This window comes from Azolla caroliniana, unplaced genomic scaffold (assembly GCF_043228905.1).
Source record: "Azolla caroliniana isolate FFs.n. ecotype wild unplaced genomic scaffold, voAzoCaro1.0.p SCAF_22, whole genome shotgun sequence".
Taxonomy (NCBI): domain Eukaryota; kingdom Viridiplantae; phylum Streptophyta; class Polypodiopsida; order Salviniales; family Salviniaceae; genus Azolla; species Azolla caroliniana.
Window position 1 is genome coordinate 5,278 of NW_028230457.1, and position 72,089 is coordinate 77,366.

Consider the following 72,089-nt stretch of genomic DNA (forward strand, 5'->3'; position numbering starts at 1 on the left):
AGTCAGAAACCGATCGCTAACCCAAGAGTAGGTACAAGGACTAGTCCACAAGAGACGCCATTGGCTCAAGGGCCGAAATCCGATTCGGCAACATGCCGACTCTAGCATTGTCGATCCGGCAATTAGCCGACCAACTTCTATATTTCTAATTGTAGTTTAAATTTACAATATAATTTAAGATTACGGGGGATATAACCCCATCTCATTGTAAATAATTAGAGTATTCCTTTTATTGCGGAGTTTTTTGGACAAAATGTCCTAGTCCGCCGAAGTTGTATTCCTAGTGTAAACACACTATCTCAATAAGGGAGACCCTAACCATAAAACTGTGCAAAGGAGTGCGTGAAAAGTAGTTCGTTGGGATTAGTAATACAATTGTTTTCTCTTAAGTTCTAACTATCTCTGCAGGTGTCTTCATCTTCATCTTCCTATGTAATCTCAATAATTGAACATCGCACAATATTCACATTCTCACTTGTCATCTTGTTTGCTTGATCCATATACAAGATCCTATTTGGTATTTTGCAAGCAACCCAGTTATCATCTCACACAGCTAACTAAGACACAACAGTGTCCAACAATGAGAAGATGATTTTCGACGATATCGTAGGAGGAGAACGTCAAGGCCTTATTTCTCCTCTTTCCGAGTTTCCAATGTTATTCATAAATGACTATTGACAAATAAGAGAAGTAGACGTCATCAAGCATCACATCAATTGATTAAACATCATGTCACCAAATCAATTTTTGGAAAATGAAAAGGTTGAAAATTATTAGGAAACATTAAGGAAAGCGAAAAAATTATCCAATAATAACACTTTGAGACTTTTCAAATTTCCATGGATGTTGTTATCGCTAATCGTTTGCAAAACAATTGTTGACTTTTCACAATAATTGAAGGGTCTAGTGGCACTATAAAGAGACAAAGGATCAAGTTGAGTAACAACATCAAGCATACCTATTTACAGAGCCTATATAGTATAAGTAGCATCCACAATATCAAATTATATTTTATCATGGACAAGAAGTTGCAAAGGTGCCTCCTTTTGTCTGTTTTTCTTCTTGTCACGACCATGGTCATTCATGGGCCGTCGACGACCTACGCTCAAGTCTTGAACGCCGACGTCTCCATCTGTCTAAATGTTCTTACTGACTTGTTAACTAACACCGTGTGCTCTATCCTACAAAGTACCATAACCCCAGCCTCTCCATGTTGTGTCTTGCTTGCAACAACTTCTGCATGTGCCACCGTTAACGGTACCCTTTCGCAATCTCTCCCACCCGCTTCTTTGACACCTGCTCAAATTCAAATCCTTGCCCAATGCGGTCTCTAATGGAAACCTTTACCACTTGCATACCGTACTCCAACCACTACAAAAATAAGAGCACATTTCCAACTCTATTGTTGATCATGTTCCATACCACAACATGTGATTCATAGTCATGTAACAATCACATACATAAATAAAGTGTTGTGTTTATTCATAAATAAAGATATGAATATCAATATAATAATTTTCTTTTACTCTCGCATGAATGCATAAAAAATATGGACTATAACTTATAAATTGTTGTGTAGTGTGTTATGAGCTTGATAGGGTCGCGATCATGTTTACTAAATACCATGTCATGTTTCGTGGTACTCCTGTTAAATGTAGATGAAACACTTGGTGAGAATTTATAGTTTTCGTCCTATTTTGTGCATAACATTCTGGTAGAGTCAATACATCGGCAGATGTAGACGACTTCAAATAGGATCTTCACATTCGTACATTTATTATCATATTTAAATAGGGGAAGCGGGCTTGATAAATTGTGATTTGATAGGAGATTTGTTTCTAGTGGATAGAGTTTGATTAACATACTTGGGTAAATCCTTGGATTTTTGGAACATTTATATTGGTAAATTACCTCCAGAAATGAGCTAGTTATCGTAGAGTGAGCTCTTGGAATGAGTACAACTAGCTTCGAAAGGCAAGTATAATTGAATATATCAAAGCGAAGGGTGATTGTTTCTTGTTTAGTGTGACATAATCTGTGTGAAATTTAGTGTGTTTGTAAAAATTATTGGTACCATGGGGAACTTAACGATTAGGCACTACACTTCTTCAAACTCTTGGGAACACTAATCTTTAAAGTCAACCTTGGAATTGGATAATGTGGATGTGGGGTATACTTAGTGGGAAGCGAGACCTTTACTTCGCATCGCTCGAAGATCTCTCCGGCTTCACTAACATTTAACTCTCCTCTATCCGTGATTCCCTCTTCCGTACAATGTCTACGACGACTTCTCATAGGAACTCGTACACTCCCATCATGGTATTGTTTCTACGAGCCCTTTCTTCTATATTGTTTGTACAGGTTTGACTAGGAGGCACGAAATATTTCATCAACACTGAATCTAACCTTGGCAATACAAATTGTCACTTTGTTGATAAGTTGTTATTCCTAACTAAAGCGTAGAGTTCCATAATCCTTGTGCACAATGAGCAAAGGAATAGAGTAAGGTGCACATGATGGGTCTTGTATCCCAATGTCGATATTCTCTTTTAATAACACTCTCAACTTTTGGATGTGGGATCGGCATAGGGAACAATTTGAAGCTCAATTGTTGACGCACTGCACTCTATTGCTTCACGTTGACAGTGTAGGAAGGTCACCTCGTTTACTGTCTACAGCTTGAAACAAGCATTGAGGATGTGGTATCAGAAGTTCGATTCCTACATGTATCTGACAACTTGGATTCAACCGGTACGATTCCGACCCGTGCATGTATATTCGACCATAGGAAGTCTGATGTACATGATGGTGGCCACTCGACCTGACCTTGCCTATGAGGTAGGAGCCACCAGCCGATACATGTGTAATCCCGAAAAAAGCACTCGGAAGTTGTACAACGTATATTCTGGTACCTACGCAGCAATGAGAATCTACAACTAACCTTAGGATCAAACTATCCGACCGAGGTCAAGGGCTTCACTGATTCTAATTATGTCGGCAACCCCTAGAATCGGAAATCGATATAAGGAATAGAGGCAGAGCGATTTCATGGAGGTCGAAGCGGCAAGAATGTATGACATCACTCTCCACAATAGAAGTCGAGTACATCGCCACGTCGAATGCAACAAAAGAAGCAATCTAGCTATAGTGACTATCACCCGATTTTTCGGCCAAGAACTAAATTGTCTATCCAGTGCTTACTCTGTATTGTGACTCACCACGTGCAATCCACCTGCTACGAATCTAGTATATCACGCGAGGATAAAACATATTGAGATGCGATGTCATCATATCTGCGAGCTCCTCACCGATAAAAAGCTCGAAGTCTGAAAAGTTGATACAAAGGTGAATATCACAGACAACTTGACGAAGCCACTCCTAGATCACCACTTCAGCACAATAAGAAGACAGATGGGACTATAGCAAGCTGAGGATCACAAACGAGCCAAATACAAGGAAGTAGTAGGAGAGTCAAAAATTGGAAGAGTTGTTTGAGTTCAAACGCCAAAGTCCGAACAACCAAAAAACCAAAAAGCTGAAAAGACCACGTAGTCTAAAAGAGTCAAAAGACTACAAGTCGATCGAAGGGCTGAAGTAGTCAGAAACCGATCGCTAACCCAAGAGTAGGTACAAGGACTAGTCCACAAGAGACGCCATTGGCTCAAGGGCCGAAATCCGATTCGGCAACATGCCGACTCTAGCATTGTCGATCCGGCAATTAGCCGACCAACTTCTATATTTCTAATTGTAGTTTAAATTTACAATATAATTTAAGATTACGGGGGATATAACCCCATCTCATTGTAAATAATTAGAGTATTCCTTTTATTGCGGAGTTTTTTGGACAAAATGTCCTAGTCCGCCGAAGTTGTATTCCTAGTGTAAACACACTATCTCAATAAGGGAGACCCTAACCATAAAACTGTGCAAAGGAGTGCGTGAAAAGTAGTTCGTTGGGATTAGTAATACAATTGTTTTCTCTTAAGTTCTAACTATCTCTGCAGGTGTCTTCATCTTCATCTTCCTATGTAATCTCAATAATTGAACATCGCACAATATTCACATTCTCACTTGTCATCTTGTTTGCTTGATCCATATACAAGATCCTATTTGGTATTTTGCAAGCAACCCAGTTATCATCTCACACAGCTAACTAAGACACAACAGTGTCCAACAATGAGAAGATGATTTTCGACGATATCGTAGGAGGAGAACGTCAAGGCCTTATTTCTCCTCTTTCCGAGTTTCCAATGTTATTCATAAATGACTATTGACAAATAAGAGAAGTAGACGTCATCAAGCATCACATCAATTGATTAAACATCATGTCACCAAATCAATTTTTGGAAAATGAAAAGGTTGAAAATTATTAGGAAACATTAAGGAAAGCGAAAAAATTATCCAATAATAACACTTTGAGACTTTTCAAATTTCCATGGATGTTGTTATCGCTAATCGTTTGCAAAACAATTGTTGACTTTTCACAATAATTGAAGGGTCTAGTGGCACTATAAAGAGACAAAGGATCAAGTTGAGTAACAACATCAAGCATACCTATTTACAGAGCCTATATAGTATAAGTAGCATCCACAATATCAAATTATATTTTATCATGGACAAGAAGTTGCAAAGGTGCCTCCTTTTGTCTGTTTTTCTTCTTGTCACGACCATGGTCATTCATGGGCCGTCGACGACCTACGCTCAAGTCTTGAACGCCGACGTCTCCATCTGTCTAAATGTTCTTACTGACTTGTTAACTAACACCGTGTGCTCTATCCTACAAAGTACCATAACCCCAGCCTCTCCATGTTGTGTCTTGCTTGCAACAACTTCTGCATGTGCCACCGTTAACGGTACCCTTTCGCAATCTCTCCCACCCGCTTCTTTGACACCTGCTCAAATTCAAATCCTTGCCCAATGCGGTCTCTAATGGAAACCTTTACCACTTGCATACCGTACTCCAACCACTACAAAAATAAGAGCACATTTCCAACTCTATTGTTGATCATGTTCCATACCACAACATGTGATTCATAGTCATGTAACAATCACATACATAAATAAAGTGTTGTGTTTATTCATAAATAAAGATATGAATATCAATATAATAATTTTCTTTTACTCTCGCATGAATGCATAAAAAATATGGACTATAACTTATAAATTGTTGTGTAGTGTGTTATGAGCTTGATAGGGTCGCGATCATGTTTACTAAATACCATGTCATGTTTCGTGGTACTCCTGTTAAATGTAGATGAAACACTTGGTGAGAATTTATAGTTTTCGTCCTATTTTGTGCATAACATTCTGGTAGAGTCAATACATCGGCAGATGTAGACGACTTCAAATAGGATCTTCACATTCGTACATTTATTATCATATTTAAATAGGGGAAGCGGGCTTGATAAATTGTGATTTGATAGGAGATTTGTTTCTAGTGGATAGAGTTTGATTAACATACTTGGGTAAATCCTTGGATTTTTGGAACATTTATATTGGTAAATTACCTCCAGAAATGAGCTAGTTATCGTAGAGTGAGCTCTTGGAATGAGTACAACTAGCTTCGAAAGGCAAGTATAATTGAATATATCAAAGCGAAGGGTGATTGTTTCTTGTTTAGTGTGACATAATCTGTGTGAAATTTAGTGTGTTTGTAAAAATTATTGGTACCATGGGGAACTTAACGATTAGGCACTACACTTCTTCAAACTCTTGGGAACACTAATCTTTAAAGTCAACCTTGGAATTGGATAATGTGGATGTGGGGTATACTTAGTGGGAAGCGAGACCTTTACTTCGCATCGCTCGAAGATCTCTCCGGCTTCACTAACATTTAACTCTCCTCTATCCGTGATTCCCTCTTCCGTACAATGTCTACGACGACTTCTCATAGGAACTCGTACACTCCCATCATGGTATTGTTTCTACGAGCCCTTTCTTCTATATTGTTTGTACAGGTTTGACTAGGAGGCACGAAATATTTCATCAACACTGAATCTAACCTTGGCAATACAAATTGTCACTTTGTTGATAAGTTGTTATTCCTAACTAAAGCGTAGAGTTCCATAATCCTTGTGCACAATGAGCAAAGGAATAGAGTAAGGTGCACATGATGGGTCTTGTATCCCAATGTCGATATTCTCTTTTAATAACACTCTCAACTTTTGGATGTGGGATCGGCATAGGGAACAATTTGAAGCTCAATTGTTGACGCACTGCACTCTATTGCTTCACGTTGACAGTGTAGGAAGGTCACCTCGTTTACTGTCTACAGCTTGAAACAAGCATTGAGGATGTGGTATCAGAAGTTCGATTCCTACATGTATCTGACAACTTGGATTCAACCGGTACGATTCCGACCCGTGCATGTATATTCGACCATAGGAAGTCTGATGTACATGATGGTGGCCACTCGACCTGACCTTGCCTATGAGGTAGGAGCCACCAGCCGATACATGTGTAATCCCGAAAAAAGCACTCGGAAGTTGTACAACGTATATTCTGGTACCTACGCAGCAATGAGAATCTACAACTAACCTTAGGATCAAACTATCCGACCGAGGTCAAGGGCTTCACTGATTCTAATTATGTCGGCAACCCCTAGAATCGGAAATCGATATAAGGAATAGAGGCAGAGCGATTTCATGGAGGTCGAAGCGGCAAGAATGTATGACATCACTCTCCACAATAGAAGTCGAGTACATCGCCACGTCGAATGCAACAAAAGAAGCAATCTAGCTATAGTGACTATCACCCGATTTTTCGGCCAAGAACTAAATTGTCTATCCAGTGCTTACTCTGTATTGTGACTCACCACGTGCAATCCACCTGCTACGAATCTAGTATATCACGCGAGGATAAAACATATTGAGATGCGATGTCATCATATCTGCGAGCTCCTCACCGATAAAAAGCTCGAAGTCTGAAAAGTTGATACAAAGGTGAATATCACAGACAACTTGACGAAGCCACTCCTAGATCACCACTTCAGCACAATAAGAAGACAGATGGGACTATAGCAAGCTGAGGATCACAAACGAGCCAAATACAAGGAAGTAGTAGGAGAGTCAAAAATTGGAAGAGTTGTTTGAGTTCAAACGCCAAAGTCCGAACAACCAAAAAACCAAAAAGCTGAAAAGACCACGTAGTCTAAAAGAGTCAAAAGACTACAAGTCGATCGAAGGGCTGAAGTAGTCAGAAACCGATCGCTAACCCAAGAGTAGGTACAAGGACTAGTCCACAAGAGACGCCATTGGCTCAAGGGCTCTAGCATTGTCGATCCGGCAATTAGCCGACCAACTTCTATATTTCTAATTGTAGTTTAAATTTACAATATAATTTAAGATTACGGGGGATATAACCCCATCTCATTGTAAATAATTAGAGTATTCCTTTTATTGCGGAGTTTTTTGGACAAAATGTCCTAGTCCGCCGAAGTTGTATTCCTAGTGTAAACACACTATCTCAATAAGGGAGACCCTAACCATAAAACTGTGCAAAGGAGTGCGTGAAAAGTAGTTCGTTGGGATTAGTAATACAATTGTTTTCTCTTAAGTTCTAACTATCTCTGCAGGTGTCTTCATCTTCATCTTCCTATGTAATCTCAATAATTGAACATCGCACAATATTCACATTCTCACTTGTCATCTTGTTTGCTTGATCCATATACAAGATCCTATTTGGTATTTTGCAAGCAACCCAGTTATCATCTCACACAGCTAACTAAGACACAACAGTGTCCAACAATGAGAAGATGATTTTCGACGATATCGTAGGAGGAGAACGTCAAGGCCTTATTTCTCCTCTTTCCGAGTTTCCAATGTTATTCATAAATGACTATTGACAAATAAGAGAAGTAGACGTCATCAAGCATCACATCAATTGATTAAACATCATGTCACCAAATCAATTTTTGGAAAATGAAAAGGTTGAAAATTATTAGGAAACATTAAGGAAAGCGAAAAAATTATCCAATAATAACACTTTGAGACTTTTCAAATTTCCATGGATGTTGTTATCGCTAATCGTTTGCAAAACAATTGTTGACTTTTCACAATAATTGAAGGGTCTAGTGGCACTATAAAGAGACAAAGGATCAAGTTGAGTAACAACATCAAGCATACCTATTTACAGAGCCTATATAGTATAAGTAGCATCCACAATATCAAATTATATTTTATCATGGACAAGAAGTTGCATTCTTGTCACGACCATGGTCATTCATGGGCCGTCGACGACCTACGCTCAAGTCTTGAACGCCGACGTCTCCATCTGTCTAAATGTTCTTACTGACTTGTTAACTAACACCGTATGCTCTATCCTACAAAGTACCATAACCCCAGCCTCTCCATGTTGTGTCTTGCTTGCAACAACTTCTGCATGTGCCACCGTTAACGGTACCCTTTCGCAATCTCTCCCACCCGCTTCTTTGACACCTGCTCAAATTCAAATCCTTGCCCAATGCGGTCTCTAATGGAAACCTTTACCACTTGCATACCGTACTCCAACCACTACAAAAATAAGAGCACATTTCCAACTCTATTGTTGATCATGTTCCATACCACAACATGTGATTCATAGTCATGTAACAATCACATACATAAATAAAGTGTTGTGTTTATTCATAAATAAAGATATGAATATCAATATAATAATTTTCTTTTACTCTCGCATGAATGCATAAAAAATATGGACTATAACTTATAAATTGTTGTGTAGTGTGTTATGAGCTTGATAGGGTCGCGATCATGTTTACTAAATACCATGTCATGTTTCGTGGTACTCCTGTTAAATGTAGATGAAACACTTGGTGAGAATTTATAGTTTTCGTCCTATTTTGTGCATAACATTCTGGTAGAGTCAATACATCGGCAGATGTAGACGACTTCAAATAGGATCTTCACATTCGTACATTTATTATCATATTTAAATAGGGGAAGCGGGCTTGATAAATTGTGATTTGATAGGAGATTTGTTTCTAGTGGATAGAGTTTGATTAACATACTTGGGTAAATCCTTGGATTTTTGGAACATTTATATTGGTAAATTACCTCCAGAAATGAGCTAGTTATCGTAGAGTGAGCTCTTGGAATGAGTACAACTAGCTTCGAAAGGCAAGTATAATTGAATATATCAAAGCGAAGGGTGATTGTTTCTTGTTTAGTGTGACATAATCTGTGTGAAATTTAGTGTGTTTGTAAAAATTATTGGTACCATGGGGAACTTAACGATTAGGCACTACACTTCTTCAAACTCTTGGGAACACTAATCTTTAAAGTCAACCTTGGAATTGGATAATGTGGATGTGGGGTATACTTAGTGGGAAGCGAGACCTTTACTTCGCATCGCTTGAAGATCTCTCCGGCTTCACTAACATTTAACTCTCCTCTATCCGTGATTCCCTCTTCCGTACAATGTCTACGACGACTTCTCATAGGAACTCGTACACTCCCATCATGGTATTGTTTCTACGAGCCCTTTCTTCTATATTGTTTGTACAGGTTTGACTAGGAGGCACGAAATATTTCATCAACACTGAATCTAACCTTGGCAATACAAATTGTCACTTTGTTGATAAGTTGTTATTCCTAACTAAAGCGTAGAGTTCCATAATCCTTGTGCACAATGAGCAAAGGAATAGAGTAAGGTGCACATGATGGGTCTTGTATCCCAATGTCGATATTCTCTTTTAATAACACTCTCAACTTTTGGATGTGGGATCGGCATAGGGAACAATTTGAAGCTCAATTGTTGACGCACTGCACTCTATTGCTTCACGTTGACAGTGTAGGAAGGTCACCTCGTTTACTGTCTACAGCTTGAAACAAGCATTGAGGATGTGGTATCAGAAGTTCGATTCCTACATGTATCTGACAACTTGGATTCAACCGGTACGATTCCGACCCGTGCATGTATATTCGACCATAGGAAGTCTGATGTACATGATGGTGGCCACTCGACCTGACCTTGCCTATGAGGTAGGAGCCACCAGCCGATACATGTGTAATCCCGAAAAAAGCACTCGGAAGTTGTACAACGTATATTCTGGTACCTACGCAGCAATGAGAATCTACAACTAACCTTAGGATCAAACTATCCGACCGAGGTCAAGGGCTTCACTGATTCTAATTATGTCGGCAACCCCTAGAATCGGAAATCGATATAAGGAATAGAGGCAGAGCGATTTCATGGAGGTCGAAGCGGCAAGAATGTATGACATCACTCTCCACAATAGAAGTCGAGTACATCGCCACGTCGAATGCAACAAAAGAAGCAATCTAGCTATAGTGACTATCACCCGATTTTTCGGCCAAGAACTAAATTGTCTATCCAGTGCTTACTCTGTATTGTGACTCACCACGTGCAATCCACCTGCTACGAATCTAGTATATCACGCGAGGATAAAACATATTGAGATGCGATGTCATCATATCTGCGAGCTCCTCACCGATAAAAAGCTCGAAGTCTGAAAAGTTGATACAAAGGTGAATATCACAGACAACTTGACGAAGCCACTCCTAGATCACCACTTCAGCACAATAAGAAGACAGATGGGACTATAGCAAGCTGAGGATCACAAACGAGCCAAATACAAGGAAGTAGTAGGAGAGTCAAAAATTGGAAGAGTTGTTTGAGTTCAAACGCCAAAGTCCGAACAACCAAAAAACCAAAAAGCTGAAAAGACCACGTAGTCTAAAAGAGTCAAAAGACTACAAGTCGATCGAAGGGCTGAAGTAGTCAGAAACCGATCGCTAACCCAAGAGTAGGTACAAGGACTAGTCCACAAGAGACGCCATTGGCTCAAGGGCCGAAATCCGATTCGGCAACATGCCGACTCTAGCATTGTCGATCCGGCAATTAGCCGACCAACTTCTATATTTCTAATTGTAGTTTAAATTTACAATATAATTTAAGATTACGGGGGATATAACCCCATCTCATTGTAAATAATTAGAGTATTCCTTTTATTGCGGAGTTTTTTGGACAAAATGTCCTAGTCCGCCGAAGTTGTATTCCTAGTGTAAACACACTATCTCAATAAGGGAGACCCTAACCATAAAACTGTGCAAAGGAGTGCGTGAAAAGTAGTTCGTTGGGATTAGTAATACAATTGTTTTCTCTTAAGTTCTAACTATCTCTGCAGGTGTCTTCATCTTCATCTTCCTATGTAATCTCAATAATTGAACATCGCACAATATTCACATTCTCACTTGTCATCTTGTTTGCTTGATCCATATACAAGATCCTATTTGGTATTTTGCAAGCAACCCAGTTATCATCTCACACAGCTAACTAAGACACAACAGTGTCCAACAATGAGAAGATGATTTTCGACGATATCGTAGGAGGAGAACGTCAAGGCCTTATTTCTCCTCTTTCCGAGTTTCCAATGTTATTCATAAATGACTATTGACAAATAAGAGAAGTAGACGTCATCAAGCATCACATCAATTGATTAAACATCATGTCACCAAATCAATTTTTGGAAAATGAAAAGGTTGAAAATTATTAGGAAACATTAAGGAAAGCGAAAAAATTATCCAATAATAACACTTTGAGACTTTTCAAATTTCCATGGATGTTGTTATCGCTAATCGTTTGCAAAACAATTGTTGACTTTTCACAATAATTGAAGGGTCTAGTGGCACTATAAAGAGACAAAGGATCAAGTTGAGTAACAACATCAAGCATACCTATTTACAGAGCCTATATAGTATAAGTAGCATCCACAATATCAAATTATATTTTATCATGGACAAGAAGTTGCAAAGGTGCCTCCTTTTGTCTGTTTTTCTTCTTGTCACGACCATGGTCATTCATGGGCCGTCGACGACCTACGCTCAAGTCTTGAACGCCGACGTCTCCATCTGTCTAAATGTTCTTACTGACTTGTTAACTAACACCGTGTGCTCTATCCTACAAAGTACCATAACCCCAGCCTCTCCATGTTGTGTCTTGCTTGCAACAACTTCTGCATGTGCCACCGTTAACGGTACCCTTTCGCAATCTCTCCCACCCGCTTCTTTGACACCTGCTCAAATTCAAATCCTTGCCCAATGCGGTCTCTAATGGAAACCTTTACCACTTGCATACCGTACTCCAACCACTACAAAAATAAGAGCACATTTCCAACTCTATTGTTGATCATGTTCCATACCACAACATGTGATTCATAGTCATGTAACAATCACATACATAAATAAAGTGTTGTGTTTATTCATAAATAAAGATATGAATATCAATATAATAATTTTCTTTTACTCTCGCATGAATGCATAAAAAATATGGACTATAACTTATAAATTGTTGTGTAGTGTGTTATGAGCTTGATAGGGTCGCGATCATGTTTACTAAATACCATGTCATGTTTCGTGGTACTCCTGTTAAATGTAGATGAAACACTTGGTGAGAATTTATAGTTTTCGTCCTATTTTGTGCATAACATTCTGGTAGAGTCAATACATCGGCAGATGTAGACGACTTCAAATAGGATCTTCACATTCGTACATTTATTATCATATTTAAATAGGGGAAGCGGGCTTGATAAATTGTGATTTGATAGGAGATTTGTTTCTAGTGGATAGAGTTTGATTAACATACTTGGGTAAATCCTTGGATTTTTGGAACATTTATATTGGTAAATTACCTCCAGAAATGAGCTAGTTATCGTAGAGTGAGCTCTTGGAATGAGTACAACTAGCTTCGAAAGGCAAGTATAATTGAATATATCAAAGCGAAGGGTGATTGTTTCTTGTTTAGTGTGACATAATCTGTGTGAAATTTAGTGTGTTTGTAAAAATTATTGGTACCATGGGGAACTTAACGATTAGGCACTACACTTCTTCAAACTCTTGGGAACACTAATCTTTAAAGTCAACCTTGGAATTGGATAATGTGCACGTGGGTTATACTTAGTGGAAAGAGAGACTTTTACTCAGAATCGATTCAAGAGCTCTCTGGCTTCATTAACATTTAACTCACCTCTATTCGTGATTATCTCTTTCTTACAAACTTGTACGTTGTCTTCTCATAGGAACTCGTACACTCCTATCCTAGTATTGATTCGTAGAGCCCTTCCTTCCAAGTTGTTTGTACGGTCTTTCCTAGTAGGGACAAAATATTTTATGAACAGTGAGTCGAACCTTGGCAATACATATTGTCCCTTTGTTAATAAGTTTTTCGTCCTAACTAAAGTGTAGAGTTCCATTTTCCTTGCACACAATGAGCAAACGACTAGAGTAAGGTGCACATGATGGCTCACGTATCCCCTTGTCGATATTCTCATTTACTAACACTCTCAACTTTGGGATGTGGTCTTGACATAGGGAACTGTTCGAAGCTTAATGATCGACACACCCTATTGCCTCCCACAAGAAGACCAATTTACTTCCAATGGGTTTCAAACATTCTTCTTATCCTTGAATCAGCTTTTGGCAATAGCAAGGCACTCCCCACTTATCAGGAGCTTTCCTCATATTTTGTAGGTAGAGACATAACCCCATTCATCTTTAGCAAATTATCATCTTAGAAGGGGGTAGCAACACAAACTTCACCTTGTTATCCATTATTTGTGCTTTGTGTATACATTGATCGTATTCTCCCTTTCATCCCTCAATTCAAATTCGTCAATGGTGATATTAATGTCAACTGATTGATTGCACCTAGGATAGATTGAAATGTACAACTCGTAATTTGTGTTAATGTGCTTTGAAATGTTTTTGCATTATCAATATTTCCCTTTCCCCATAATTGAAAAGAAAAAACGAATATCTCACCATACAAAACAAAGTTTTTTTCCTACAATGGCAAGCAAGAAAGGGAAACCTTAGTGAGTGATGAATCCTTATCGGATTGGGAGGAGAATACATCCTACGTGGTGTCCGAGTAGGAAGGAGAAGTCATTGAAGATGAGAGCATTGTAAAGTTGGAGGAAAAAGTGAAGATGATTTCCAATGATATCGAACGAAGAGAATGTCAAGGGTTTATTTCTCTTCTTTTTGAGTTTCCAAAATTATTCATAAATGACTATTGACATATAAGAGATGTAGACATCATCAAGCATCACATCAATTGATTAAACATTGCTTGAAAATGGAAAGGTTGAAAATTAGTAGGAAACATTAAGGAAGGAAGGTCCTCTCCCTTTCTTTAGTCAGGGGGCATCCACATAAGATGGAACTATCGCGTCCCTTCAGGGATTTGTATATAATCGTCTCATTTGTAAAATTTTATAACTAATGGAAGGAATTTTTTTTTGGAAAAAAAAAAGAAAAAGAAAATTAAGATGTCACCATACACAACAACTTTCCTTTTTGTCAACCTCTATCCTAGTGAAGAAACTAGCCTATACACCATCAAAATCATTTCACCAAATGAATTGCTTGACAATAAAAAGTTTGAAAATTATTTGGAAACATTAAGGAAGGCAAAACAATTCTTCATCAATAATACTTCGAGTTTTTTTAATTTCCTTGGATGTTGTTATCACTAATCATTTATAAAACGTTTTGTTGACTTTTGAGAATACTTGAAGGGTCTAGAGGCACTATAAAGAGGCTAAGGATAGAGTTTGAATAATAACAAGAAACATACCTATTTACAGAGTCAATGTAGTGTAACTAGCACTGACTATATAAAAATCATATTTTATCATGGGGGGGAAGTTGCAAAGATGCCTACTTTTGTCAGTTTTTCTTCTTTTGACAACAATAGTCATTCATAGGCCGTCAACGACCTATGCTATTAACATTCCTCAAATCTTGTCTATCGATGTCTCCATTTGTATCGATGTCCTTTCTAACTTGTTAACTAGCATCACATGTACGACTCTAGAAGGTACCATCAACCCGACCTCCCAATGTTGTCTCTTGCTTGTAAGAGCGTCTGCATGTGGCGCCAATGCCCTTTTGGGATCTATTCCACCCTCTTCTTTCACAACTGCCCAACTAGAAATCCTTTCCCAATGCGGTGTTGAATCAATACCCATACCAGTTGCATCTCCTACTCTAACCCCAACTCCAACACCAACTCCACTTCCCTCTCCAACGCCGGCACCAACTATTGCATAAATTAGAGCAAATTTGCGATTCTATCATTGATCATGTTCCATAACACAATATGTGATTCATATTGCAACAATCAAATACACAAATAAAACTATATTTATTTCTCAACTAATATATGAATGAGAATATAATAACAATTTCCTTCCATTTTCATAAGGATGCACCAAAATATGGTCTAGAGTATAAGTCATTCTATACTGTTTTATGAGCCTTAATAAGGCCATCATGCTTGCTAAATTCCATGCTAAGTTTTCTACTATTTTTGTTTAATATACACTAAAGCCTTGGTGGGCATTTGTACTTTTCTTCCTCTTTTGTGCATTACATACCGGTAGGGTCAATACATTGGCACACATAAACATAAGCAAATAAGATGGTTCTCACATCTTCACATTATATGCTTCACATTTGCATAAAGGGTGCGAGCTCGATAGATTGTGATTTGAAATAGGAGATATTGTTTCTAGTGTTTTGCCTAACATACATCGATAAATTGTGATTTGCCTAACATACATCGAGTAAATCCTTGGATTAATGGATCATTTCTACCCATGAGCATACACATACTCCATTTGATGAAAGCAAATTCCATAAATTAATTAGGCATGTTCATTAGAAATATAGGTGAATGTTAACATCCTAATTTTCCTTACATAAAACACGACCTCCAAACAATCTAGGTTTGAGTAGCAAGAAGGACACACTACCTTCGAATAAGAGCTAGTTACCATTGAACAAGCTCAAGGAATAGAAATAACTAGCTTCAAAAGGGAAGTATAACTACATATAGAAAAAGGATTTGTGATTATTTTGGATTCTTAAAAGTTATCTACTGAAATCCTTTTCTTTGAATTAAGATTAGGGTGCATTGATTTGTGAATTAATCATTATGAAGTTCAATGTGTTTCGAAAAACAATGAATATCATTGTCCAATGTAAATGTTGGAAAATACATGTTTTAATGATTTTGGAAGTAGTTGGATTGAAGTTCTGACTTGGATTACGATTTTGGGGTATACAATAACAAATCACATGCAAAAAATCCATTTTGAATGCTGCAAAATATTTGAGGAGTAGCAATGATGTTGTTTGACGATTATCCTGTTCATATCGTGATATGGGGTGTGCAAAGGTAGAAAAATGGCAAAATGTCAATTTTTACTATATCTTAGAAATTTGGTCAAAATGATCGTAGGAGAAAGTAATGAGAAAAAAATTAAAACAATACCAGGTAGCTAAAATGGTAAGAGCTAGCCATTAGCAACAAAGGGTCAAGGATTCCAAACCCACTAACAATGAGATATGGGTAAGATGACTTGCAATGTGGTTAAGTATTCAACACTTGGCACACCGATTGCAGAGATTGTGGCACCAACAAAGGACAATGAGCAAAAATAACCATAGGAAAAGGGGATAAAACAAGCTAAAATAGGAAGTAATGTAAGCCAATGGGCAACTTAGTGTGAAAGGGAAACATTTGCCTTGTAAAGGCTATTAAAGTGACCTTTTGGTGTGTTTTGTAGGTCTTCTCCAATCTAAGGTAGTTATCTTTCTCTATAAAAAGAGGAGAAGGGTGCAACATCATTAGGATTTTGTGAGATCTTTCTTCCTCTTCTTCTTCTTGTCCTCAAGAAACTTGAGGTTTTATGGTTTTATTTTTTGTCTTCTTCTTCGATAAAGCAAAACCTTGAATTTGGTTGCCCCTTATTTTTCCTTTATTGAGGTAACCTTCACAAATATGGTGCCAAAAAGTTTGAACCTGTAACGGTCCTCAAGCGCGTTCGAGTTCTTAGTGGCATTCGAGCTCCTTGTCAGGTTTGATTTGCTTACCATGTTCAAGTTTGAGTTCCTAATAGAATTTAAGTTCCTTTTCACGTTTGGATTTGCTTATCTTGTTCAAGTTTGAGTTCCTAATCGAATCAGAGTTCATTATCGGATTCCCACTCTGTTCCAGTTGTCATCATGTATGCGTTCACATTTGATTTCCTTAACGGTCCAAGTTCTCCCCACATTCAAGTTGTTTATTGCGTTTGAGTTTGAGTTCCTAATCGGTTCTGAGTTCTATATCATATTCAAGTTTCCCATCGTAGTCAAGTTCTCACCGAATCTGAGTTCATGTTCAAGTTCTTTGTTTGAAGCGAGTTCTCCCCATGTTTGAACTTGTATTCAATTTGCTTATCATGTTCGAGGTGGAGTTCAAGAAACCCCAAAATGGTTTGATAAGAGGCATGTTAAAGAATATTTGATATGCATCTAGAGGAAAAGGAAAGTACATGAACATGAGTCCATATTTTACTTAGCACATGACTTGGAGAACAATCCAAAATAAATCCAATTTTGAGTTCCTGGAGACACACATATTGAAGACATGGAGTAGTGCCACCAAACCAATATGCACACTTACATTAAAAATAGATTTGGGGTTCTCATTAATTTCGAGATAAAAAAGTGAATATGACACTAATGTTACATCAATGTATAAAATATAGAGCAAACCACTTCAAAATGCCACACAAATGAGAACAAATGAGAGAATGATTTTCAAGAATGCCTAGAAGGTCTTACCAACTCATCTACTGGATTGCTAAATCAAACCCATAGAAGATTGAAACACTACAATCTACGATGAATTTTGGATACAATCTAGTTTTTCATTTCTCTTTTTGTTCTACCATTTCAAAGTAACCCACCCACACGATAGAGTGCACCTTTGTAACAAGTGTTGGTTCCATGGGTCATCCTGGTTCCCACTAGAATTAATATAGTATCATCATATCCCCCTCCTCTCATCAACTTCGTTAAACGACTTCTTCAAACTTTTTATTTTACCAGTTCCTTTTGTCATGTAAATAAAGAAAAAGAGAATTGGATGTTATACAAGGAAAAAAGGAAAGAAAAAGTAAAAAGGTGTTTTGAAAGGCCCATGGGAGAGAGATAGATGGATTATTATTGTATGTTGGTAAGTAGATAGATTTTATTATCATCCTCCCATGTCAAAATATACATTTTTAATTATTAGATGAGAGAGATGGAAGGTGGATAGATAGATTATATTGTTGTCGTCAAAGGTCATACATATATGTAGAGGGAGTTGGGGGGGGGATCAATGTAATTCAATTGATAACGTTGTATGATGGACGAAAGCTAAATAATATTGCATTCAACCTTGGCTTGATCACTCTCTCGCTCACTCACTCATATCAATCATATAAATAAAGTTACAATAGTGGGTGGAAGTGTCAATCAATGGGTGAAATGTTTACATGCAATGTATTTGAATTACAACATTCAATGAATCAAGTTGGCCACACCATTCAATGCATTTCAAATTTGTTTAATTTGATGTATTGTCGTAAGTTGCACATTGCATTCTCTTCTAGACAAACAAGTATGTAAAAGTGTTTTCTCAATATTGGGGATTCAAGCAAAAGAGAGAATGTACCTATACATTTATGAAAGCAAGGTGTCATTTTCACAATTGGTGGTCTTATATCTTAAACGAAAATGAAAAAGCACAACATTTACAGTGAATTCTCATGACATGTTGACCTCCATAAAGACGTGCCCAACTTTCAAGCCACACAAAATCAATCATGCTGGAAACCTTGCGATTAGCCCTTCTAGAAGGTGATTGGGTGATCTACGCCAACTCATAGTAAATATAGTCCTTTAATACTCATATAAACGTAATAAAATAGACTCATAATACAAAACCAATTTTTCTTTATGAAGGAGATAACATTATCCAAAGTTTGAATTCCATGCCTATAGACAATAGAGTTTCCTAATCATCATTCTTCAAATGTCTTGACTCTTGAATTCTACATCATCAAAGTCAAAGACGCCATCTAGTACAATACGTATGTATTTCTAATTTTGTTTAAGGGGCAAGAAACTTGCTACTCTCCTCTCAAATTAGATTACTTGTTTTGGTTGGAGTTTGTAGTTGTTGCTCAGGGTTACTTGCACCAACCTTCCCATTTGCTGATGTCTTTCACCATAGAACAATTTCCCATAATTTAGCCTCAACTCCCAATTGAGAACACTATATTTCCTTGCTTATATTTGCAATTACATTTTGTTGCCAACAATGTTATTTCTTTTTATTGATCCTAGAGCTCGATGACAAATTAATACATCTAGAATTCACCAACAAAAATACATTTGGGTTATGTAGTTGCACTGGTAAGCATGGTTTCATTTTCAAAACATTCTTATTTACTCATTCACATCGTTCAAACAATGTGATGTGATAGTTTGAATACATGATGTGGCATACTTTCATAAAACCTTCGAGAAACTTCAACATTTTGAGTTAATTTGATTAACTTTGATTGCTCCTAAATTAGTTCGACGATGTAACCTCGTGTGCTAAAACGTCTAAAAAGCTTTATAACATTTTGAAAACTCATTTGAGCCATGAATCATGATTCCAAGAATGCATTGGGAGGAATAACAAATGGGAAGAAATTTTCATTAAGCCAAAAAATATTAATTAGAATCCATCTCAAGAAGAAACGTTGTTTCTCATAAATCAATAAGTTGTTGTATATTCATCGGGGAAATGTAAGTGCTTCCACTAAAGAACTCATCGGCAAGTATTTTGTAACCAGCTTGTGAAGGGTGATATGGGTCCCAAAAGAAGTATTTGTTCCTATCGGGGCAAGCATTGACAAATGATTGGCAATTTATGATCCCTTGCTTGGATCCCAATGCACCACAACAAGCTAGGTCGGCATTCTCAAATCCTAGCACAAAATAATGACAAAATTGATATAAACAGCAAAGGATTGGAGTAAAATCAATACACATGAATATGCACATACAACACATCTACATAACTTATCTATTACTACGTTTTACGTATATTTACTATGAAAGATGATGCCACGTGTGTACCATATTGTTGGTAATTGTTGAGGATATGGAGTTGGACGTTGTAGCCATCGGCGTAGAGGAATGTGGCTCCAGGGAGATTGGTGTTAAGCTCATTGACAAGAGATTGAAGAAGAACATTGAACTCGCTCGCGACTCGGTTCGCTCTCTCATTGCATTGCCCTTTGGATCCCAAATTCAATGAACGCAAATAGGGAATGCACCCAAGAAGAGGTATATTCACGACTAGGAATTTGCGTCCACCATCGTTGTATAGCCTCTATATACAATACCCATAAGCATATGCATTCAATTCATATGCATACATAAGAAGCTTAAAAGCTACTTTGAAAGTAGTTAATACATATGCCGGGCATACACCCGACTTACTATACATATGCTATGCACAAATGTTAAGATTGCAAACTAGTGCACCAAGCTAGCAAATATAATCCTTTATATGACGAAGTTGCACCAAGCTAGCAAATAAATGATCCTTTATACCACGATAAACATGATGCTTTATATCCAAAAGCATGTTCATCGAGGACAAATGTGTCAATAGACTAGTGCACCTAGCTAGCAAATATGATCATTTATATGACAAAGTTGCACCAAGCTAGCATTAATATGATCCTTTATACCACAATAAACGCGATGCTTTATATCCAAAAGCATGTTCATCGGGAACAAAATTGACTAAGCTTTTCTTGTGAATTAGAGTAGATGAATTGAGCTCTTACAGTGAGTTGAGTCCTATATTTGGTGATGACTTTGCGATTGAACTCGGGGGAGGGCAAGAAGAAGTCAGAGGTGTCCGGGAAGGGATTGACGTAGTTGTTGAGGAAGTCATTGGCTCCAATGCTCATGGAAAAGAGGGCCTTTGACACAAGCTTGTTGGCGGCTTCCTCACTTCCCAATACCTTCCTTAGCTCCACTAGCGTGTTCTCGAAATTCTCGATTTGGACATCCAACGATAGTCTCTGGATCTACAAATTATCCCCGTTTCATGTCGCGACCCCCCGAATACACACAGAATGAGTGCATAACCAGGTCAATCAAACCTTAGCAATTACTAGGAATACTTAAGTGGGTTCCCTACATACATATTCTGGCCTTTTTGTTCCACATACAATGCATGCATCCTCATTCATCCCTAACATACATTTCAGCCCTTTTGCTGCACACACACAATGCATCATCTATCACCATCATGTGCATTCGGCCCTTTCGCTGCACTTGCATGCGATCGTTTTATTACACACAATGCCCTTCCTTATATAGACAATCCGAGGAGCCGTTTTGTTGGACAACAATATATTTAATATCAACATCTTCATCATGATTCGTACATACATTCAGCCTTTTTGTTGTGCACATCCATTATCATCACATCATTATTATCATTACCAACATACAATGCATTCATCATTTTTTTTTCATCATGAATCACAATGGGGATTCAGCCCTTTGTTTCACAAACAACATGCATGGCCATTACATTTCCTATGAACACACAAATTATGCATCCATCATCATCATCATACACAAGTAGTTGTGGTCATTTGGATTCATGCCTACTTTTGAGACATATACAAATCGACTTGGAATCTTACAAAGACACGCCCGGTTTCATTGAGAATCCCTCCACCTCCGGATGCATAGTTGACACCATGAAGGATAGCTTCGCCATGTGTTGAAGGATCCATGTATGGTGGCACAAAGTTCTTGAGGCCTGCCTCGAAACCTGGCACACTCAAACACTACATTTCAGAGAAGACATGGACACTCCTAATCAGTCACAAACCAAGACAACAAACATGTTCAATACAAAACATACCCATACCCATAGACAAACACATACACATACACATACACATAACATACACATACACATACACAAATTAACTATCACAATCACATACACATACAATATGTAATTTACTGACCAATCATGTCAGGGATGGTGAGGCCATTGGTGAATCTTCCGGTGGTAGTTCTCGAGTTAGGGGATGGGAAATCGATGCCATTGGGGAGATGGTTGGCTTTAGCTTGGCTTAAGGGGAGGTAGTTATTATTCCCCACATCCACTAGAGAGTCGCCAAACACAAAGACCGTATCGAGCTTTGCATCAACTACATGGGTGTTGCTTACTAGGCCTATGATCACTACCATGAGGAGTAAGACCACAAAACCATGTTGAGAGGCCATCTTAGAGAGGAACCTAGTGTTAATTTGTTGGTTAGTCAAGTCTCACACCCTTAAGTTGGCAATGCATGTGGTAGGAATTATATATGTGTATGTGTATGTGTTTATTTGTGTCTACCTTCCTATCTAACTTTCTAGTATGATACTCAACTTTGGTCGCTAGGACCTTTGGTGTCTATACTCTCTCTATCTAACATTTTATTTTAGGTGTGCACAAACTATGCATATATAGATAGATAGATAGATGTATCGATGAATTCAAACAAGTATATCCATTTTTCAGCATTTTAGAGCCACACATCTCGAAGGCTAGTAGAAACTAGAGGTTTTTTTTTTGAATAGTGTGTGCTTAGGGAAAACCAACATTTTGAATGCTCTTTCATGATCTAGAAAGTCATAAATTTGTATAACAAAAGACTGGATTCATTTGGAGATTTATATGCATCCAAATTGGTTTCAAATATTAGGAATCCCAATGATAATCTCGGTTTGCAAGTATTTTGATTGGCTAGAAAAATGACTTGTTCTTCTTAACTTGCCCACACATTATGAGGCTAAAACATGTACTTAGAAATCTAGACTTTTGCTCTTCAAATATCTAGAAATTCATACACATAAAAACAGGTTTACAATTGTGAATCCTAGCAAATATGTCGATTAGGAATTATTCTAATTGGTTGATGTTATGCATTCTTGTTAATTGTAGGGCCACACATTGTGAAAGGAAAACATAAATGTTGTTCAACTTGTATACGAGATACTTTGAAGAAGGCCTATAAAAAACCAAAAGCTCGTAAATGAGGAAGTTTCTCTTTTCACCTAAAAAAGAGAGAGTAAATTGACAGCTTATATGGTCTTAAAATCATTTCTACTCATAAAATTGAAGTTGGGTTTTTACATATTTAGGAACTTTTGATAGCATAAACCTACTAAAATCATTATGACATGAAAATCAATGCTAGACAATGCTTTTACTATATCGTAAACTTGTAACATGAATCTATTTTCTCCATCGGGAAGTGTCATTGTTTTTCATTTACAATTTTCATGAAGCTGTTTCCACCTGATTTTGTGGAATCTATTTAGATGAGTGGTTCAACTTGATTGTAACCTCACCATATTATATGCTTATAGCTCAAATGGTCAGTGTAAAATCCTTACAATTTAATTAAATTGATAGGCTAGTGAAAGGGGTGGTTATACTTACTCAATGAATGTGTTTTGGAACCAGTTATATAGAAAGCAATAAAAAACATAGTAAAAGTAAAACTTGAGGAAAGTCCTTACATTTTACAAGACAGTGTGTTCACATTGTCTTTACGCAAAAGCCCAAAGGAAAACATGCTTGAGGGTAGGATGGTAAATTTTCAAAAACAAACTTGACTCTTACGCTATTAAGGAACTCATCACAATATTAATTTCTTTTTCAGGGTTTCTTGGAGGTTGCCAGCCTTGCCTTTTTGTGTTTGTATTTGAAACAAGACTCACGTGCATACTCACATTTCACTTTCCGTCTACATATTTTGCATGTTAGGCTTACATCCACATTAATCACATACGTTTGCAAATGTCTTGATTTTCACATTTCATGCTTGGTTGTAATCATTGAGCTTATATTTGTATTGCCTATTTCCAAAGAAGCCATTTGTATGTCATTTCAACATGCTCAATCAAATATCTCTTTAAATGGCTAGTGTGCACCAAAAGTGTGATATTTCCAAAGAAGCCATGTGTATGTCTTTTCAACATGCTCAATAAAATATTTCCTTAACAGGCTAGTGTACAGAACACCAAACCCCATCCTCATCCTCAAGACTTGAGAACACAATCTTAAGTTTGAAACAAACAACCATTGGTTCAAATTAAACACTTCTATAAAGGTAACTTGATGAATGCATAGACAATATTTTGTGTTAATCTAATTCGTGGGGACCTGTCAAGTTCATATGCGACGTATATATCTATATGTTACTTGTAATTTGCTCTCCTATATACATAGTCTAAAAACATTTTCAACTTTTATCCTCCCATTGTTTTCACATTTCGTTCTCATCAGGTGACCATCACCAACAAGGAAAACAAGGCAATCCATGATAAAGCACAAAGTGACACAATATTGTTTGGTTACGAATATCTTTTAGAACTCATGTTGATTAAAAGTAAGCTTGATATGTTAATAGGAATATGACATATAATCCTCTTCGAACAATGTCGTTCCTCCCTATTGTAGAAATGAAAATTTAGGCAACTCATTTCTCATCAAAATCATCATTTTGGCTCAGACAAGCAAATTGTATCAAAATTCATTAAATCAATAGGGGGAAACCTAAAAGTGAGTTGAAAATCCACGAAGAGAACTTGTATGAGGAACATCCCAAAAGTCATTAGTCTAAATCAAAAAGTTCAAGTGTGCCCCAAGATCTACCTTGGTTTGAGCATCGTAATCTATAGATTGATTAGGGAAAGAGAGTTATAATGAAATTTGAAGAAATGCAAGCAATTAAAGGGTTGTCTATAAATGCCACTCTTAAGTATTGAGCCTCTGATAAATTTAGACATGGGATCTCATTGGTTTTCAACTATGATGACATGATTGGGTTTGTAGAGAAAATAGCCAAAAGTATAAGATTTGCATAAAAAGCTAAGGAATGAAGCTCTTTTCGTAAGGATGTACGATAATCAAGCATTAATATAATTAGTTGGAATGTTTAAATTAGAAATTATAGGTTGAAGATTCAAATGAATGAAAAATTATGACAAAATATTTGAATAGTTATGATGGAAAAAGTTGCCTATATACATTGAATTAGACACTCATGTATGAATTATACGCAAGAGTGGAAAGAGACGAACATGTACCAAAGCACGAAAAATATCGTCACTCCTCGAATGGGTATGAGATCAAGTCGAACAATCAATGGAGAAAGATAAACCCATTTCGGGGATTGATTTGAGCTTTCCCTTTGATGCGATAGAACAATTGGTAGATTTTGTCTACATCTCGTTCGAATTAGATTTATGCTTTGTATGAGACACTATAGTGTATATCCTCCACATATTCATAAGTGAGAGCTTACCCTAGCATGTGGGCATATATGCAATTTCCGATTACAAAAGATAGATGATATATGGATTACACAAGATTCTTGTGAAGTAGCATCATGTGAAACAATCATGTGTAGCTCTAAAGATACTAGCTTGATTGAGCATGACCTCAAATACACGGGAATTATACAAGCTATTGATGAAGTGGATTTTTGAGTGATTAAGCAAATAATTACAATTCATGCAAAAAGACTCATTTTCTTTGTTTACTTCAACTCCCATAATTTTTTCTTTTTATGGTATATGTCATTGTCAAAGTAGATTGGTTCTAAGGGGAGTACAAAGGAATAACTTACATGAAGCTTTGGGTTTTTGTTCTGTGAACTAAGGAGCTATACATTTTCTTGGTCCACTACGACACTATCTTGGGAGAAATTGCATGATTCATCAAATAAATAGGGGCAGCTAACAATAGGGGGTCCCTAGGTGAAAGCAACTATTCATTGGTTTTAGGGGTTTAATTCCGCTAAGACTCATTTTTATTTTTAATAACTATATCTATAAACTAATGTCCAAACTATCAATTAAATACAAGTTCATTGTAATGGAGTTTCACTATAGATTGTATCTTGAACTACCCGGCCTATGTCGCACAATCTCAGTCATGAAGGTCTTTGCTCACCACCCGAACCTGAACTCTCATTGTAAACCCTTAATAATGTACTTTTTGTGATGAGGAAACAAGGCTCATTGTATTGTTGTATTTGTAGAATATTTTGGTGGTATTCGGCGAGATGATTGATGTGGACTTAACGAAACAATTTTCATTGTTTGGATAAGGACGAGTGATGATGGTGTGGAGGCCGAAGCATATTCTCATGAGAAGATGAGGAATTTAAACTCATTTTATTGTCTTTGTGCAGGAATTTGGTGGTAATCGGTGACATGGTTGATGTGGACTTGACGAAGCAATTTGTAGGTTTTCGATAAGGATGAGTGATGATGTTGTGGGGGCCAAAGCATAAGCTCATGAGGAGAGGAGAAAATTGACTTAATGTGTTATTGTATGACAGGAAGTTGGTGGTAACCGGTGATGGTTAATGTGGAAAGAGGAAGCATATTTGTTGAGTTGACAGTATAATGTATTGGATCGCCTTCCAATTTGTGATGTATAGGAAGTTGGTGGTAACCGTCGAGATGGTTGATGTGGAAAGAGGAAGCATATTTGTTGAGTTGACAGTATAATGTATTGGATTGCCTTTAAATCTGTAATAGACAGGCATGGGATACACTGTTATCTACCTTGAAAGTTTCTAGTAGCATTGGGGTTTTTTTGGATAAAGATTATGTTGTACAGGAGCAGGTTGAAAAGGCATTGAAAGTTTCATAACTATGACCTACGAGGACTTGTTTCCGAATATAAGTACTTTGGTTGTTGTCTATGGATATGATACCTTGCATTGTGTCTAAGGAATAACTTACAATTAGTGGATTGTTTTCTCTATTTTGGATTTGTTTCCTCAACCAATGTCTTTCACAAGACGGCCTGGGGGGGAAAAAACTTTGTATGTTGTAGCTGTTATGATCCTTTTTATACAACGAATGGAAGGATATTTGTTTTGGAAAAAAAAATGTACTTGTAATCTTCCTCTTCATCCCTACGTTACAAAACAAGGACATTTATGCAATTGTTTAAAACATATTAGAACATTTATAAGATGTCACAAACATCTACATTTACTTCCAATGGGCATCCATTTGAGTGAGTTATGACTCCACATGGTCTTCTAACCTCTATTTGAACACAATCTCACCTCCTTGAAGAATCACGTTGAACTTCTCAACAAGATTAAATTAAATCTTAAGAGAACCAACACATGATCATGTAGAAGAGGGAGGAGTGCCTATTGATTCCACACCTTGCCGATTTGAGGGCGTGAGAGCCATCAATTTGTTATGATTTGTGATATGCCTTTCATACGTCCTAACAAACAAAAACAAGGGAAATTATTGACCATTGTAATACCACTAAACTTTGTAACTTAAAATACAAACATTTCACCCCTCGTCTTCCGGTGTCAATCTAGTGCTATTAGGACATCGAAACCATAAAATGGAGCAATTAGAATTTAAGAATTAATGCACCTACTTAAAATTTGTGGACATGGAATTATGGGCTTTCTTACTAGTGTGTTAAGTGATAGGTTCTTGAGAGGTTCCCACAATCACACTTTCAAAAGTTCTTGGTGAACGCGACGGTTCTGGTTATAGAGGCTAACGATATACTATCCTCATTGTAATTGAATGACACATTTTATAAGATCGTTGTACTCCAATATTCTTAAAATGTCCATGTGTGTTTGAATAATGTCAAATGTATACCCCAACACTATCATGGAGTTTTGTGTGCAGAGAACCACAATGTTGGGAATCAAGATGGTTGATGGTAAATCCACAAATACAAGACCTATATTTACTTAAAATGTAGGATCCATGTGTATGTATGAATGTATAAAAATGTTTTAATAAAGGAATGTGTATGCACGTGTATGTGGTGCCCTTATCCCAACTACGACATAGTCCCAAAACTAAACTTGACTCACCCAACGACCCAAAAGGAGGTGTCATGCTGGGTTGGGACAACCCAATCCCAACGAGTAGTCTCAAGGGACCACCCAACTACTAGTTGCAACGACCATTTTAGGACTATATAATGAGGCTCACTCCTCATTTGTAATCCATTCCTTCATTCACCAAAACCTTAGGAGTCTCTCTCTCTGTGTGTCTCCCTCTTGTTAATTTTAAATCCAAAGGGGAAGTTATTGTCTTACGGTGACATGAATGCTTGTACAAGAAGTTTCCAACTCGATGCATAACAATCTTTCATGCCCCATATGTCAAGGATGCAAGAGGATACACAAAATTTGTATCAATGTCACTCTTCTAGCAATGAAAAAGAATCAGACCAATTTGGGTAGTAACTCCTACAAATGTGCAATAGTACCAGATTGCTTATTACAAATGGTGTATCCTATTGCCCAACACTAATGGTTTTACATGTAGAAAACACAATGGAAATAGTGTGATGATAGATTGACATATTCGCATTCGTGTGGTTTCCCATTCGAATGCAAACAAATACGCATACAAATGCATGGTCAAGTATTCGTTTAACCCAAAAAAGAAGAAGAGAAAGTCCAAGAACTCCCTCCTTTTTTAGTTTACTAGGATAAGAAAAAGGGACTTCACAATAAAAAGGGACATTAAAAGAGGGACTTGACACTAATAAATTTTTATAATAAATATAAAAGTATTCGTTTTATTTTTAATAAATAAATAAAATAAAATAAAGCTTCATTAATTCCTTACTTTTTATTCTCTCAAAAATTATGGATATTTTTATTTTGACATTAAAAATTGGACTTTACACTAATCATATTTCTATAATAAATATACAAATATTCGTTTAAAAAAATAATAATAAATTAAAATAAAGGTTCATAAACCTCCCCATTTTTTATTTGACACTATAAAGGTGAGTTAATACGAATCATATGTTTATAATCTATTAATGAATGATTGTTCTTTTTTTAGTGAATTAAATTTATTTAAATAAAAAAATGAATTAATTAATATTTTATATATTTATTTTGTAAAACGAATGGTTTTATAATATTCTTGGGGCCATTTTGTATTCTCGAATATTGAGGATATCATGCATGTGTCAATCTATGAGTGCGATTGACTATGTCCTACTTTCTGATGGTATTTCGGATCGTATACATGAATTCTCACTTGGTGAATGGACATTGGAATCCTATAATAGGACTGGAATGTATGCATAAGTTTGATTGTGAGAAGGTTATTGAAGATAATAAACTATCGCACTTGAGCATTCACCTTAAGCGAGCGCCCATGTATTCTAAGATGGTTGAGGATATATTACAAATGACAAAGATAAAACATGGTGCCATACTAGAATGCAAATAACACCAGATCATTTGTAACAGGTAATATGTCGCATTCTCTTTTTGACATCTCGGTGACAATGTTAAAAAATGCCGTATTTTAAGAGTCTTCCAAGAAGGTACGACACATGTGTACATGGTCTTCCAAGAAGGAACTATATGATATCACGACCACAAAAACAACAGTCTCATATTGTCCCTACCAAATTATTTATCCAATTTTTACATAAGGTCTAGAAGTCCATGCAAGTATAATTGTACCACCAATCATTTTACATTATATGAAAATCATACCCTACTAAATAATTGACTTTTGCTAATTGGTGTCTTCATTTTACATAATATAAAAATCATATCACACTAAATAAGTGCCTTCTGCTAATCACACCCCAGTAAATAAGTCCCTTTTGCTAATTTGGTCCGTATATTTATATATAAGACATCTTAAAGGAAATTGTGAGGGTTGCAACTACGAGATACAATTATGTCAAGAAAATTATTCCAGTCAATGACACATGACACATGACACTTTCAATTTGCAAAGAACCCATACACAGTAACGTGCCAATTATAACATATGTCAAAGTATAAATTTAGATTCAAGATTACCCCCAAACAAGAATGGAGGGAGACCAAAGGAAACATCAGTATACATACTAATTAAACTCAAACTTTAAGTTCATTAGCTGGATAATAACTTGCCAAATAATAGCAACTATCAAACTATAAATTTAGATTCACTAATACCCTGACAAACAAGAATGGGGACCAAAGCCAACATGGACACATACTAATTAAACCCAAACTTTAAGTTCATTAGTCGGACACTGGTTTATACATAAACTCGACTAATATATTAAAGGAGACTTTTACAATTAGTCAATGCTCAAAAGTCATCTGCATTTATTAATCTAACAATAAATCCGGTAATGCAGGCTCTTCAAGATATGCTATTTGTTCAAGATTGCCCTCGTTGGCTTCTCAGTATGCTTATCAGAATCATGATTATGCTCATCAGAATCATGATTATGCTCATCAGAATCATGATTATGCTCATCAGAATCATGATTATGTTCAGACTCTGACACATCTTCTAAGTCTACAAGGTCCACTGCTTCATCTTCAATTGGTTCCATTGGTTATCTCGAAGTCATTTGGAACATCTCTGTTTCATTTATATGGTTTGCCTTGACTTCTTGGTCTTGATGCGGAAAATCCTAGATACCTTGGATCCTCATTTTGATGAAGTTTACTTGCTCAGGGTTTCTCTTCCAAAGCAATGCAGTTCTTGAACATCTTTAATGCACATACTGTAGTTGTACCTAAAAGTTAAAAGAAATTGCACATGTTTAAATAATTTGAATGATGCATTCTATGTTAATCCAAATTAATGATATAAGTCTTACATTAGATAATTGTGCTAGAGAATAAATCTAAAACCCAGTCATTTGGGTTAGAGAATAGCTTGATCAGCTGATTGATTAGTCTTTGTGGTTTTTGGTAGGGGTTCACCAAACTCTTATTGCCAAATACATGGTGTAGCTTCTTTGTCACTACTGGGCACATATATAGTTCACAACGTTTCTTTCATTTACATGTGCTCGAACATTCTTCTTTGTAATCGCATTGTAGTAGCCCACACAAAGATGTTCTATGGCACTGACCATCCGATCTCCTGGACTATGGATGATATTCGTTTTAATCCTATTAACATCATACATTCATGTAAATAATAAACATTTTACAACATATAAAATTGTAAATCAAAACAAATATAGCTTACCAATACATCTAGACTTCAACGCAGTTGTGACCAATAATGATTGCCCCATGTTGTGGAATATGACAATTTGATGGTGCAAGTCTTGGAACTTCATGTAGACTTTATGGCTACAAACAAAAAAATCACTGGTTAATCATTAAAACAATACAAGAAGCTAATCATTACAATAACCAATATGCTTACTTCTGAAACTCAATAACCATCTCTTCCAAGCTAAACTCCTTTGGCAGCTATTTGTGAAAGTACAAATATCAATAACGTGTCATCTTTAATGCCTTGTACAAACCGCCAAGTGAGCGCTTCATGTCTTCGGGGAGCTCGTCGATTATCAAATCACTTTTACGTGATCCACCTTAGCCGTCTTTGATCGTTGACCTTTCATCTCTTTCCACTCCCACACACTAAATATTTTATCTTGCAAGTCCCATACCTCCCCTACTCTAAAAGACAAATCATGTTTCCTCAATCCTTCTGACTTTGTGCTTTCATCTACAACTATCCCCACCTCCAATCAACATGTAGCCTTGGACTATATCTTTGTAATGCATTAAGATACTTGTGATGAAAGAATCTGATGTGTTGTATACAAGACATTTTTTGTCTATAATCGTTGTCGTTATTATGGTCCCATGCCAATAACTTTGCCTCTTCATGTGTTAGACCTGCGTACACCTTGCAATCTGCGTACTTGAAAATTGGGGTCAGAGGATATTCTTTGACAAGTTGGCATCTAGCTTCTGCCAAATGAGATCCTCCTATGACATAGTATGTATGGTCATCGACAAAATTGTACTTGAAATCTCTGGGAGTGGGACATTATTCAGGGTCGACCATCATTGGAAATGGTACAATTGTTGCATGGGCATTAATCTTCATTTTACTTTTTAGGTTCTGCATGTGTACAAATTGGGGCTCTTGAATTCCTAGTGGACATCTTCCGGTCACGGGATCCACTTCAGGCCTTTGAATTGAACAAATTGGCAAGTGAAAAAACTGGCCTTTATGTACAAACTTTGTCTTGACAATGTTCTCCCTTATTTTATTTTGCTCCGAGGTGAGTATACATGATGAAATTTGTCCTCCTGAAGGAACAACTTCGAGTTGTTGCTCCTCATCCCCCTCTTTTGCAAACTCAACTACATCAAGTTCGTCGTCATTAGGTTGTGCTCTTTTCTTGTACTTGTTCTTCTCTGGTTTGGACTTTTGAGATGTCTTTGGAGGCTTCTCTGCCTCTACAACCATTAGCTCCCCTGTAACGTAAGGACGAAGAGACACAATTATATTATTATTTGATTGAATATCTTTATGTAATACTTTAGGAGTGCAACCATCTATCACTAGGTTTCCTTCATAAACTAAAACACATCTAGTACCCCTTGAGCTTTCTACATTAAGAGTAAGATTTGGGGAATCAGAATACTTTTACTCAATATTTTAGAGTTTTCCATAAGTGAAGGTCTTCCCTAACTCAAGTAATCCTTTCTTTGTTATGACCACATCCATTCATTCCATCGATCCCATAAGAAGAAATGGAATTCTACCTACATATCAATCAACCTATTACTGATTACAAGAACATATTCCAAACCCTGTTTTCAGATATGACTGTGCACTTCTTATCCTTTTTCTAATGCTTGCAAACTTCCACCTAATTTCAAATAAATATTCTTGAGATTTAGTGTGTCCTCGCCAAGTTCATGTTCTCATAACCATATCCAATGCAAAGAGACCATTGGCGGTAATCCATGCTTCATCGGCTTCACCACATTTTGCATATAGGTCGACCAACACATTTTGAATACATATCAACCAGTGCATTCCCAACAATGCAATCTATCTCAACCAATTCATCTCTCATTTTTGTAAAATAAGTGGATTGTAAATTGCAGTAGATATGCTTTTTAAAACTAATGGAAGGACATCTTGTTTAGAAAAAAGAAGAAGAAGAAGGTCTTCCCTAACTCTTGTTTGCCTTTTCTCGGCGACTTTGCAAAAATAAGTAAAAATACCCCATCTTCCTTTACATAAACCAAACTCGATTCTAGGTCTATGTAGTTTTTCACTTTAAGTTCGTAAGGATTTTCTTCAAGTAACTTCATTGTATTCCCAACAAAAGACTTCGCGGTGCCATCACTGTCGAACTCGAAGAGCGTCCTTCAGGACTTATCTTTAATTGGGGACTGTATCTTAAGCTTGAAAGCTGGGACTTTTTGTCGTGGCTCACTAAAAGAAAAGACAAAATTTAAAGAAAGTGCTTAAAGTAGAGAAAAATTGTATGTTTCTTTATAAAAATGCATCTTTAAGTGTCGAAAAGAAACAAAATATTGGGCTTAGTATTGGGTAAACCATGACAAAAAATGTCAGTTTTCTATGCTAAAAGGTATAGGTTTCAATGGGAATTCGATGCATTGCATCGAAATCCCGTTGAAACCTATGCCCTTCCACCACAATTTGATGCAGTGCATTGGATTTTGGTTGAAGGATTCAATCATGAACCACAATCGATGCACTACATCAGATTCCCATTGAAACCTACGCCTTTCAATGGGAATCTGATGCATTGCATCAGATTCCCATTGAAAGGCATAGGTTTCAACCAAACTGCAATGGAGAATTCGATGCATTGGATTGGATTCCCATTCAAGGCGAGGAAGCCTTCAACCACAATTCGATGGAGTGCATCGGATTGTGATTGAACACCAAGGACCTTCAACAAAAATTCGATGCAGTGCATCGATTTGTGGTTGAAGGAAGGAGTCTTCAACCAAAATCCGATGCAGTGCAACGAATTTTGGTTAAAGGCCAAGATTCCTTCAACCACAATCCGATGCAGTGCATTGGATTGTCGTTGAAGGCCTCTAGCCTTCAACCACAATCTGATGAATTGCATTGGATTATGGTTGACAATTTCAACTTAAAAGAGAAAGCATCTTAAAGGAATATTGGTTGAAAAATCTTACATGACAATGTTTTCCCCCTTGTTCATGATTGTTAACTTTCGATGATGTGTTCTAGATTGTTGAATTTGAGATTGCTTGAATGCTTGTGCTCCTAAGCTCTTAGCCTTCTTCAACGCGATAATGAAAATGATGCAAATACTTTCTTTTATATAGTGTCTTCCAAAAAGAATGATTTTATTAAAAAATTTAAAAAATAATTAGAAAAAATTAAAAAAATAATTAGAAAAAGTTAAAGTTTATTTAAAAAATAATTACTTAAAAAATGAAAACAAAATTCAGAATACATTGTGTATGTTTATATTCTTATTTCTCAACATGTTGTCTATTATCAAGATAATCTAGAGCTAAAATTGTCAACTTGAGCTAATCTAGCCAAGTGAAGATGTTGTCATCTTCGAGTAAAATATCTCTTTTTTCTATGGACCCTTTGTTACTCAGTGGGACAAGTGTGTCAAGTATGAAACGAACCAAAGGGAGCCGAGCATTAACAACCGAATAAGGAAGCTGAATGTCAAGGAAGGGGTGGGAGGAAAGCACCAAATAGAAGGGAAGTTATATAGATCTAGGAGCAACGAACATAGAAAAAGAGAGAGGATCTCAGAAGACTAAACCTAGGAGTAGACTAATAGAGAGGGTGTGAGTGTCTTACCGATTATACTCGGTACTTGTATCTGTACTTGTATGCTATGTTACCAGTTAAGGTGACACAGTGCTGAATCCTCAGTCCTTCGGGGTTCAGCTCAAAGGAATTGTGGTTAGGGAATGACTGTTTCTGTCATGCCAGTAACTCAGGTGAAGTGCATTGGAATCGTATTGGTTATCTCGATTGTGGAGACTATGGAGGTTACGATGACGACTACAACCAACTCGTACGTACTTAGCCTAAACAGAGTACACGGCTCAACACAGATACACTCGACACAGATGAAAGAGACACAGAGAGCCAGACAAACAAAAACTATATTGCAGAAACTATATACAAGATTATGATTAGTTTTTACAATTTTTCGATGCCCTTTATGTAGGGTCATGGGCAGTTACACTCGGCGCTATCAACACAGAGAGAGAGAGAGAGAGAGAGAGAGAGAGAGAGAGAGTATATTGTAAAGATAATGTATTGCACTAGAAGATACTGTCAAGACTGAGAGAGAATTAGAATTAGAATTAGAATTTTTATTGTCCATAAAGAGGCCAAATTTGACCTATGGGACTAGAGTATACATGTGTTCTTGATATATGTCTCCTTCCTAAAAAGGGGTATTCATATGTAGAAGCACAAAGTCTCTATGTGTTAATAAAGCATACAAATAGGAGCTCAACCTTCTAGGTGGTGTCTTAAGTATGGATCTTAAGTTATCACTCCCTCTTAGTATGTCAACATATCTTGAACAAATTGTTGTATATGTCGAGCATGTGAAGAGCAAGTGACATTCATCCTCTATCACGCCTTCATTGCATACTTTACATGTCTTCAAATTCGTTACATTTTGATACCATGATGCAACTTCAATACCTAACTTGTGAGATCGAGTGCGAAGTAGTGTAAGGGCTCTACGAACATTGCTACTCATATTGGTAATGAGATAAGGTTGGATACGATCAATAGACATTCTTGCTTCATATTGGGACCGACATTCTGGGTTGACATTTGCAATGTAGTATTCTAGCTTTGTCCTCTTAGCATCCTCCCACTTCATCCTTAATGATTCCACCAACATTTCCTCAATCATTACATATTGCATAACATTGCCTGAAAGCTCTAAAAGATCATCCACACCCCATCTTCTAAACCATTTCTTTATGTCAACAATCCAACCAGATGAGAGAATCTTACTTTTATGATTCTTTTGTAGCTTACATCGAACATTCCAAGAAAGAGGTGGTAATCGATGATTCGGCATATTCTTGACTTTTGTAATGTATTTATATACTCTTTGGAGGGCCAATAGTTCTATGGGTCGAACATCCGTTTCCAAGAGCATAACCTGGTAAGAGGTAGTGCATTTAACTCCTAATTGCCTCCTTAAAAACATCTTTTGAATTTTCTCAATCTCGTTCCATGCATTAAGAGAGATGGTGCCACCCCATACTTCTACTCCATAAAGCAACACTTGAGTTACCATGGCATTGAACAACATTAATTTTACTTCCCATCCACAAGTATCACTTTGGTTGCATTGGTTCTCCAAAAGGTAATATGATTTCCAACTGGATTGGAGTCTAGAATCAAAGCATGCACTCCATTTATTTGTGGCGGGTACATCAATACCAAGATATTTAAAGCTTTTAACAAATTGTATATGTTCACCTTTATATGTGAGCATAGGGTAATGATGAGGTTGGATGGTTTCCACTACCATCATTTTTGTTTTCTCCACATTCACTGCTAGTCCACTACTATGGCAAAATTCTTCTAATACCCCAAGTAAATGTTGCATACTATCAACATCATATGAGAAGAGTACCACATCATCTGCAAATAGAAGCAACAAGATAACATGTTGCATCAAATTGGGGTCATTCAATTCTTCTTCTCTTGCAATACATAAGCCAAAGAGTGTGGGTGATAGTGGACATCCTTGCTTGACCCCCATGTTACTTAAAAAGCTCTTTGAGAATCCACTATCCATTTTTAGTTGGCATTTAACTTGTTCATATAGACGTGCAACCGCAACTCGGTACTCTAATGGCATGTCAATGTCTACCATTCTATTCCAAAGCTCACTTCGTGGTACGATATCAAAAGCTTTCTTGAAATCAACAAAACAACAATAAAGTGTTTTTCCTTGTAGTCAAGTCTCTTCCATGATTACTCTTAATCTGACCAAATGATCTACGGTGAAATGTTTTGGTCTAAATCCGGCTTGCCCAAGTGCTCTTTTGCTTGTACTCTCAGCCCATGTGCTTATCTTTTGCTCCATAATAGTACTATATAATTTAGCAATAGTTGAGCTCACCATTATTATACGATAATTTGCTACTTGATTCTTATCTCTGCCTTTCAATATTGGTTTAATCCAATTCATAAGCCAATCACTTGGAAATCCTTGTTTTATAGCTTGCTCTAAAATTGACATTATCCAATGATGAGTGTGTGGCATTGTCCATTTTAAAAGCTCACTTGAGACGTAGGTTGAATCTGCTGCTTTCCCACTTGCCATCTTCTTTATTCCCTTATTGACATCATCAATATCGATACATGTAGCGCATGGAGTTTCAATTTTCTCAACCATAGAGAGAGAGAGAGAGTATATTGTAAAGATAATGTATTGCACTAGAAGATGGAATACAATAAACAACAAGGGAGCTCTAGAATGACGTTGAACCAAATTGGTTTATCCCTTATTATTAGATGCATATTTATAAGTCTTAATAGGGTATTCTAGAAAATCTTAGAATAAAGATTATGCTAGAATATTCTAGAACGTTCGAGACAATAGAGCACTCTTGAATATTCTAGAACATTCTAGAAGATAAAGTACTCTAGAATACTTTATGATATTCTATATAGTTTATAAATTCTTCACGCATAAATATATCATTACAATGGTTAAGAACTCGACACGTATGTAACAAGGTTGTGGGTTCGATTCCTTGTAAAACCAAATCATATGTAAGTGTCATCATGACACTACCCCCCCTTGTCCATTTAACAAGGTTGTGGGTTCGATTCCTTGTAAACCCAAATCATATGTAAGTGTCATCACGGGTCGTATGGGTTGAACTAGGACTTGGCTTATGAGGATATTGTCCATGAAATTCGGTGACCATGTCCGCAGCATTGACAAGATTTGTTGCAGGTTCCCAAGTTCGATCATTGGGTGTATAGCCTAACCAATCGACCAAGTAATACAACTTGTTCTGCACAATCTTGGAATCGTGAATGGTAGCAACCTCAAATTCCGGGTCTTCCAAAAACTCTGCAGGTTGTGGGGGAGTTGTAAGACGGCCTGGAATTAAACTTGTGGTGTGAGGTTCGAGAAGGGAGACATGAAACACGGGGTGAAGATGCATGTGAGGAGGGAGGCCAAGACGAAATGCAACATCGCTTATCTTACCAGTGATCTCGTACGGGCCAGTTGGTAATCTAATTTACCAAAGGCCTAGTGGTCTTGTTGTTGTGTTGTAGAAGCCATACACGATCCCTGACCTGAACTGTTTTCTGAGGAGTCTAGGCGATGACGGTCCGAAATCCTCTTGTATGTACGTTTAGCATCACGCAAATTGTGGAGAATGGTAGCGTGAATTTCTTGGAGACGACTGAGACGATCTGCAGCAGCAGGGTTGATAGGAACTTCGGGGTGTTCAGTCAGCGTCCAACGAGGATGAGAACCCGTATTTGAGAAAAATGAGGAATATTCTGTAGACGAATGGACTGAGTTGTTATAAGCGAATTCCGCCAAGTGTAGAAAATCAACCCAATCATCCAGTTGATAGTTGATGAAACAACGAAGATATTGCTCCAAAGTCTAGTTGGTACGCTCGGTTTGGCCATTAGTCTCTGGATGGTAGCCCGAAGAAAGCTTAGCTGAAACTTGGAGAAGTTTTAACATGTGCTTCTAGAACTTTGAGATGAATTGTGAACCTCGATCACTAATAATATCGTCTAGGAGACCATGATGCTTGAACACCTCCCGCATAACTAGATCCACTGTCTCTTGACTAGTAATAGACTTTGTACATGGAAAAAAATGTGCCATTTTGGTAAGTCGATCGACCACGGTCAGAATGGTATCAAAACCCCTCGAAACTGGGAGATTGGTAATGAAATCCAAGGATATAGACTTCCAAGGATTTTTAGGAATTGGAAGTGGTTGTAGTAACCCATATGATCGGTGTTGAGGACTCTTTGATCGAAAACATGTATCACAACTTCGAACATACTCCACAAAATGACGAAGTCGAGGCCACCAATATTGCCGAGAAACAAATTCTAGAGTTTTGGCAACTCCAAAATGTCCAGTCATTGGTGTGTCATGCCAATAGAATTGCCTATAGTTAGTACGAGGGTTTTGCGACATCGAGCAATAAGCATGATCCGGGATGATATGATCCCAAACATCTTTTGTGAACACATCAGTAGCCATATGATCTCGAATGGAATCAAGAAGAGTGGAATCCTTGGGTGTGGTTATGGAATTAACTGCCATTGATTGTAGGCGATTTGGACCCAAAAGGATTTGTTTTTTATGCTCAAAAGTTGGTTCTCCTAGAAGAAGTTCCATATAAGAGTGTCGAGAAAGAGCATCCGCTTTGGTTTGCTGCATCACTGGGTGATATATGATTACAAAGTCGAAGTGAGTCAAAAATTGCGCCCAACAAGCTTTTCGCCGACTTCAGACTCGAGCATTTTGGAAATATGTTAGGTTCTTGTGATCATTGTAGACAATGATCTACTGAGAAGAACCTTCCAGAAAATGTCGCCATTGTTGAAAAGAATCCACAAATGCCAGAAGCTCGTTGTCATGGATCTCATAGTTAATCTCTATAGCTTTGAATTTTCAGGAATGAAATGCAATAGGATGTAGTTGCCCATCATCTCTAGTTTGCGATAGATAATGCTAAGTCGGACGCATTAGCTTCAAGGATGAAGCATTTCTTGGGATCAACATGAGCCAAAATAGGCGATGTTGTAAATGCTCGTTTTAAACTTTTGAATGCCTCGGGTGCCTCTGAATTTCATATGAATGGTTGATTTTTGTGTGTGAGTCGAGTGAGTGGAAGCATGACCTTGGAATAAATTTTAATGAATTTCTGATAAAAATTTGCAAACCCGAGAAAACATTGTACATCACACACTGAAAGGGGTGTTTGCCAATCTAAAATTGTTTGAACCTTCATTGGGTCCATAGAGATACTAGTTGATGATACAACATACCCCAAAAACTCCACTTGATTCTGGCCAAAAGTACACTTTTCTAATTTTGCGTAGAGACCATATTCTCGTAGTCGATGTAATACCTGATGAACATGTTTATCGGGCTCCTCTTCAGTTTTCGAGTAGATCAAAATGTGGTCCAGGTAAACTATAGTGAAGATATCGAGAAAATCTCGAAAAATATCATTCGCCATATGCTGGAACACTGCAAGCACATTTGTGAGACCGAATGGCATCACGGTATACTTGAAATGTCCATAACGAGTGTGAAAAGAAGTTTTCCATTCATCCCCTGGACGAAATCGAAGTAGATTGTATGCATTGTGAAGATCCAATTTTGTGAAATATTTTGCTCCACTGAGACGTTCTAAAAGGTTCGAGATCAATGGTAGAGCATATCTATTCCGGATAGTCACTTTGTTCAGGCCTCGATAATCCACGACCAACCGAAGAGACCCGTTTTTCTTCTTAACAAAGAAGATAGGTGCACCAGCAGGGGATCTAGAATGGCCGATGAATCCGTTTGCTAGATTCTCATCGATATATTCCCGCAAAGTCTCTAGCTCTACAGGTGAGAGATTCTAAATTGGCCCCTATGGTAGTCCTTTCCCTAGTTGTAAGTCAATAGGGCAATTGTATGGCCTATATGCTTTGGCAGTGTATTTCCCTTCACCTTATCAAAGACGTCTGAAAACTCTTTATATTTTTTTAGTAATTGGACGTCCAGCTCCGGTAAGATCGGTGATGGGCTTGATGGAGTTGCTATGATTGCAAATACGAACATGTCCTCGTTCCCCCCTTCCTCACGTAACTGATGGAGAGAGATGGTTGATAACTTATGGGATCTCGTATCAAATATTGGAGTGTTGAGGGATGCAGGTGTAGTTCTTTTTTCTTGGGATTCCTCAATTGTTCTTTTCATCCAATCAATCTTCGGGTTATGTAGTTCAAACCAAGGGAGACCTAGAACTAATAGGTGTTTTGAACTACTCTCTCTCTCTCTCTCTCTCTCTCTCTCTCTCAGTCTTGATAGTTTGAACCAAATTGGTTCATCCCTTATTATTAGATGCATATATATAAGTCTTAATAGGGTATTCTAGAAAATCTTAAAGATTATGCTAGAATATTCTAGAACGTTCGAGACAATAGAGCACTGTCGAATATTCTAGAACATTCTAGAACATAGAGTACTCTAGAATACTTTAAGGTATTCTATATAGTTTATAAATTCTTTACACATAAATATATCATTACAATGGTTAAAAACTCGACACGTAATAACAAGGTTGTTTTCCTTATAAACCTAAATCATATGTAAGTGTCATTATGACAGGTGCGTGAACCGTTACCCTTCATAATTGTTTTCGGTTGTTACACCCTCTTAACTACGCTACGGCCCCACCCTACTTCTTCGTTTGTCGTAACCGTGTCCTTTGTCTTTGTCCTTTTCAATATTTCCCACTTGGCCGTACAAACCGGCCAACACATGGTACACCAGTGGGACAATGCCTGTATGATCGAACCCACAAAACTATCTCATGCGTCATGGAGGATGTCCAGGATGCTTGGCTTTGGATGGTCTGTCTCCATGGGAACTAATGGGGCTTCGATAGTTGTTTCTTTCGTCATGGCTTTGACGGGTTTCGGATGTGTGTCCGAGGGTAGGTTCGGTGTTATGGTGACCTCGAGGACTTTGTCTTCCGGGTGCTTGTGGTCTTCCGCTATGTGCTCGCCGCTATGTGCTCGCCGGAGTACGATGGTTGTTGACCCTTTCCTTTCAGCCCCCTGCTTTCATTCATTCTCGTATGCTTGGATTTTGAATGAGTTCTCGATTTGGCTGTTGCCGAACACCTCTAGGAGTTGCACAATCTCCTCAAAGTGGCGGTCGGTTAGGGTTTGATAATCTTGCATAAGGTCCTCGCAAACCATGGCAATGCTTTCTTCGTTAAGTTTGTAGAAACCCTTACTGTCTTTCTGCCGATTCTCTTGGTTGTCCCGGTAAGTGTGGAGCTCTATGGCCTGCTTCGCCCATGTGGCCCATCCCCGATCGAGTGCTTCTTGGAGCTAGGGGGTGATTCGTCCTATTTGTCAATAGTAGGATTTTGATTCTCTCGGTTCATCTTGGTTTTTGTCTGCATTTCTTGGATGGCCGTCTTGAGATTTGTGAATTTGTTGGCATTGGAGGCGCCCTATGTGTCATACCATGATTTTACCTCCTCCTAGAGCTTAGATTCTTTGTCGTGCAACTCCTCTAGTCGACCCCTTTCGTTATTTAATCGCACTTCTACTTCTCTCGTCATCTATCGCTCGATCTCGATTTGCTCATCGTAGCATTGGCGCTTTTTCTACGCAGTCTCGCAAAGTGCCACAATGATCCCTTCCGATTGACTTACTTCTTCTGTTTCCTTGTTTAGTGCTTCAATTGTTGTTTGTGAGCCTTCATTTCGGCGTCCAACTTGTCTTGGATCACCTTCATGCCCTTCCTTGCCTTGGCCCAGACCTCTATCTTCCAATTCGAAGATTGTCGGAGTTCGGAGCGGAGTCTCTCGATTTCCTTAATCAAGATTCTTCGAGCCATTGCCACGTGTGGGAACTAGAGGGTAGTTGCTTTTCTTGGATTGTGTGTCGCCATGTACAAGGCTTTAAATAGTCTTGAATGTCCCCCTTCTTCTTCTCCTTTCTTCTTTTTTTAAAGTAAAACGGTAATTTACAATCATGGTACAATAATAGTACAATAAATGCCCCTTAATTTAGAGAGTGTGGGGTCCATCCCACGAGGTTGCGTTGGGGGGGAGTGAGTCGGTGGTTCTTGCAATCAATTTTTTTGAAAATGGGTTCGGTGGCATGGGCCCCAATACGGTTTCAGCCGGAACCCATTGACTTTGCTTGGTATGATTTGTCTCGCTAGTGTTCCCAATTCGAAAGTACCATTTTTGACATCTGTGATCCAGTACATCCCTGTCCATGGGAACCGTACTTTTTCGAGCATCTATCCCATACATGCCTGGAATACCAATACGGGTTTGCTGATCTCGAAGGACTTTTTGTTCCCTTTTCAATGCTGATCGACAAAGGCCTTGCGTTGTCTTTGCTCTTGCTCCATATTTGCCATACTGATGATGTGAGCCTCGCCCAATGTTAAGAGCTGCTCGAGTTGGACCTACTACGTTGCTTTTGAGAATCTATGATTACTCAAAGGTCAAGAGTCACACCACTACTCTCTACACATTAACTATGTGTCATAGAATCATATTCTATGACACATAACTAATGAGTTACATATTCCCCATGACTATGAGTATTGACATTCCCCAAGAGAGAGTGGTTGTTGTAGTTAGTTAATGAAGAGAGAGGGTGACTATATATAAAGCACCCTCCTCATACTTCATACTAAGTCGGTTGTGACTCGTTGTAATGCTACATTTTGTATTTGCTATTCTACTTGTGAATATACACCTTCTTCTTGAGTATTCATTTTCCTATCTATCTTGTGTTCTCTCTTTTCTCCTCTAATTCCTCTCACACATACTCATAACACACATCTCGTCCGCTACACAAGAATCATACCCAATTCTTTACAAGCACCTTAGATCCTTGGCGTTCTTCGGGGCCGGTGCTTTGAAAATGGCCTTGATCTTTCCCAGGTGGACTGCAATGCCTTCGCGACTTAGTATGCGTCCGAGGAGTGCGCCACTTGCTACACCAAACACGCATTTTGCTGGGTTGAGGCTAAACCTTGCCGACCGACACCATTCTAAACACAACCATAAATTTCATAGATGTTCGTTGCGTGTGCCATAAACAGTGAAATCGTCAAGGAAAACTTGTATAAAGGCAGGTATGTATTTGCTGAAAATTTTCGTGATGATCCGCTGGAATGTCGCCGACACTGTTTTGAGTCTGAAGATTATCACTACGGCTATGAATACTCCCGAGTCTGTTAGGAACATCGTCTTCTCGTTGCATTCGAATCCGGTTATAGCCACTAAAGTTGTCTAAAAGCTATATATTTCGCGTCCGGCTACTACGTCGAGTACTCCATCTGTGAAGGGTAATGGAAATGCATTAGTTATCGTAACAACATTTAGTTTCCTATAGTTGATGCAGATTCAGATTTTTCCATCTTTCTTCAGTACCATGACGATTAGACTTAGCCAGATGTCGCTCTTTATAGGTCGAATGAATCCGATTTTCAAAAGTTTATCTATTCCTTCTTTTACGCAAATCGCATAATTCAGATTCATGCAATAATGCCGTTGTTAGATGGGCTTCGCGTCAGTCACAAGGTTGATTTAGTGTTGGTAGAATTTTGGATCCAACCCTTTCATATCTTCGTGGGACCATGCGAACACATCCTTGTATTCACATAGTAGATCAATCATGGCTACCTTTTCAGAAAGTGGTAAATCCTTCGCAATCGAGATTGGTCGTAGAGCATTGGAAGTTCTAACATTGATTTCTTCTAGTGTTGACGTTGTGACACATTAGGAAATCTCCATCTCTCATTCAAATGTTTCCTGTGCTCTACGGAGTTCCATGAGTGCTTTCGTGTGAGGTTTCACATTCTTCGTCTCCGGCTATTGTAGGAGTGGTGTATGCCCCCGCAGTTTCGATCACGTCGATGTCGAACAAAGGGAGGATTTGAGGGTTTTCTTCCAAATAATTCTCCAACTCATCATCTAGTCCCTCTAGCATGTTGATTTACTCCTCATAAATGAGAGTCATGGCCTTTGTTGGCGGTGCACTTTGCTGCGTCGGCACCCAAAATTTCGCTCTGCCTTGGCGAAAGCTGATGTTATTGTAAATTGCCAATTTTGCTTGATGTTCGCTGAGCACAACCATGGTCGTCTAAGCAGTACGGGATATGCTCCTAGAGCGTCAAGAGACAAGACTACTGCCGATATTTCGAACCTATGTCCGCTACTTATGATTGCCAAATTGCGCAACAGTCCTTATTAGAATATAAGTTAAATAATATTATTAATAATAAATATAATATAACTGCCCTCCCGGTGATAACACCAAGAAAGGTTTCTAACTGCCTTATATGGCTATAAATAGGTCTCTAAGACCTATAGTTGTAATAGGACGATTTCAATACAGATTTACATTACTTTACTTTCTCCCTCTGTCTCTCTCTCTCTGTCTCTCTCTCTCTTGCCTCTTCTCTTTTCATCTCTTCTCAACATGGTATCAGAGCGTTAGGCTCTCTCCAACCACCGTCCTCTTTCCTTTCTTTCTTCACAGCCAGTGCCCTTGCCACCACCGTCCTCTTCCCTTTCTTCCTTCACAGCCAGTGCTCTTACCATTAGTTGATCGGGACAACTATGGCACAACATGCACATGGCACACCTAATTCGTCCATATCGACACCCAGCCCATCAACCCCAATACCGGGCTTTTCAACAACGCAAGGCACTACTCCGCTCGTCCCAACCACTACGAGAAGTTACAACCTCGACAAACTCACGGGCCCCAACTACCTTACATGGGCCACACGGATGACATTGATGCTCAAACGAGCGGACCTGTGGAACGTGGTAAGTGGCACAACCCAACCCACCGAAACCAATAACACCGAGTGGATGGCAAAAGATCTCCAAGCCCAAACCGAACTCATGTTCCATCTTGGAGACCCGCAAGTGCAAATGGTCCGACGTTGCGACACCTCAGCGGAAATTTGGAAAGTACTCCGAAGCACTTATCATCATGAAGATTTGATCACCCAAGTCGCATCACTCAAAAAGCTCCTAATTTCCTCCGTCACAGAAAACCAAGAAATCACCAAATTTATTGATGAATGGCGCATCTTACTCGACAATGCCCTCCTCTCGGGACTACAATTAGATTCAAATCTACAAGCAATGTTACTCCTAGCAGCATTGCCCTCCTCTTGGCGACCATTTATAACCACTCAAGCATCAATGACGGGCCTCACCGTCGAATCTCTTATGGCACGCATCCGCCAAGAAGAGATCATGCGAAATGGCGCTCATCACTCAAATGCAACATTTTCAACACCGTCGATGCAATATGTGCAAAGACAACCTAACTTCAAAAGGGGACCTCCCTTTCGAAGGAACAACAACAACATGCGACCCGCCACCGCTTCAACAAAAGTTTGCACATATTGTGGACGCCATGGACATCTTGAACGTGAGTGCCGCACCAAGCGTCATGAACAACTGAACCAATCACAACAACAACGTCAACAGCCACATGGACGACATCCTAGAGCACACCTCCAACAACTAGATGTGCCCGAAGTTGGCCAATATGGTATGGAATCATTACAACTATTTACATCATTACTAAATAGTTCCAATTGTCTTTCCCACACCACAGATATATCCGAATGGCTACTCGACACTGGTGCAACTCACCACATGACGCCACAAAAGCATTGGCTCCGCGACTACAAACACCTCTCAAGTACCATGCGAGTTTACCTCGGGAACAACCAATTCCTCACTGCCATCGGAGTCGGGAACCTTCACATCACCCTACCAAGTGGAGTAAACGTCAACATCTACAATGTATATCACATTCCGGGTCTTAGCCGAAATATACTTTCGGTTACAACGGCTACCTCAACTGGATCTTCCATTGAGTTCTTCCATGACTCATGTATTATTCACTTCAAGCTCCCTAATGGACAATTTGAAATTATAAAAATACCTCAGAAGGACCGTTTGTATCCATTAGCTATATCTATGTCTAATCCTCACTCTGTAATTGGTCACACCTCTATCCATTCTCTTCACATGGCTAAAGCCGTGTCCACCCTTATGTGGCATTATAGGTTTGGTCACATAAATAGTGTCACACTACATCGCATGGTGAAAGATAAGCTTTGTGTTGGCTTACCACTCTATCTAAACCCAATAGAATTGTGTGAAGGTTGCATCTTAGGAAAATCTAGCCACAAAAGTCACCAAACATCACTCAACAAATCCACACAATTGAATCAACTAGTACATAGTGACCTTTGTGGACCCATGGAATCAAGCTCACTCACGGGCTCCCATTATTTTCTCACTTTCATTGATGATTTTAGCAGGTATACAACCATATACTTCCTCAAGAAAAAGTCTGAAGTGCTCACACACTTCAAAGAGCATTGCAACCTCGTAGTCCGTCAACATGATCTTCCAATCCAAGCACTTCGCTCCGACAATGGTGGAGAATATGGCTCAAATGCATTCGAGGCATTTTGTAAAGACGAGGGCATCCAACAACAATTTACCGTTCCATACACGCCACAACAAAATGGTGTGTCCGAACGGAAGAATCGAACCCTTGTTGGCGCTGCTAGAGCCATGCTCCTTACGACGGGACTATCAAAAACCTATTGGGAAGAGGCGGTCGCGACAGCATGCTATGTCCAAAATCGGGTTCCGCATGCAAACGACCCCAAAACTACACCATATTTTCATTGGTTTGGCAAGCCACCCAATGTTCAACATCTTCGAATCTTTGGATGTGTAGCATACCCGGTGAAAGCTTTGGACTTGAGAAAGAAGTTGGATCCAACAAGCACGCGAATGATCTTCGTGGGCTATGGTGACCGATTTGGCGTCAAAGCATACAGATTGTATGATCCGGAGCAACGAAAATTTCACCTCGCACACTCAGTATACTTCAATGAAACCTCTCTCCTTAGCCCCCAACAAGAAATCCACAACCCCATAACACCATTAACCCTACCATCCACCACACCAACCATTCCAATCTCTACCCCAAAAAGACACACTCAAGTTGAATGGGAAGAAGTCTCACAACTCGCCCCACTCCCACCACAAACTCTCACTCCAATTGTCCCAACAACCACAACACAACCAACGTTACATGCCCCCCCCACACCTACAACACCAAAAACCCCTCCTTGGTCCCTCGGACAGAAAACCAAATCCCTCCTATTCCCTATGCCTACAAATTCATCATTCCCTAGTGAACCCCTCCACTCATTTAAGAATACCACCACTACCAAACAACCAAACCCTAGTAGACCACTACATACAATTATACCAATAGAATCTACCTATCAACCTTCTATCCTAGGACCAATCCCCAAGGCGTGTGCTCCCAAACCTTCAAAAGTCCGATCTTTGAAGGAGATCTACGAACAAACAAACCTCACTTCTAGTATATTAGAAAAGCATCCATCACTAGACTCCACTATATTTGATCCCTTAGATATATTATATCAACAAATGATCCAAGATCCATCCATCGATCGTGATCTTCAATTACTAAATCTTGAATCTTTTGATGATGTCAATATACAGGAAGCTCTCTCAGGAACTGAAGCCATCTCATGGCGTGAAGCCATGGCCTCGGAGTACCAATCTCTCATGGAGAATGGTACATGGCAACTAGTACCACAACCGCCGGATCGAAAACTGGTATCATGCAAATGGCTACTCCGAAAGAAGTTTAATGCGGATGGCTCGATCTCGCGCTACAAAGCTCGACTTGTAGCGCGAGGATTTTCACAAGTACCCGGTATGGACTACAACGAGACTTTTTCTCCCGTCCTCCGGATGACCTCATTCCGAGCATTACTCGCCACTGCCGCACAACTTCATCTCCTCGTCCATCAAATGGATGTTCGAACAACATTTCTACATGGAAACCTACATGAAGAGATCTACATGGAGCAACCACCCGGTTATATATCTCAAGATTACCCAAACTATGTATGTAAATTAAACAAATCACTATACGGCCTAAAACAATCCCCACGTCAATGGTATGAAAGATTTAACTCATGTATGTCAAACCTAGGATATGTTCGTTTTCAATCCGACCCTAATGTATATAGCCGAAATGGCCCTAATATAATACTCCTCCTAGCCATTTATGTAGATGATATCCTCATCCTATCCAACTCTGAAAACACACTATGTAAAGCAAAGAGTGAACTCCATGCATCATTCTCGATGCAAGATATGGGAGCCCTCCATTATTGCCTAGGTATCCAAGTTATTCAAGATCCCTCCCAAGGCATCATCCAAATAAACCAAAAATCCTACATTGAGTCACTCCTTAAGAAGTACAACATGTCCAAATGTAAAGGTATCGCAACTCCCCTACCAATCTCCCTTAAAACAAAAACATCAACCTCATCAATGACTCAAACATCGGATATGGTGGCGTTTCCATATGCCAACATCCTTGGTGGAATTAGATACCTCGTCACATGTACAAGACCCGACATTTGCTTTGCGGCTAACTTCTTATCTCGTTACATGCAGGCACCAAGTCCAATTCACACCCAACACTTGAAGCGCCTGTTAAGGTACCTTCAAGAAACTAAGGACTTCGGCATTACCTACTCGGCATGTCAACCATTAACGACACCATACCTAACTTGCTACTCGGATGCCGATTGGGGGGGTGATGAAGACACATTACAATCGACATCAGGCTACGTCTACCTCCTATCAAATGGTGCCATTTCATGGCAGAGCAAAAGGCAACAAAGAGTCACACTCTCATCAACGGAAGCAGAATATGTAGCAATGACATTGGCACTTAAAGAAGGAATTTGGCTAAAAGACTTCTTGAAGGAAACAACTCTATTCCCCGATCATCCACTTCTCCTTCAATGTGATAACATGTCAGCCATCATGCTCGCAAAAAATCTCAAACATTCCGAGCTAACAAAGCACATTGCCATGAAGCTACAATTTACGAGGGAACTACTACATGAAGGCAATATTCAAATAAGTCATGTGCGCACCGAACAACAATGGGCAGACTTCTTAACGAAGTCCACACAAAAATCAAAACATTACGAAAGTTGTAATAAACTAGGATTAAAAGCTACTTAGTTAATATTATCTAACTTAGGGGGGTGTATTAGAATATAAGTTAAATAATATTATTAATAATAAATATAATATAACTGCCCTCCCGGTGATAACACCAAGAAAGGTTTCTAACTGCCTTATATGGCTATAAATAGGTCTCTAAGACCTATAGTTGTAATAGGAAGATTTCAATACAGATTTACATTACTTTACTTTCTCCCTCTCTCTCTCTCTCTCTGTCTCTCTCTCTCTTGCCTCTTCTCTTTTCATCTCTTCTCAACAGTCCTAACAGTAAGAAGGTTCTAGTATCTGCCATAAGTAACCAGAAAGGGCACACATCCCAATCTGTGATGCCTAGGCAGTTTCAGGTATCTTTGCTGATGACATTAACTCCGGAGCCGCCATCAATGATGCATGCCGGAATTTCTTCTCCTTGTAGGATTACTTTAATAGTCGGGTTATGATGGTTGACCATAGTCGTCCCAGTTGCCGATTCCGTAAAATTCACAGGAATAATTAACAGGTTTGTCTTTCGCATCCGTGCTTCCATGGTTTGCCGAAATCTGCGGATGAAGTTCAATAATTTGTTCATCTTCATTGTGATTTGGCAGTTAGGAAGAGCTTGCCAAATCTGGTCGTCCTTCGTCATTACTTCTTCCATTCGCGATGTCGACGATTCGGCTGTGCTTACCTGGCTCATTCGTTCGACGTTCACCTAATTGGCTTTTTCGACCAAATGAAGCTTCTGTGGCTTTGCAAATGTCATCTTGGACTTCCCAATCAGATGTCTTTGCCTGGCTCTGGGTTGGACCTTGTTGGACTTTCGCAGTGATTGTATTGATTGTAGGTCCCTTCCCCTTGTGGTGTCGTGGGCTCTGGGTCATGTATTGCCCTGGTTGCTGGGAGATGAAGAAGTGCACGCCGGAATCGCCTTTTCCGGCTGGTGGTGGAGCCGTGGTTGCCGGTTGTGGCTCAGGCTCATATGGAGGTCGCAGTTGGTACTAGTATTGCCATGTATACAGGGTTTCCTGGGTTAGTCGCGACGATTGTTATTTTAGGGTTCGATGTCGGTCCTCCTCCGGAGTATCATCTCAGAGGTGCTGGTTGCGAGCTTGTTGATCGCCTCCATAATCCCACGGTTCAGCTTGCCCACCTCTATTATTCGTGGGATGATGGTTATTGTAGTGTTGTCTGCTTTGATTGACGTGACAGTCATTTCGGCGGTAGTCGTCATCTTGTCCCTCCTCGATGTCGGAATACTCATCGTCGTCTTGGCGTGCGGGTTCATTCTAACGAGGGCGCTTTGCATCCCGATAGAATTCGTCTTGGCAAAACCGCTCATTTGGCTATCTACCGTTGCGTTGAGGTTCAATCCTCTGAATTGGTGATGTGGGTCAATTCAAAAGGTTATACTCGCATTGATCGACTGTATGTGTCCTAGAGTGGTAGATTGGGTAGTGTACCCACATGTTGCAATTGACCCCTAAGTGTGCCGAGTTGACGCAGATGTTGTACTCAATTGCTTGTCAAAACCAGTACTCGTAGTCCCGTGGTAGTGTTTGTCGTGAGGTCATGGACATACTTTCTTGTGTATCCTCCATCTCCAACCCGAGAACCCAGTCGATCATTGTTTCGGTCTTCTGACCTGTGAAATCGAGCATACCCAGAGTCGTTCGCATGGGTTTGCTCAAGGTGGTTAGGAAAGTTTCCTTGGCTTCCTCTTCAGTGGGTGCCCACGTTAGCTGGCTTCAGAGGTTTGGAAGCGGATGACGAAATCGGTGATGGACTTCTAGCTAAACTACTGAATTGAATAGAATTTGCAGATGATTTTGCATTGCGGGACGCTTCGATGCAACAAGCGAAGGAATGACGTTCACATTTGATCGAAAGTTGTGAATGTAGCCAAGTCGAGTTGTGAGTGCCAACATGCCTATCTTCCATCAAGAGTGAGGTCAAATTCTGTGATTTTCGACGCGTTGGCCTCGACTTTTGGTAGTCTTTGCGAGACGTGGTTAACATTCCACGTGGTGAGGAAGGACCTCGCATGAGCTTCAACATCGGGTTCACCATTGTAACGTGGGTATGGGAATGTCATGGGGTCGAAAGTATAAAGTATGATGTTGTCGTGGGTGTGATCCGTCGGAAATGGTGTGTGGTTATCGTTGTGGTTGGCCTCAAAATTACTTCCACCAGTGCTTTCACTGACTAGATGAATTGGGGAGAAGAACTCCTGTCAAATGGTATTGTGCTCAGTAAGCGTGGATTTGAAAATGCTTTCATTGAGATTCAGCAAGAAAGTGTCGAGGCATGACTTTTCTAGGGTGAGCTCTACCGCCCGTCGGGATTCTTCCGGAGTCTGAGGTTTACTTTGTCGTGCTGCCTCTTCGGTTAGACGATATCCATTCCTCACAAATTGACCAGGCATGCCAAAAGTGTTATCGGCCTAGGATAACATGGGGTCAAACCTCCGGTCCTTTGGTGATTCAACCCAAGGTCTTGTGGTCGGGGATGACGGGGAGTTCACTTAGCTATGCACTAGTCTGACGGTTTCGAACTACAGCCGGTTCTGTGATTGTGGAGATGGCAAGCCGGCTACAACCGACTGCATACACCTGATTACACAGAACGTGAACTCAACACAAATGATAGACAACACAGTTACTTAGAGTATCGGATGTTGGGAAATCGGTCCCTCCGGATGGGATCTGGTGATGGATGACGAGGACCCGGTGAGAATCGGAAGAGAAGACATATTTGTAAATATGTTTTGAGTAAGTCTATTGAGGCTATATTTGTAAATAACCCTAATGTAAAAAGAACAACGTGTGGAAGCAATAGAAAACCGAACGTAAGAAAAAACATAGGTTTAATGGAAAGATTGGACACACAGTACGTGGGGGAGAGAGAGAGAGAGAGAGAGGGAGGGAGAGAGAGTCAATACACACAACTCTCTTCAAAATAATAATACTCAGTCTGTACATAGGATGTGCTCAGTGAGCACTTTTATACAAGTCCATGCGGACTGACAGAAGTACTGACACATACTTCAATGCTCATAAATGAGCTCTACACTAACTCCCAAAATATATTCCTACACGGAATATCTTTCCAACGGCCTTGTGGTTTACGCACCGCTACAGCTTCTCGTTGCGCACCGGTTTATGCACCGGTCTAGCCTAACCGATCAGTACCAACCGATCCGGTTCTCGGCTTGCATAGCCGATCTGGCCAATCTTGAGCTTGTATCTCAACACTCCCCCTCAAGCTCAACTTGAGGCTCTTCTAGTTCTTCCGGATCACCACTCCGGTTTCTTCTTGCTTCACACCTTGCTCGCGTTCCTCGTCCTGTTCGATTCCGCGTTCCTCGACCCTTCCGGTCGGTGTGTGTTCTCGTGCGGCCCTTCTCAGCTCCCTTATTGTCGTGGTGTTGGCACCTCTTCGGTTGCCCTTTCTTCCACTTGGCCCTTGGTTGATTCGGCGTCTCCAATCAAACATCCGAACCGAATCAGCTTCCTCTGATCGGTTTTTTCTCTCGTGTGAGTTGGCTTCATCTCCCCCATGCTTGGCTGGCTTCGGCTCTTTCTTTCAACTACTTCCCTCACATCCAGTTTTAGACTCTTTCGCGGATCTGCCCTAGGCTTCTTCAATCGACTCGAAATCGAAATCGTCATCTGACTCGGCATCACGGTCTCTTTCGCTCCTTTCCTACTCCCTTCTATGGTCTTCCAAGACTTCTCTCCCCCTCAAGTTCGGCACATCGAGGTGTTGCAACCCAAGCGCACTCGAGACCAAGGGGCTTGGTGAAAATGTCGGCGGTCTACCAATCCGTCGGAACATACTGAAGTTCAACTTCACCGGAGAGGACACGCTCGGTCAATGTGCTTAGTCCGGGCATGGAAGACAGGGTTCTTCGCTAACTAGATGTTGCTAAGGTCGTCGTCGGATCGGACACCTCCACCTGCAGATCCTTAAGTAGATGTTTCAGCCAGATGGCTTTGCATGTTGCGACAACCACTCTATACTCGGCTTCGGTGCTCGATAGTGCAATTGTTAGTTGCTTCTTGCTACTCTACACGATCGCGGCGCTCCCAAGAGAGAACGTGAATCCGGATGTGGATTGGCGATCGTCGGCGTTTTCGGCCCCATCAACATCAGTATAGCCGACTAATTATGCGGCAGTACCGATCCAATATAGTAGCCCCCGGTCCTTAGTGCCACTGAGGTACCTGAGTACGCGTTGTGCGCACTGAAGGTGCTCCTCGGTTGGCCGAGCCATGAACTGACTAATCACACCGACCAGGTAACTGACGTCTGGTCGAGTGATAGTCAAGTATATGAGGCTTCCGACAATCTGTCGGAACCTCTTCGGATCGCAAACCTTTCTAGAGTTGGGGCGAAGCTTTACGGTTCTATCTAGAGGGGTCAAGACGGACTTACAATCTACCATCTCGAACTTGAAGAGCATACATACCACGTAATGCCATTGGCTGATTAGTATGCCTTCGGGGGTACGGATCACTTTGATCCCAAGGAAGTAATGAAGGTCCCCCAGGTACTTCATGTCAAATGATGCCACGAGCTAGAGCTTTACGCGGTCAATTTCACCTAAGTCGGCACCGGTGATGACCAAGTCATCAACATAAATTAAAATACTAACCGGCCCGAGGCGACCTTTACGAATGAACAATAAAGAGTCTGATTTGGACGTCGCAAATCCCATCCGATGCAATCGCTGCGTTATTTTCACGTTCCAAGCACACGGGGCTTGCTTTATTCTGTAAAGAGACTTCTTCAACTGGCTGACCGCCGAGGTGTTCATTCCGGAGTGAAATCTGGGGGGTTGTACCATGTACACCTGCTCCTCAAGCTCGCCTTGCAGGAACGCATTCTTGACATCCATTTGATGTAAATGCCACCCCTTTGCCGCAACTACCGCAAGCAAAACACGGACGGTCGTCATCTTTGCGGCTGGCGAAAACGTCTCATCGTAGTCGATGCTATGTTGCTGCGTGTAGCCGTTCGCTACTAACTGGACCTTGTATCAGTTGACCGTGCCATCAGTGTTGTACTTGACCTTGTACACCCACCTTCATCGGATCGGCTTCACACCCTTCGGTGCGTCAACTAGGTCCCAGGTTTCATTCTCCGCTAATGCAAGCATCTCTTCCTCCATTGCGGCATGCCAATTTGCGTCCTTCGTCGCTTCTGTGTAGCTCTCCGGCTCACGCACTTCCACTACATGTGTCATGTACGCATAGTGATGTGCCATGTACTCGTTGTATCCAAACCGCACAACAGGGTTCTTCTGGCGGATAGATCAACGTAATTGCTCATTAGTTGATGTTGAGGCTTTCTTGGCCGACGTGGACTTCGCTCTTGAAGGCCCGTCATCGCTCTTCTCGGAATCGGATTCGCATCAATCCGACTCGCCCTTATCCGTGCCATACTCCGGCATCTTCTTCTTCCCTTTTTCCTTGTGCATAAACCGTCTCCTCGGTTTCCTGCGCGGGGAATGCACGGCCGAGTCTCCACTACTCGCCGGCTCTTCTTCGGACTGGTGAAACCGACCCAGTCGCTCGTTCGGTCCACTTAGCTGAAATGAAATCGGACTCTCATCGAGGGTCTTAGTTTCGCAGTCATCCAGAGTCATTTCAGCCTCGTTGACCTCATCGTAAGAACTCGGGTCCGGAGGTTCGGAGTTGGAGTTGAGGTCCGAAGTCGGAGGCAAGTACCAAGGTGCGGACTCGTCAAACACAACATCGCGGCTCACACGAGCTTGTTTGGTTCGGGGGTTATAACACTTTTAACCCTTCTGGGTTCGCATCCACCCTCCTCTGTTTCTCCTTCGGCACATGCACATACACAATGCTACCGAAAACTCTCAAGTGTCGTATGTTACCCCGTACGAGATGTACGGAGAGTCAATGTGATGAGCGAGGGTAAAATGTTATCATGATGATTGTTGTGTGTTTGTAGGGGGCATAAATGTAATCGTGAGTCGATACGTATGTGAACACATGCACACGTGTGTGCATGTGGATGGATACGAGGAGGTATGAGTGAGTGTCTAGTATGAATGCTCTAGGGGGCTTACACCCCTTTGTATCTACCCCCTCTTGTACTATTTAACCCCCTTATGGGGAATGAATGATGAATAACCATTTCTCTCTCTCTCAATCTCTCTCTTGTCATCTCTCTCTTCTATCTCCCCTTAACGTTGAACCCCCTTGGGAGGGGGGTGGAGCCATTCTAGGCACCACCCCCCACCCCGTAATGCTTCTCAATCACTTGTCAACATCTTCATCTCAATCTCTCTCACCATCATACTCTCCACCATCTTCACTATTCCACCATTTCTATCTTCGTCATCGATAATCATCATTACCATTAACCCTAACCCTAAAACCTATAACACCTTTTGGCGACCACTAAGGCGACCCCCCTTTGGAGACGAAGTCGAAGACTAGGATGCGGCAAAGACATGGCAACGATGAAATGTGCGAGAAATCAAATGGATGATGTGCGGGAAATGGTGATGTTGATTAGAATCCGTCGAGGTCGAGGAATGCAACACAATGCAACACAGTGATGTTGTACGAGAGGACGTCGCACAAGGATACAAAACAAACGTATGTTCAAGTGTGTGGTTAACGACAATGTGCGTGTGTAGGAAAGTGTGGTGCGAGAGACAACCAAAAAGACAAGGACGACACTAACTGTCAAAGCGGCTAGAATAGCCAGACAACGGCTGTAAAGCGACTGGAGTAGTTGGACAACATCCAGAACGGCGGGAATGGCCAAATAGGGACTGGAGCGATGGCGACGGCTCGACAACCGACGACAGGAACAATGATGACGCCGAAATAAGATCGGAGAGACACTGGACGAAGATGGAGTCGGCCAAACAGAGACCAACCAATGGAAAGCTTGAGAAAAGCAATAGTGACCGGAGCGGGAGCCGACTGGAATAGCCAGAGATGGGAGTAGCCGGATAACAGCCGAACTGACTACCGGAAAACCAGCCTGATCGAACTTGAACGGGCCGAAGAGCAACCGAAGAGCAGTCGGAGTGGCCGAACGGCGTAGGAACGGAGGCGCCCGAACAACGGCAGAAGCGTAACAAAGATGGATAGGCGGCCGAACAATGATGGCCGGAGACGGAGATAGAGATGCAGACGCGGACGGGAAGACAATGACGACATCCAGATGGCGACGACGCAAGACACCGACAACTGGAGGAAGGCCGAAACCGTGACAAAGATGGAAGGCCAAAAGAGGCAACAGAAATTGACGACGGCCGGAGTGGAAGGACAACAGAGTCGAAAACGACCGGAATGATGGATGACGACAGATCGTCGGCCAGAGCAGCAGCGGTCGGGCGCATAACCAGAAACAGCAAGTAAGAACGGCGGGATGGACTAAAACAGACCGGACCAGACAAACAAATGAACCGGAAGATGAATGACAGTGCTAGACAGAGACAGCGAAACTGGTGGCTGGAGACGGAGAAGAAAACGGAAATGGTGGCGGGAGTCAGACAGAGCCGGCAGGACGACGAAGATGTCTGACGATAACGACCAAACAACGGCCGGACAACGGACAACAACAGCTAGGAGATGGCCAAAGTGACGGAGAGGCAACCGAAAGGGCTGGACAGAGACATTGGACGAATAGAAGGGTGAACAGCGGCCGGATCGACGGCCGGAATAGAGATAGGCCGGATAGGGCTAATAAAGACGATGACGCCGCACAGTGGCCGCACAGAAACGGTTGCAGAGGCAGAGACAGACGGCGACTGGCGCCGAGGGATGGATACTATGGAGCTTCAGAAGGAGAGGAAGCAAAAACAGGCATAGAACGAGGAGAAATAGTGCAAAAGGAAGAAAAAAGAATGAAGGAGAAGAAAGGATGGAGCAGCACAAACAGAGAAGAAGAGAAAGAAAGAGAGGAAAAATGGAAGAAGTCATGGAAGACATGGAGAGACGGAGAAGAAAGACAAAAAAAGAAGAAGAAAGAGAGAAAAAGAAGAGAAAGAAGAAAATCGAAGAAGAGAAAGGCATACAGAGACAGACGTGAGCACGAGAGAGACAGAGATACAAGAGCAAGAAGAAGAAATAAAGAGAAAAACCTAGAATAAAATTGAAAACAGAGAGAAAAAGAAGAAAAAAAAGGGGGGGGCATGTAACAAATATTGAAACCTTGAGGGTGCTGAATGAAATTGTGAAACCTCAAGGGTACATATCAAAATTTTAAAAAATAAGAGGGCACCACTAGAATTTTGAAAATCCCCAAGACTACTCACACACACTCAAAACAAAGGAAGAACACACATACATACGACATGATTTTGGACCCATGACGAAGTTCGTAAGCCGAAAAAACGAGAATGTTTGTGTCGCGGACGATTTGCTGACCGACAAAGATGTTCGAGTCAAGCATTCCGATCGAGGTAGTCGATCGTTGAAAGGACCGATGGAAGTTCCGGTCGAAGAAATATCATCATCAAGGCATGTGGGATCGACGTGCAAGGCACTTTCCCACGGGCGTGCCATATTGTGTTACCCCGTACGAGATGTACGGAGAGTCAATGTGATGAGCGAGGGTAAAATGTTATCATGATGATTGTTGTGTGTTTGTAGGGGGCATAAATGTAATCGTGAGTCGATACGTATGTGAACACATGCACACGTGTGTGCATGTGGATGGATACGAGGAGGTATGAGTGAGTGTCCAGTATGAATGCTCTAGGGGGCTTACACCCCTTTGTATCTACCCCCTCTTGTACTATTTAACCCCCTTATGGGGAATGAATGATGAATAACCATTTCTCTCTCTCTCAATCTCTCTCTTGTCATCTCTCTCTTCTATCTCCCCTTAACGTTGAACCCCCTTGGGAGGGGGGTGGAGCCATTCTAGGCACCACCCCCCACCCCGTAATGCTTCTCAATCACTTGTCAACATCTTCATCTCAATCTCTCTCACCATCATACTCTCCACCATCTTCACTATTCCACCATTTCTATCTTCGTCATCGATAATCATCATTACCATTAACCCTAACCCTAAAACCTATAACATCGTAGATTCAGCTTCCTTCCGAAATATAGCTCATGTGCCGACACTTTGTCTCCGATCCGATTTTGGATGTAGACCGCGGTTCATACTGCTTCTGCCCAATAGAACTTGGGGAAGGTCTTTTCTTCCAGCATTGCCCACGCCGCTTCCACAACCGACCGATTTTTCCTTTCGTCTACACCGTTTTGCTCCAGCGTATACTTGGAACTGAATTCGTGTTGAATTCCCATTTGTTGCAGATAACTGTTGAATTGGTTAGAAAAGTACTCTTTTCCGCCATCCGACCACAGACACATGATCTTTCTCCCTGTTTCCCTTTCTATGAAGCTTTTGAGGTCCCGGAAACAGTCGAAGACTTCACTCTTCTTTTCAATGAGATAGATCCATTTGTGCCGCGAGTAGTCGTCAATGAAGGAGACAAAATATCGACTCCCGCCAAGACTAATGTTTTGTGTTGACCCCCATACATCAAAATGTATCAAGTCGAGCTTGTTCCGGCTCCGGTTACGCTCGTTCGGGAAAGGAAGTTGGTGTTGCTTCCCTAGCTGGCAGGCTTCACAAATTTGGGCCTTCCGGCCACTAAATTTGGGCAATCCGAACGCAACTTGTTTCGATTGCAAGTCTTGAAGCCTTTGATAGTTGACGTGGCCTTTCCGCTTGTTCCACAAGTCGATGTCCGACTTGACTTTTTGTCCTTTTGCGAACATTGCGGTGCCAACGTCATTGGTGTCGAGGATAAACATCCTCCCATCTCTACGCCCTTGCCCAATAATGTTGAGAAACAAGCTCAACATTTGTGCGTAATACGATGCGTAACCAGTGTGTAGACTGGGTGCATAAAACCGGTACGCAGACCGATGCGTAGAAAGGCCGTATCGGTGCGTAGACCGAAAGGCCGTTAGAAAGATATTCCTCGTAAGGAATAGTTTTGGGAGTAAGTGTCGAGGCTTATTTATGAGCAGTCAAGTACTGTCAGTACTTGTGTCAGCCATTGTCAGGGCTTGTATAAAAGTGCTCACTGAGCACTTCCTATGTACAGATTGAGTATTATTTTCGAATTTAAGTTCTTGTGTTACTCTCTCTCTCTCTGTCCTGTGCGTACTGTGAAAACCTAAGCTTTCCATTAAACCTGCGTTTCCTACTGTTCGGTTTTCCTATATTGCTTCCGCACGCCATTCTTTTCAAATAACTTGGCCTTCCTCCTCGATGAAGCACCCGAGATGCGTGAACCGGACTTGCATCCCCTAGTCATCGATTTGCCTGACCGACACCAGATTCTTCGTGATTCTCGGGACGTGTAACACGTTCATGAGTTTCCCTTTTTGCCCGACATGGCTCAGGGGAACTTCACCGACATTCTTGATCAGATGCGGAGTGTCATCTCCTGTTGCGACTACTCCTGGTTGCATCGGTTTCTCAAGGTATGAAAACCACTCCTTATGGCTCGTCATGTGGTTTGACACGTCGGAGTCAACGTACCACACCTCGTCCAATTTTGGGGTGGTCTTCTTAATCGAGTTCGCTTCGTGTCTCGTCACGAAGGTTGCCCCCTTTCCGACTTTTTCGGATCCTTCGGGGTAGTGCGATCGCTGTCGATTTCCTTTGTCGGTTTTTCTGGATCCAGATCCGGTTTTCTCCGAATCGACGCGCTTCTTCCAACAATCGCTCTCCTTGTGGCCTTTCTTGCCATAGTACTAGCATTCTGTGACGGATTTCCCTTGCCGGTTCTCGTCACCTCCACTCCCCCTGTTTCCGGAGGGTCCGGAATTGCTGTCGGCATCACTTCAGTGCCTTCTTCCTTGATCCCGTCAGCCGCCTCCATTGCACACCGTCCTCGTCTGCCACGACCACGGGGCCTATCTCCCTCTGTGTACAACATCTTGCTATCGGTGTGCATACTAGTCGATGCACCCACGTGGTTCTCCACGATGCACCCACGTGGTACAACATCTTGCTATCGGTGTGCATACTAGTCGCATTGATTGTAGGTCGAAAAATGACGGCATATTCTCCCGTGAGCACACAATAGTTCGAAACGCTCTGAACTTCGACACCAATCCCCCAAGATAGATCTACACCATTTCGCCTTCCTCGACGTTCACATCGATGGAGGCTAAGGAGTCGCATATATCTTTGATCTTTGAGGTGTAATCAGCCACAGACAAATCGCGTTGTCGCAAGTTGCTCAACTTCTATCGGAGTTGGAGCTTTCTAGTTGTGGTGCTTGCGGTGAAAATCTTTTTCTGATTTCCCCAAGCATCCTTTGGCGTTTTCGCATCCCGAATATAGCTCAGAAGCTATTCGCCCACACAAGACACGAAGCAGTAGAGAACTCTGCTCGCCGATTGTTCCCAAGTTGGGAAGTCTCTGTGTGTCGAAACAGGTGTTGTGTCATTTGCTCCGTTAACATAGCTCCAATATCCATGCCCGAGTAGGTACTGGTGCATCTTGTACTACCAAGACCCGTAATTGTTTTTGTCGAGCTTCTCGGTCGGAAGCGACCTAACCATGCGTCTATCCATTCTGTTTTTCCTGTTATTTACGAAGGTTAGGATTTCTTCTCGAGCTAAGGTCGACTGTAGAGGTTCTCAACCCTCACGCTCTAATACCATGTAAAAAGAACAACGTGCAGAGGCAACAGAAAACCGAACAAGAAAAAACACAGGTTTAATGGAAAGATTGGACACACACAATACGCGGGAGAGACAGAGAGAGAGAGGGAGAGAGAGTCAATACACACAACTCTCTTCAAAATAATAATACTCAGTTTGTACATAGGATGTGCTCAGTGAGCACTTTTATACCAGTCCATACGGACTGATAGAAGTAGTGACACGTACTTCAATGCTCATAAATGAGCTCTACGCTAACTCCCAAAATATATTCCTGCACAGAATATCTTTCCAATGGCCTCACGGTTTACACAACGCTACGACTTCTTGTTGCGCACCGGTTTGCGCACCAGTTTACGCACCTAGTTTACGCAGCGGTCCGGCCTAACCAATCAGTCCCAACCGATTTGGTTCTTGGCTTGCACAGCCGATCTGGCCAATGTTGAGCTTGTATCTCAACACCTAATCTCATATGAGTATAAATATGACTTAGGGCAATCACTTTACTAACATTGTTGTCATATTTTTGTATGTGTTGGTATTGGTGGTCTTCTTGGCGCATATCACGGATGGGTCAGTGACTGGCACGTTCAAGCAATTGAAGGAATATCATTGCTCACATCGGATACTTCTTGCATGCATTAAGCCATGCGAAGAATGAATGAGGTTGAATCTTCGGCGTTGTTTCTATTTGACCCGAAACAGATTGATCTAGCCACGAGCAGGTTGAATCGAGCTCTCCCACCTTTTGAGCCATTCCTTCCATTTCTGTTTATAATTGTTGTATAGAGAGAGAGAGAGAGAGATACAAAGCGATACTCTATTGTAACCGCAAGCTGGAGAAGATACAGAGCTCGAGGTCATTTCCTTTGAGTCTCTGTGGGCTCCCGTGGTTTTTCACTATTAGGGTTTTCCATGTAAACATCTTGTGCATGCTGTTGAGAGACAAGCTCAACATCGGCCGGATCGGCTGAAGAAGCCGAGGACCGGATCGGTTGGGACCGATCGGTTAGGCCGAATGCATAAACCGGTACGCAGACCGGTGCATAGGTAGGGCCGGATCGGTGCGTAAACCGGGAGGCCGTTAGGAAAGATATTCTGTGAGGAATATATTTGGGAGTTAGTGTAGGAGCTCTTAATGAGCATTGAAGTACTGTTAGTACTTCTGTCAGTCCTTCTCGGACTTGTATAAAAGTGTTCATTGAACACACATATGTATAGAGTGTGGTGAATAGAGATTGTGTACCTTTTTTTGAATACAATTCTTGTTTTCCTCTCTCACTCTCTCTATCTGTCCCGCGTATACTGCGTAAGCTCAAGCTCTCCATTAAACCTGAGTTTTCTTCCATTAAAAGTGCTCACTGAGCACGTCTTATGTACAGAGATTGAGTATTATTGTGAAATATAGTTTTTTGTGTTCTCTCTCTCTGTCTCTCCCGCGTATACCGTGTAAGCCTATGCTCTCCATTAAACCTGTGTTTCCTTCCTATGTTCTGTCTTCATACTTGCTTCCGCACGTTACGTTTTACATGGTATCAGAGCGCGAGGGTTGAGAACCTCTCTGCAGCCGACACAACTTGATGAAGAAGAACAAGAAGAATGATGGATAGAGGCATGGCGAGCTCGCTTCCAACAGAGAAGCTCGACAGAACCAACTACGCGTCTTGGTCCTACAAGATGCACCAGTACCTGCTCGGGAACGGCTACTGGAGTTATGTCGAAGGAGCTAATGACGCAGCACCCGAATCGACACACAGAGACTTCCCGTCGTGGGAGCAATCGGCGAGCAGGGTATTATACTGCTTCGCGTCGTGTGTGGGCGAACAACTATTGAGCTATGTTCGGGATGCAAAGACGTCGAAGGGTGCGTGGGAAAATCTGAAGAAGATTTTCGCCGCGAGCACCACAGCCAGGAAGCTTCAGCTCCGACAGGAGTTGAGCAACCTACGACAACGCGACTTATCGGTGGCAGACTATACCTCGAAGATCAAGGATATCTGTGACTCCCTCACCTCCATAGAGGTGAACATCGAGGAGAGCGAGATGGTCCAGATCTGTCTCGGAGGTTTGGCGTCGAAGTTCGGAGCGTTCCGAACGGCTGTGTGTACCCGGGAGAATACGTCGTCCTTTTTCGACTTACAGTCGATGCTCCTGGTAGAGGAGAACCATGCGGGTGCGTCGACGAGCACGCACACCGACAACAAGATGTTGTACACGGAGGGAGAAAGGCCTCGTGGTCGTGGCGGACGAGGCGAGTCGGTACACAATGGAAGCGGCCGACGAGATCAAGGAAGAAGGTACCGAAGTGATGTCGACAGCAACTCCGGACCCTCCGGAAATAGGGGAAGTCGAAGCGATGAGAACCGGCAAGGGAAGGCCATCGCGGAGTGCTGGTACTGTGGAAAGAAAGGCCACAAGGAAAGTGAGTGCTGGAAGAAGCGCGCCGATTCCGAGAGAACCGGTTCCGGAAACGGCTCCGGACATACTGACAAGGGAAATCGGCAGCAATCGCACTACGCCGAAGACTCTGGGAGAGCCGGAGAAGGGTCTACCTTCGTGACGAGACACGAAGAAAACTCAATGAAACGGACCACCCCGAGATCGGACGAGGTGTGGTACGTAGACTCCGGCGCGTCAAACCACATGACGAACCATAAGGAGTGGTTCTCATACCTTGAAAAACCGATACAACCTGGAGTAGTTGCAACTAGAGACGACACTCCGCATCCGATCACGAATGTCAGAGAAGTTCCCCTTAGCCATGTCGGGCAGAAAGGGAAACTCATGAACGTGTTGCACGTTCCGACAATCACGAAGAACTTGGTCTCGGTCGGACAAATCATCGACCAAGGGATGGAGGTTCAGTTTACACACCTCAGGTGCTTCATTGAGGAAGAAGGCCGTGTGATTGCACAAGGGCGCAAAGACGGGAGGATGTTCATCCTCGACTCCACTGACGGCGGCACCGCAATGTTCGCGAAGGGACAAAAATCCGAGTTAGACATCGACTTGTGGCACAAGCGGATAGGCCACATCAACTACCAGCAGCTTCAAGATCTGCAATCGAAACAGGTAGTGTTCGGATTGCCCAAATTTAGTGGCCGAAAGGCACAAATTTGTGAAGCCTGCCACCTCGGGAAGCAACACCAACTTCCTTTCCCCAACGAGCGAAACCGGAGACGTAACAAGCTCGGCCTTATAGACTCTGATGTATGGGGGCCGGCACAAAACGTTAGTCTTGGCGGGAGCAGATATTTCGTCTCCTTCATCGACGACCACACGCGGCACACGTGGATCTACCTCATTGAGAGGAAGAGCGAAGTCTTCGACTGTTTCCGGGACCTCAAAGGGTTCGTGGAAACGGAAACGGGACGAAAGATCAAGTGTCTGCGGTCGGATGGCGGGAAAGAGTACTTTTCTGGTCAATTCAACGGTTACCTACAACAAATGGGAATTCGGTGCGAATTCAGCTGTAGATACACGCCGGAGCAGAACGGCGTGGCCAAGAGGAAGAATCAGTCAGTTGTGGAAGCGGCACGAGCAATGCTGGAGGAGAAGAGCTTGCCCAAGTTCTACTGGGCCGAGGCGGTAAGGACCGCGGTATATATCCAAAACTGGATCGGAGACAAAGTGTCGGCGCACGAGCTATATTTCGGAACGAAGCCGAACTTGCGACACTTGAGGGTGTTCAGTAGCATTGCGTATGTGCATGTACCGAAGGAGAAAAGGAGGAAGCTGGACGCAAAGGCCGAGAAATGCATCTTGGTCGGTTACTCGGACGAGCAGAAGGGTTATAAGTGTTATAACCCTCGCACCAAACAAGCGCGTGTTAGCCGTGACGTTGTGTTTGACGGGTCTGCATCCTGGTACCAGCCCCCGACTCCAATCCGAGTTCTGACGATGAGGTCAGCGAGGCCGAGATGCCTCCGAATGAGCCCGAAATCGAGACCCGCGAAGACAGTCTGATTTCACTCCGTCTAAGTGGACCGATTGGACGACTGAGTCGGCACGATCAGTCCGATGAAGAGCCGGCGAGAAGTGGAGACTCAGTCGTGCATTCCCCGCGCAGGAAGTCGAGGAGACGGCTTACGCGCAAAGAGAAAGGGAAGAAGAAGGTGTCGGATTCCGGCACGGATAGGAACGAGTCAGACCGACGCGAGTCCGACTTCGAGGGAAGCGGTGACGGACCTTCAGGAACGAAGTCCGCGTCGGCCGAGAAAACCTCGACATCGGCAAATGACCGATTGCGCTGATCTACCCAACAAAAGAACCCAGTTGTGCGGTTCGGATACAACGAGTACATGGCACATCATTATGCATACATGACCCGTGTAGCGGAAGTGCGTGAGCCGGAGAGCTACGCAGAAGCGGCTAAAGACGCGACCTGGCATGCCGCGATGGAGGAAGAGATGCATGCGTTGGCGGAAAACGAGACCTGGGACCAGGTTGACGCACCGAAGGGTGTGAAGCCGATCGAGTGTAGGTGGGTGTACAAGGTCAAGTACAACACCGATGGCTCGGTCAACCGGTACAAGGCTCGGCTAGTGGCAAAGGGCTATGCGCAGAAACACGACATCGACTACGACGAGACGTTTGTGCCGGTCGCGAAAATGACGACCGTCCGTGTTTTGCTCGCAGTAGCTGCGGTGAAGGGGTGGCACCTACATCAGATGGATGTAAAGAATGTGTTCCTGCGAGGTGACCTTGAGGAACAGGTGTACATGGTACAACCCCCCGGATTTCACTCTGGAATGAACTCCTCGGCAGTATGCCGACTGAAGAAGTTCCTTTACGGACTGAAGCAAGCCACGCGTGCCTGGAACGCAAAGATCACGCAACAACTGCATCGGATGGGCTTCGTCACGTCAAAATCGGACTCTTCCTTGTTCATCCGGAAAGGTCGACTCGGACCGGTTAGTATTTTACTATATGTTGATGATTTGGTCATCACCGGCGCCGACCTAGGTGAAATCGACCGCGTGAAGCTCCAGCTTGCGGCATTGTTCGACATGAAGGATCTGGGGGACCTTCATTACTTCCTCGGGATCGAAGTGATCCGCACCCCCAAAGGCATACTAATCAGCCAACGTCATTACGCTCTGAATATGCTCTTCAAATTCAGGATGGCCGACTGTAAGTCCGTCTCGACTCCTCTGGATAGAACCGTCAAGCTTCGTCCCGAGACGGGAAAGGTATGCGACCCAACGAGGTTCCGACAAATTGTCGGAAGCCTCATATACTTGACCATCACCCGACCCATCCTCAGTTATCCGAGCGGAGTGATTAGTCAGTTCATGGCGTGACCTACCGAGCACCTCCAGTGTGCGCAACGCATACTTCCGTATGTCAACGGCACTAAGGACCAGGGACTGCTATATCGAACCGGTGCAGCCGTGCAGTTAGTCGGCTACACCGATGCTGATTGGGCTGGCAACGCCGCCGATCGCCGATCCACATCCAGATACGCGTTCTCCCTCGGGAGTGCCGCGATCGCGTGGAGAAGTAAGAAGCAGCCGACAGTTGCACTGTCGAGCACCGAAGCTGAGTACCAAGGAAAGGTTGTCGCGACATGCGAAGCCATATCGTTGAAGCGGCTACTTAGGGACCTGCAAGAGGAGGTGTCAGATCCGACGACGATCTACTGCGACAACCTCAGCAGCATCCAGCTCGCGAAAAACCCCGTTTTCCACACATGGACCAAGCACATTGAGGTGCACTACCATTTTGTCCGTGAGCGTGTCCTTTCCGGTGAAGTCGAACTTCAGTACGTTCCGACGGATCGGCAGACTGCCGACATCTTCACCAAGCCTCTTGGTATGGACAAGTTGCGGCAATTCTCAGGTGCGCTCGGATTGCGTCACCTCGACGTGCCAAACTTGAGGGGGAGACCAGTCCTGAACGACCAAGCAAGGCAGCAGGAAAGGAGCGGAGACCGCGACACCCAGTCGGTTGACTCGGTTGTCGAGTTCGACTTCGGATCCGGATCGGCTGAAGAAGCCGAGGGCGGACCCGTGGAAAAGTCCGGAAGCGGACAGAAGGGGAACAGCTGAAGGAGAGAGCTGAAGGCAACCACGCATAGGGAAGATGACGTCGTCGAGGGCGAGAAGACTGAAGACAAGTTGGAGACAGCCAACTCGGACGAGAGCGAAAACCAATCGGAGGTAGCCGAGTCGGTTCGGATGTATGATTCAGATACACTGAATCAACTGAGGGCCAAGCGGAAAAGAAGCCAGCAGGAGAAGCGCCAACACCGCGACAACAAGGGACCTGCGAAGGGCCATGGGAACAGACAAGCCGGCCAGAAGGGTCGAAGCGCGCGGAGTTGAACAGGTCAAGGAGCGCGAGCGAGGCGTGGAGCTAGGAGAAGCCAGAGCGTAGGTCCGGCAGAACAAGCGGAACCTCAAGTTGAGCTTGAAGGGGAGTGTTGAAAGACAAGCTCAACATCGGCCGGATCGGCTGAAGAAGCCGAGGACCGGATCGGTTGGGACCGATCGGTTAGGCCGAATGCGTAAACCGGTACACAAACCGGTGCGTAGGTAGGTCCGGATCGGTGTGTAAACCGGGAGGCCGTTAGGAAAGATATTCCGTGAGGAATATATTTGGGAGTTAGTGTAGGAGCTCTTAATGAGCATTGAAGTACTGTTAGTACTTCTGTCAGTCCTTCTCGGACTTGTATAATGACGCGAACTTGTCGTTCCTTATGTCCAACGCTCGGCCACAACCGAGATTCGTTTCATACACAGAAAAAACGGGAAATAGAACACGACACAAAGAAGAGAAATGGTACACATGAGGTTAACGTGGAAAAACCCCAAACTAGGGGAAAAAACCACAGCAGCCCACAGGCTGCAAATTGTCACTATGTATGAATGTACAAAACAGTGAGTTCTCGGAGGCAACGACCTCGGACTCACGCTCTTCGCCACAAGCGGCGGTTACAACAAAGGCAACGACCTCTTTCTCTCTCTCTCACTCTGTACACTATTACGTGCTCTCTCTTCTTCTTGCACCAACAAGAAAAGTAAAACACACAGTTAATTAGTTTTTCCCTAAGTCATATTTATACTAATATGACTTTTCGGCTATTTACAAATATAGCCACAATGGGCTCTCAGAAACATATTTACGAATATTTCTCTTCCTCCGGTTCATACCGGGTCTGCACCATCCGGCTCTCCGTAGCCAGGTACTCCTCATCTGGTTCATACCGGGCCTGCACCATCCGGCTCTCCGTAGCCGGGTGCTCCTCATCCGGTTCATACCGGTCCTGCACCATCTGGCTCTCCGTAGCCGGGTGCTCCTCATCCGGTTCATATCGGGCCTGCACCATCCGGCTCTCCGTAGCCGGGTGCTCCTCATACCGTTTTGGCCTCGGCCGAGTTTGTTCGTCGGCACTGTTCTTCTCCCTTCCCATCCGGAGGGACCTGTCTCCCAACAAACTCCCCCTTCACTCCGGCATGGGGTGTCTTACCAGTCCGATTCTCTTCCGGCATGCATCTAGCTTGACGGGTGTCAGCACTTTGGTCAGCATATCTGACCCGTTCTCGGCCGTGTGGATCTTTGTTAGTGCGAACTCCTAGTCATCTACTCTTTCCCGGATCCAGTGATACCTCCGCTGGATATGCTTCATCCGGGAATGGTAGGCCGCATTCTTAGCAAGGTGGATGGCACTTTGACTATCGCAATAGAGTCGGTATTCCTCTTGCCGTATACCGAGCTCACCGATGAAGTCCTTCATCCATAAGGTTTCCTTGCCGGCTTCCACAGCTGCCATGTACTCCGCCTCCGTGGTTGACAATGGAATCGTCTTCTACAACCTCGACTGCCACGAAACAGCTCCCCCTGCATATGTCATCACATACCCGTATGTAGACCGGTTGGTATCCACATCAGCCGACATGTCCGAATCGGTGACACCGTCGAGTTGAGGTTTTCTGGAGCCGAATCGGAGACACATATTTGAAGTGCCCTTCAAATACCGGAGTATCCATTTGAGTGCGTTCCAGTGCTCCTTGCCAGGATTGCTCATGAACCGGATCACCACTCCGACTGCGTATCCAATATCCGGTCAGGTACAAACCATTGCATACATCAAGCTCCCGACGGCAGAGGCATATGGAATCTTCATCATATCCGCCTTCTCTGCTTTCGTCTTCGGGCTTTGCTTGCCAGATAGCCTGCAGTTTGCCGGAAGTGTCGATCCGACCGGTTTCGCTTCTGACATGTTGAACCGATGAAGCACCTTTGTCACATACTTCTCCTGTGACAGCCATAGTTGCTTCTTTAACCGGTCCCGAATGATGTGCATCCCCAACATCTGTCTTGCCGGACCCAAGTCTTTCATTGAGAAGGTCCGGTTGAGAGCCTTCTTCAACATCCATATTTTGACTTGGTCACGTCCGACGATCAACATGTCATCCACGTATAGGAGTATTAGGAAGTCCCCTCCTTCGAACTTCTTCACAAACACGTAGTGATCGGCCTGCGTCTTGTGGTACCCTTGATCGTTCATGAAGGAGTCGAACTTCCGGTACCATTGTCGGGGAGCCTGCTTCAGTCCGTACAGGCTCTTCTTCAACCGGCATACCAGGTGCTCCTTCCCTTTCTCCACAAATCCTTCCGGTTGCTGCATGTAGATCTCCTCTTCGAGGTCGCCGTGAAGGAATGTCGTCTTCACGTCCAACTGCTCTACCTCGAGGTCCATGCTTGCTGGTATACTCAGCACCGTCCGGATGGAGGTCATCTTTACTACCGGGGTGAATATCTCGTCGAAGTCCACGCCCTTCTTCTGCTGGAACCCCTTCACCACGATCCTGACTTTGTATCTCGGGGGGTTGCCGGCATCTCCCGGTTTCAACTTGTACACCCACTTGTTTCGGAGTGCCCGCTTTCCTTTCGGCAGCTCCACCAATTCGTACGTATGGTTCTCATGCAGGGAATCCATCTCGTCCTGCATGGCACTTAACCATTTTCGGCTATGGGTGTCATCCTCCACTTCTTTGAAGCTTTCCGGCTCCCCCTCATCGGTCAGCAGAACATGCTCTGCATCCAGAAATCTTCGGGGGGCCCTTCTCTCTCTGAGAGGATATCTCCGTCTTCGGGCTTCGGTAACCGGCTCCTCTATTTGCTCTTCATCCGAATTCGATTCGGAGTCTTGGCCGGTTCTGGTCTCAGCTTCCTCTACCTCTTCATCTGCCGGTTCGGTATCCTCACCGTAACCGGCTGGTTCCTCGAGTGCTAACCGGTCTCTTGCCGGTTGGGTCTACTCATTGTAGAGTCTATCCTTACCGGTCGACTCGGAGTTCATTTTCTTCTTCTCCGACTCCCAGTCGGCAAGCGTCTTGTCCTCCATGAAGATAATATCTCGACTCCGAAATACCTTCTTGTCGACCGGGTCCCACACTCGGTAGCCGAACTCATCGTCGCCGTAACCGAGGAATATGCATGGCCAGGTCTTTGGATCTAACTTTCCTCTCCGGTCCTTTGCTACATGCACGTACGCGAGACACCCGAACACCTTCAGATGCCGGTAGGACACTTCCTTACCGGTCCATACTCTCTGTGGCGTGTCTCTGTCCAAGGGTACTGAGGGTGATCTGTTTATCACATATGCCGCCGTCGACAGTGCCTCAGCCCAAAACTTCTTGGGTAGCTTTGCATGCGCTAGCATACTCCGGACCCTCTCCATTATGGTCTGGTTCATCCTCTCGGCCAGTCCGTTTAGTTCCGGCGTCTTCGGCACGGTAAATTCGAGCCAGACTCCCTTCGAGCGGCAGTACTCCTCAAACTGCCCTCGGTATTCTCCTCCGTTGTCTGCTCGAACCGCCTTCAGCTTCCGGCCGGTTTCTCTTTCCACTCTCACGTGGAGCTCTTTGAAGACGGATAACACCTGATCCTTCGTCTTCAGCGGTGTGGCCCACAGCTTCCGGCTGTGGTCATCTATGAACGTCACGAAGTACTGCGCTCCGGCGTGTGACTTCGTCTCTACTTGACACACATCCGTATGCACCAACTCCACTGGTGCATTACGTCTCATCGGTGGCCTTGGTCGGAAGGCGGTCCGGTTCTGCTTACCGGCCAGACAATCAGTGCACTTCTCTAACTGCACGTTCTTCACTGGAATGAGGTTGTCGTCTACAAGCCTCTTCATCCCCTTCTCGCTCATATGACACAGCCTCTTGTGGCACAGCTCACTGGCAGTGTCGGATGCCACATTCACTTCTTCCGGACATAATCGGGCATTCATCAAGTACAACGTGTTTACCTTCCGGGCCCGAGCCACAATCAGGCTCCCTTTGCTGAACTTCATGACACCGTTCCGGATGCTACCCGTGTAGCCTTCATCATCTAGCCGACCGGCTGATATCAGGTTCAGACGAACTTCCGGAACATGTCGGACATCCTTCAGCAGCAACTTGCATCCGGTTGGTGTTGTCAGCCACACGTCTCCCATGCCGACAATTTGGCATGTTCCTTCATTCCCCATCCGGACACAGCCGTGATCACCGGCTGAGTAGGATGAGAAGCATTTCCGGTCCGGGGTAAGGTGGAACGACACTCTGGAGTCTACCACCCAGGTCATCTCGTCGCCGGCAAGGTTTATCTCACTCTCCTCGGTGATGAGCATCAACTCTTCTTCACTTGCTGCGATTGCCGTCGTTCCCTTCCGGTCCGGCCCCCTCCGGTCTTTACCGTTCTGGTCTGTACCGTTCCGGTTCTGGGTTTGCTTCGAATCGGTACCGTTGGTTTCCTTGTCTTTACGGAAATGCCGACTGTTCTTTTGGAAGTGACCCGGCTTGCCGCAA

General features: G+C 42.0%; 1 protein-coding gene and 1 long non-coding RNA gene across 2 annotated transcripts; one reads left to right on the plus strand and one right to left on the minus strand.

Moving 5' to 3' along the window:
* Positions 1 to 19,514: 19,514 nt before the first annotated feature.
* Positions 19,515 to 22,252, minus strand: LOC147849681 (GDSL esterase/lipase At2g23540-like). The gene is made up of 5 exons (XM_087337161.1): positions 21,890 to 22,252; positions 21,557 to 21,687; positions 20,684 to 20,929; positions 19,965 to 20,220; positions 19,515 to 19,813 (listed from the first exon to the last, which is right to left on the minus strand). The coding sequence occupies exons 1-5, from the start codon at positions 22,149 to 22,151 to the stop codon at positions 19,593 to 19,595; spliced, it is 1,116 nt and encodes a 371-aa protein (XP_087193287.1). The 5' UTR covers positions 22,152 to 22,252; the 3' UTR covers positions 19,515 to 19,592.
* Positions 20,271 to 20,565, plus strand: LOC147849682 (uncharacterized). The gene is made up of 2 exons (XR_015531727.1): positions 20,271 to 20,369; positions 20,410 to 20,565. It is a non-coding gene; the product is annotated as an uncharacterized LOC147849682 (long non-coding RNA).
* Positions 22,253 to 72,089: the final 49,837 nt, after the last annotated feature.

Bases quoted from the DNA above. Each gene is read 5' to 3' on its own strand.
- LOC147849681 (XM_087337161.1), bottom strand. From the start codon at position 22,151: ATGGCCTCTCAACATGGTTTTGTGGTCTTACTCCTCATGGTAGTGATC. The intron at 21,688-21,889 runs GTCAGTAAATTA...TGAGTGTGCCAG, and splicing joins CACCATCCCTGACATGATTG to GTTTCGAGGCAGGCCTCAAG. The intron at 20,930-21,556 runs GTAAGATTCCAA...GATAATTTGTAG, and splicing joins ATGAAACCGGGCGTGTCTTT to ATCCAGAGACTATCGTTGGA.